Here is a 72,089-nt window from a genome sequence, read left to right as displayed (position 1 = left end):
TAATGGTTAAGGTCTCGGACTCTTACTCTGGCCTCATAGCTACTGTCTTAACTCTTACTCTGGCCTCATAGCTACTGTCTTAACACTTACTCTGGCCTAATGGTTAAGGTCTTGGACTCTTACTCTGGCCTCATAGCTACTGTCTTAACTCTTACTCTGGCCTCATAGCTACTGTCTTAACTCTTACTCTGCCCTCATAGCTACTGTCTTAACTCTTACTCTGGCCTCATAGCTACTGTCTTAACTCTTACTCTGGCCTAATGGTTAAGGTCTTGGACTCTTACTCTGGCCTCATAGCTACTGTCTTAACTCTTACTCTGGCCTAATAGTTAAGGTCTTGGACTCTTTCTCTGGCCTCATAGCTACTGTCTTAACTCTTACTCTGGCCTAATAGCTACTGTCTTAACTCTTACTCTGGCCTCATAGCTACTGTCTTAACTCTTACTCTGGCCTTATAGCTACTGTCTTAACTCTTACTCTGACCTCATAGCTACTGTCTTAACTCTTACTCTGGCCTAATGGTTAAGGTCTTGGACTCTTACTCTGGCCTCATAGCTACTGTCTTAACTCTTACTCTGGTCTAATAGCTACTGTCTTAACTCTTACTCTGGCCTCGTAGCTACTATCTTAACTCTTACTCTGGCCTAATAGCTACTGTCTTAACTCTTACTCTGGCCTCATAGCTACTGTCTTAACTCTTACTCTGGCCTAATGGTTAAGGTCGTGGACTCTTACTCTGGCCTCATAGCTACTGTCTTAACTCTTACTCTGGCCTAATAGTTAAGGTCTTGGACTCTTTCTCTGGCCTCATAGCTACTGTCTTAACTCTTACTCTGGCCTAATAGCTACTGTCTTAACTCTTACTCTGGCCTCATAGCTACTGTCTTAACTCTTACTCTGGCCTTATAGCTACTGTCTTAACTCTTACTCTGACCTCATAGCTACTGTCTTAACTCTTACTCTGGCCTAATGGTTAAGGTCTTGGACTCTTACTCTGGCCTCATAGCTACTGTCTTAACTCTTACTCTGGTCTAATAGCTACTGTCTTAACTCTTACTCTGGCCTCGTAGTTACTATCTTAACTCTTACTCTGGCCTAATAGCTACTGTCTTAACTCCTACTCTGGCCTCATAGCTACTGTCTTAACTCTTACTCTGGCCTAATGGTTAAGGTCTTGGACTCTTACTCTGGCCTCATAGCTACTGTCTTAACTCTTACTCTGGCCTCATAGCTACTGTCTTAACTCTTACTCTGGCCTCATAGCTACTGTCTTAACTCTTACTCTGGCCTCATAGTTACTGTCTTAACTCTTACTCTGGCCTAATGGTTAAGGTCTTGGACTCTTACTCTGGCCTCATAGCTACTGTCTTAACTCTTACTCTGGCCTAATAGCTACTGTCTTAACTCTTACTCTGGCCTCATAGCTACTATCTTAACTCTTACTCTGGCCTAATAGCTACTGTCGTAACTCTTACTCTGGCCACATAGCTACTGTCTTAACTCTTACTCTGGCCTAATGGTTAAGGTTTTGGACTCTTACTCTGGCCTCATAGCTACTGTCTTAACTCTTACTCTGGCCTCATAGCTACTGTCTTAATTCTTACTCTGGCCTCAAAGCTACTTTCTTAACTCTTACTCTGGCCTCATAGCTACTGTCTTAACTCTTACTCTGGCCTAATGGTTAAGGTCTCGGACTCTTACTCTGGCCTCATAGCTACTGTCTTAACTCTTACTCTGGCCTAATAGCTACTGTCTTAACTCTTACTCTGACCTCATAGCTACTGTCTTAACTCTTACTCTGGACTAATGGTTAAGGTCTTGGACTCTTACTCTGGCCTAATAGCTACTGTCTTAACTCTTACTCTGGCCTCATAGCTACTGTCTTAACACTTACTCTGGCCTAATGGTTAAGGTCTTGGACTCTTTCTATGGCCTCATAGCTACTGTCTTAACTCTTACTCTGGCCTCATAGCTACTGTCTTGGACTCTTACTCTGGCCTCATAGCTACTGTCTTAACTCTTACTCTGGCCTAATAGTTAAGGTCTTGGACTCTTTCTATGGCCTCATAGCTACTGTCTTAACTCTTACTCTGGCCTAATAGCTACTGTCTTAACTCTTACTCTGGCCTAATAGCTACTGTCTTAACTCTTACTCTGACCTCATAGCTACTGTCTTAACTCTTACTCTGGGCTAATGGTTAAGGTCTTGGACTCTTACTCTGGCCTCATAGCTACTGTCTTAACTCTTACTCTGGTCTAATAGCTACTGTCTTAACTCTTACTCTGGCCTCATAGCTACTGTCTTAACTCTTACTCTGGCCTCATAGCTACTGTCTTAACTCTTACTCTGGCCTCACAGCTACTGTCTTAACTCTTACTCTGGCCTCATAGCTACTGTCTTAACTCTTACTCTGGCCTCATAGCTACTGTCTTAACTCTTACTCTGGCCTAATGGTTAAGGTCTCGGACTCTTACTCTGGCCTCATAGCTACTGTCTTAACTCTTACTCTGGCCTAATAGCTACTGTCTTAACTCTTACTCTGGCCTCATAGCTACTGTCTTAACTCTTACTCTGGCCTCATAGCTACTGTCTTAACACTTACTCTGGCCTAATGGTTAAGGTCTTGGACTCTTACTCTGGCCTCATAGCTACTGTCTTAACTCTTACTCTGGCCTCATAGCTACTGTCTTAACTCGTACTCTGCCCTCATAGATACTGTCTTAACCCTTACTCTGGCCTCATAGCTACTGTCTTAACTCTTACTCTGGCCTAATGGTTAAGGTCTTGGACTCTTACTCTGTTCTCATAGCTACTGTCTTAACTCTTACTCTGGCCTAATAGTTAAGGTCTTGGACTCTTTCTCTGGCCTCATAGCTACTGTCTTAACTCTTACTCTGGCCTAATAGCTACTGTCTTAACTATTACTCTGGCCTAATAGTTAAGGTCTTGGACTCTTTCTCTGGCCTCATAGCTACTGTCTTAACTCTTACTCTGGCCTAATAGCTGCTGTCTTAACTCTTACTCTGGCCTCATAGCTACTGTCTTAACTCTTACTCTGGCCTAATAGCTACTGTCTTAACTCTTACTCTGACCTCATATCTACTGTCTTAACTCTTACTCTGGCCTAATGGTTAAGGTCTTGGACTCTTACTCTGGCCTCATAGCTACTGTCTTAACTCTTACTCTGGCCTCATAGCTACTGTCTTAACTCTTACTCTGGCCTCATAGCTACTGTCTTAACTCTTACTCTGGCCTAATGGTTAAGGTCTTGGACTCTTACTCTGGCCTCATAGCTACTGTCTTAACTCTTACTCTGGCCTCATAGCTACTGTCTTAACTCTTACTCTGGCCTAATGGTTAAGGTCTTGGACTCTTACTCTGGCCTCATAGCTGCTGTCTTAACTCTTACTCTGGCCTAATGGTTAAGGTCTTGGACTCTTTCTCTGGCCTCATAGCTACTGTCTTAACTCTTACTCTGGCCTAATAGCTACTGTCTTAACTCTTACTCTGGCCTCATAGCTACTGTCTTAACTGTTACTCTGGCCTAATAGCTACTGTCTTAACTCTTACTCTGACCTCACAGCTACTGTCTTAACTCTTACTCTGGCCTAATGGTTAAGGTCTTGGACTCTTACTCTGGCCTTATAGCTACTGTCTTAACTCTTACTCTGGCCTAATAGCTACTGTCTTAACTCTTACTCTGGCCTCATAGCTACTGTCTTAACTCTTACTCTGGCCTAATAGCTACTGTCTTAACTCTTACTCTGGCCTCATAGCTACTGTCTTAACTCTTACTCTGGCCTAATGGTTAAGGTCTTGGACTCTTACCCTGGCCTCATAGCTACTGTCTTAACTCTTACTCTGGCCTAATAGCTACTATCTTAACTCTTACTCTGGCCTCATAGCTATTGTCTTAACTCTTACTCTGGCCTAATGGTTAAGGTCTTGGACTCTTACTCTAGACTCATATCTACTGTCTTAACTCTTACTCTGGCCTCATAGCTACTGTCTTAACTCTTACTCTGGCCTCATAGCTACTGTCTTAACTCTTACTCTGGCCTAATGGTTAAGGTCTTGACTCTTACTCTGGCCTCATAGCTACTGTCTTAACTCTTACTCTGGCCTAATAGTTAAGGTATTGGACTCTTTCTCTGGCCTCATAGCTACTGTCTTAACTCTTACTCTGGCCTAATAGCTACTGTCTTAACTCTTACTCTGGTCTAATAGCTACTGTCTTAACTCTTACTCTGGCCTAATAGCTACTGTCTTAACTCTTCCTCTGGCCTCATAGCTACTGTCTTAACTCTTACTCTGGCCTAATAGCTACTGTCTTAACTCTTACTCTGGCCTCATAGCTACTGTCTTAACTCTTACTCTGGCCTAATGGTTAAGGTCTTGGACTCTTACTCTGGCCTCATAGCTACTGTCTTAACTCTTACTCTGGCCTAATAGCTACTGTCTTAACTCTTACTCTGGCCTCATAGCTACTGTCTTAACTCTTACTCTGGCCTAATAGCTACTGTCTTAACTCTTACTCTGGCCTCATAGCTACTGTCTTAACTCTTACTCTGGCCTAATGGTTAAGGTCTTGGACTCTTACTCTGGCCTCATAGCTACTGTCTTAACTCTTACTCTGGCCTAATAGCTACTATCTTAACTCTTACTCTGGCCTCATAGCTATTGTCTTAACTCTTACTCTGGCCTAATGGTTAAGGTCTTGGACTCTTACTCTAGACTCATATCTACTGTCTTAACTCTTACTCTGGCCTCATAGCTACTGTCTTAACTCTTACTCTGGCCTCATAGCTACTGTCTTAACTCTTACTCTGGCCTAATGGTTAAGGTCTTGACTCTTACTCTGGCCTCATAGCTACTGTCTTAACTCTTACTCTGGCCTAATAGTTAAGGTATTGGACTCTTTCTCTGGCCTCATAGCTACTGTCTTAACTCTTACTCTGGCCTAATAGCTACTGTCTTAACTCTTACTCTGGTCTAATAGCTACTGTCTTAACTCTTACTCTGGCCTAATAGCTACTGTCTTAACTCTTACTCTGACCTAATAGCTACTGTCTTAACTCCTACTCTGGCCTCATAGCTACTGTCTTAACTCTTACTCTGGCCTAATGGTTAAGGTCTTGGACTCTTACTCTGGCCTCATAGCTACTGTCTTAACTCTTACTCTGGTCTCATAGCTACTGTCTTAACTCTTACTCTGGCCTCATAGTTACTGTCTTAACTCTTACTCTGGCCTCATAGCTACTGTCTAAACTCTTACTCTGGCCTCATAGCTACTGTCTTAACTCTTACTCTGGCCTCATAGCTACTGTCTAAACTCTTACTCTGGCCTAATGGTTAAGGTCATGGACTCTTACTCTGGCCTCATAGCTACTGTCTTAACTCTTACTCTGGTCTCATAGCTACTGTCTTAACTCATACTCTGGCCTCATAGTTACTGTCTTAACTCTTACTCTGGCCTAATGGTTAAGGTCTTGGACTCTTACTCTGGCCTCATAACTACTGTAATAACTCTTACTCTGGTCTAATAGCTACTGTCTTAACTCTTACTCTGGCCTACTAGCTACTGTCTTAACTCTTACTCTGGCCTCATAGCTACTATCCTAACTCTTACTCTGGCCTAATAGCTACTGTCTTAACTCTTACTCTGGCCTCATAGCTACTGTCTTAACTCTTACTCTGGCCTCATAGCTACTGTCTAAACTCTTACTCTGGCCTCATAGTTACTGTCTTAACTCTTACTCTGGCCTAATGGTTAAGGTCTTGGACTCTTACTCTGGCCTCATAGCTACTGTCTTAACTCTTACTCTGTCCTTCTAGTTACTGTCTTAACTCTTACTCTGGCCTCATAGCTACTATCTTAACTCTTACTCTGGCCTAATAGCTACTGTCTTAACTCTTACTCTGGCCTCATAGCTACTGTCTTAACTCTTACTCTGGCCTAATGGTTAAGGTCTTGGACTCTTACTCTGGCCTCATAGCTACTGTCTTAACTCTTACTCTGGCCTCATAGCTACTGTCTTAACTCTTACTCTGGCCTCAAAGCTACTTTCTTAACTCTTACTCTGGCCTCATAGCTACTGTCTTAACCCTTACTCTGGCCTAATGGTTAAGGTCTCGGACTCTTACTCTGGCCTCATAGCTACTGTCTTAACTCTTACTCTGGCCTAATAGCTACTGTCTTAACTCTTACTCTGGCCTCATAGCTACTGTCTTAACACTTACTCTGGCCTAATGGTTAAGGTCTTGGACTCTTACTCTGGCCTCATAGCTACTGTCTTAACTCTTACTCTGGCCTCATAGCTACTGTCTTAACTCTTACTCTGCCCTCATAGCTACTGTCTTAACTCTTACTCTGGCCTCATAGCTACTGTCTTAACTCTTACTCTGGCCTAATGGTTAAGGTCTTGGACTCTTACTCTGGCCTCATAGCTACTGTCTTAACTCTTACTCTGGCCTAATAGTTAAGGTCTTGGACTCTTTCTCTGGCCTCATAGCTACTGTCTTAACTCTTACTCTGGCCTAATAGCTACTGTCTTAACTCTTACTCTGGCCTCATAGCTACTGTCTTAACTCTTACTCTGGCCTTATAGCTACTGTCTTAACTCTTACTCTGACCTCATAACTACTGTCTTAACTCTTACTCTGGCCTAATGGTTAAGGTCTTGGACTCTTACTCTGGCCTCATAGCTACTGTCTTAACTCTTACTCTGGTCTAATAGCTACTGTCTTAACTCTTACTCTGGCCTCGTAGCTACTATCTTAACTCTTACTCTGGCCTAATAGCTACTGTCTTAACTCCTACTCTGGCCTCATAGCTACTGTCTTAACTCTTACTCTGGCCTAATGGTTAAGGTCTTGGACTCTTACTCTGGCCTCATAGCTACTGTCTTAACTCTTACTCTGGCCTCATAGCTACTGTCTTAACTCTTACTCTGGTCTCATAGCTACTGTCTTAACTCTTACTCTAGCCTCATAGCTACTGTCTTAACTCTTACTCTGGCCTCATAGTTACTGTCTTAACTCTTACTCTGGCCTAATGGTTAAGGTCTTGGACTCTTACTCTGGCCTCATAGCTACTGTCGTAACTCTTACTCTGGCCTAATAGCTACTGTCTTAACTCTTACTCTGGCCTCATAGCTACTGTCTTAACTCTTACTCTGGCCTCATAGCTACTGTCTTAACTCTTACTCTGGCCTAATGGTTAAGGTCTTGGACTCTTACTCTGGCCTCATAGCTACTGTCTTAACTCTTACTCTGGCCTAATAGCTACTATCTTAACTCTTACTCTGGCCTCATAGCTACTGTCTTAACTCTTATTCTGGCCTAATGGTTAAGGTCTTGGACTCTTACTCTGGCCTCATAGCTACTGTCTTAACTCTTACTCTGGCCTCATAGCTACTGTCTAAACTCTTACTCTGGCCTCAAAGCTACTTTCTTAACTCTTACTCTGGCCTCATAGCTACTGTCTTAACTCTTACTCTGGCCTAATGGTTAAGGTCTCAGACTCTTACTCTGGCCTCATAGCTACTGTCTTAACTCTTACTCTGGCCTAATAGCTACTGTCTTAACTCTTACTCTGGCCTCATAGCTACTGTCTTAACACTTACTCTGGCCTAATGGTTAAGGTCTTGGACTCTTACTCTGGCCTCATAGCTACTGTCTTAACTCTTACTCTGGCCTCATAGCTACTGTCTTAACTCTTACTCTGCTCTCATAGCTACTGTCTTAACTCTTACTCTGGCCTCATAGCTACTGTCTTAACTCTTACTCTGGCCTAATGGTTAAGGTCTTGGACTCTTACTCTGGCCTCATAGCTACTGTCTTAACTCTTACTCTGGCCTAATAGTTAAGGTCTTGGACTCTTTCTCTGGCCTCATAGCTACTGTCTTAACTCTTACTCTGGCCTAATAGCTACTGTCTTAACTCTTACTCTGGCCTCATAGCTACTGTCTTAACTCTTACTCTGGCCTTATAGCTACTGTCTTAACTCTTACTCTGACCTCATAGCTACTGTCTTAACTCTTACTCTGGCCTAATGGTTAAGGTCTTGGACTCTTACTCTGGCCTCATAGCTACTGTCTTAACTCTTACTCTGGTCTAATAGCTACTGTCTTAACTCGTACTCTGGCCTCGTAGCTACTATCTTAACTCTTACTCTGGCCTAATAGCTACTGTCTTAACTCCTACTCTGGCCTCATAGCTACTGTCTTAACTCTTACTCTGGCCTAATGGTTAAGGTCTTGGACTCTTACTCTGGCCTCATAGCTACTGTCTTAACTCTTACTCTGGCCTCATAGCTACTGTCTTAACTCTTACTCTGGTCTCATAGCTACTGTCTTAACTCTTACTCTAGCCTCATAGCTACTGTCTTAACTCTTACTCTGGCCTCATAGTTACTGTCTTAACTCTTACTCTGGCCTAATGGTTAAGGTCTTGGACTCTTACTCTGGCCTCATAGCTACTCTCTTAACTCTTACTCTGGCCTAATAGCTACTGTCTTAACTCTTACTCTGGCCTCATAGCTACTATCTTAACTCTTACTCTGGCCTAATAGCTACTGTCTTAACTCTTACTCTGGCCACATAGCTACTGTCTTAACTCTTACTCTGGCCTAATGGTTAAGGTCTTGGACTCTTACTCTGGCCTCATAGCTACTGTCTTAACTCTTACTCTGGCCTCATAGCTACTGTCTTAACTCTTACTCTGGCCTCAAAGCTACTTTCTTAACTCTTACTCTGGCCTCATAGCTACTGTCTTAACTCTTACTCTGGCCTAATGGTTAAGGTCTCGGACTCTTACTCTGGCCTCATAGCTACTGTCTTAACTCTTACTCTGGCCTAATAGCTACTGTCTTAACTCTTACTCTGGCCTCATAGCTACTGTCTTAACACTTACTCTGGCGTAATGGTTAAGGTCTTGGACTCTTTCTATGGCCTCATAGCTACTGTCTTAACTCTTACTCTGGCCTCATAGCTACTGTCTTGGACTCTTACTCTGGCCTCATAGCTACTGTCTTAACTCTTACTCTGGCCTAATAGTTAAGGTCTTGGACTGTTTCTATGGCCTCATAGCTACTGTCTTAACTCTTACTCTGGCCTAATAGCTACTGTCTTAACTCTTACTCTGGCCTAATAGCTACTGTCTTAACTCTTACTCTGACCTCATAGCTACTGTCTTAACTCTCACTCTGGGCTAATGGTTAAGGTCTTGGACTCTTAATCTGGCCTCATAGCTACTGTAATAACTCTTACTCTGGTCTAATAGCTACTGTCTTAACTCTTACTCTGGCCTCATAGCTACTGTCTTAACTCTTACTCTGGCCTCATAGCTACTGTCTTAACTCTTACTCTGGCCTCATAGCTACTGTCTTAACTCTTACTCTGGCCTCATAGCTACTGTCTTAACTCTTACTCTGGCCTAATGGTTAAGGTCTCGGACTCTTACTCTGGCCTCATAGCTACTGTCTTAACTCTTACTCTGGCCTAATAGCTACTGTCTTAACTCTTACTCTGGCCTCATAGCTACTGTCTTAACTCTTACTCTGGCCTCATAGCTACTGTCTTAACACTTACTCTGGCCTAATGGTTAAGGTCTTGGACTCTTACTCTGGCCTCATAGCTACCGTCTTAACTCTTACTCTGGCCTCATAGCTACTGTCTTAACTCGTACTCTGCCCTCATAGATACTGTCTTAACCCTTACTCTGGCCTCATAGCTACTGTCTTAACTCTCACTCTGGCCTAATGGTTAAGGTCTTGGACTCTTACTCTGGTCTCATAGCTACTGTCTTAACTCTTACTCTGGCCTAATAGTTAAGGTCTTGGACTCTTTCTCTGGCCTCATAGCTACTGTCTTAACTCTTACTTTGGCCTAATAGCTACTGTCTTAACTATTACTCTGGCCTAATAGTTAAGGTCTTGGACTCTTTCTCTGGCCTCATAGCTACTGTCTTAACTCTTACTCTGGCCTAATAGCTGCTGTCTTAACTCTTACTCTGGCCTCATAGCTACTGTCTTAACTCTTACTCTGGCCTAATAGCTACTGTCTTAACTCTTACTCTGACCTCATATCTACTGTCTTAACTCTTACTCTGGCCTAATGGTTAAGGTCTTGGACTCTTACTCTGGCCTCATAGCTACTGTCTTAACTCTTACTCTGGCCTAATAGCTACTGTCTTAACTCTTATTCTGGCCTCATAGCTACTGTTCTAACTCTTACTCTGGCCTAATGGTTAAGGTCTTGGACTCTTACTCTGGCCTCATAGCTACTGTCTTAACTCTTACTCTGGCCTCATAGCTACTGTCTTAACTCTTACTCTGGCCTCATAGCTACTGTCTTAACTCTTACTCTCGCCTAATGGTTAAGGTCTTGGACTCTTACTCTGGCCTCATAGCTACTGTCTTAACTCTTACTCTGGCCTAATAGCTACTGTCTTAACTCTTACTCTGGCCTCATGGCTACTGTCTTAACTCTTACTCTGGCCTAATAGCTACTGTCTTAACTCTTACTCTGGCCTCATAGCTACTGTCTTAACTCTTACTCTGGCCTAATGGTTAAGGTCTTGGACTCTTACTCTGGCCTCATAGCTACTGTCTTAACTCTTACTCTGGCCTAATAGCTACTATCTTAACTCTTACTCTGGCCTCATAGCTATTGTCTTAACTCTTACTCTGGCCTAATGGTTAAGGTCTTGGACTCTTACTCTGGCCTCATAGCTACTGTCTTAACTCTTACTCTGGCCTCATAGCTACTGTCTTAACTCTTACTCTGGCCTCATAGCTACTGTCTTAACTCTTACTCTGGCCTAATGGTTAAGGTCTTGGACTCTTACTCTGGCCTCATAGCTACTGTCTTAACTCTTACTCTGGCCTAATAGTTAAGGTCTTGGACTCTTTCTCTGGCCTCATAGCTACTGTCTTAACTCTTACTCTGGCCTAATAGCTACTGTCTTAACTCTTACTCTGGCCTCATAGCTACTGTCTTAACTCTTACTCTGGCCTAATAGCTACTGTCTTAACTCTTACTCTGACCTCATAGCTACTGTCTTAACTCTTACTCTGGCCTAATGGTTAAGGTGTTGGACTCTTACTCTGGCCTCATAGCTACTCTCTTAACTCTTACTCTGGCCTCATAGCTACTATCTTAACTCTTACTCGGGCCTAATAGCTACTGTCTTAACTCTTACTCTGGCCTCATAGCTAATGTCTTAACTCTTACTCTGGCCTAATGGTTAAGGTCTTGGACTCTTACTCTGGCCTCATAGCTACTGTCTTAACTCTTACTCTGGCCTCATAGCTACTGTCTTAACTCTTACTCTGGCCTCATAGCTACTGTCTTAACTCTTACTCTGGCATAATGGTTAAGGTCTTGGACTCTTACTCTGGCCTCATAGCTACTGTCTTAACTCTTACTCTGGCCTAATAGCTACTGCCTTAACTCTTACTCTGGCCTCAACTCTTACTCTGGCCTCATTGCTACTGTCTTAACACTTACTCTGGCCTAATGGTTAAGGTCTTGGACTCTTACTCTGGCCTCATAGCTACTGTCTTAACTCTTACTCTGGCCTCATAGCTACTGTCTTAACTCTTACTCTGCCCTCATAGCTACTGTCTTAACTCTTACTCTGGCCTCATAGCTTCTGTCTTAACTCTTACTCTGGCCTAATGGTTAAGGTCTTGGACTCTTACTCTGGCCTCATAGCTTCTGTCTTAACTCTTACTCTGGCCTAATAGTTAAGGTCTTGGACTCTTTCTCTGGCCTCATAGCTACTGTCTTAACTCTTACTCTGGCCTAATAGCTACTGTCTTAACTCTTACTCTGGCCTCATAGCTACTGTCTTAACTCTTACTCTGGCCTAATAGCTACTGTCTTAACTCTTACTCTGACCTCATAGCTACTGTCTTAACTCTTACTCTGGCCTAATGGTTAAGGTCTTGGACTCTTACTCTGGCCTCATAGCTACTGTCTTAACTCTTACTCTGGTCTAATAGCTACTGTCTTAACTCTTACTCTGGCCTCGTAGCTTCTATCTTAACTCTTACTCTGGCCTCACAGCTACTGTCTTAACTCTTACTCTGGCCTAATAGTTAAGGTCTTGGACTCTTTCTCTGGCCTCATAGCTACTGTCTTAACTCTTACTCTGGCCTAATAGCTACTGTCTTAACTCTTACTCTGGCCTCATAGCTACTGTCTTAACTCTTAGTCTGGCCTAATAGCTACTGTCTTAACTCTTACTCTGACCTCATAGCTACTGTCTTAACTCTTACTCTGGCCTAATGGTTAAGGTCTTGGACTCTTACTCTGGCCTCATAGCTACTGTCTTAACTCTTACTCTGGTCTAATAGCTACTCTCTTAACTCTTACTCTGGCCTCATAGCTACTATCTTAACTCTTACTCTGGCCTAATAGCTACTGTCTTAACTCTTACTCTGGCCTCATAGCTAATGTCTTAACTCTTACTCTGGCCTAATGGTTAAGGTCTTGGACTCTTACTCTGGCCTCATAGCTACTGTCTTAACTCTTACTCTGGCCTCATAGCTACTGTCTTAACTCTTACTCTGGCCTCATAGCTACTGTCTTAACTCTTACTCTGGCCTAATAGCTACTGTCTTAACTCTTATTCTGGCCTCATAGCTACTGTCCTAACTCTTACTCTGGCCTAATGGTTAAGGTCTTGGACTCTTACTCTGGCCTCATAGCTACTGTCTTAACTCTTACTCTGGCCTCATAGCTACTGTCTTAACTCTTACTCTGGCCTCATAGCTACTGTCTTAACTCTTACTCTTGCCTAATGGTGAAGGTCTTGGACTCTTACTCTGGCCTCATAGCTACTGTCTTAACTCTTACTCTGGCCTAATAGCTACTGTCTTAACTCTTACTCTGGCCTCATAGCTACTGTCTTAACTCTTACTCTGGCCTAATAGCTACTGTCTTAACTCTTACTCTGGCCTCATAGCTACTGTCTTAACTCTTACTCTGGCCTAATGGTTAAGGTCTTGGACTCTTACTCTGGCCTCATAGCTACTGTCTTAACTCTTACTCTGGCCTAATAGCTACTATCTTAACTCTTACTCTGGCCTCATAGCTATTGTCTTAACTCTTACTCTGGCCTAATGGTTAAGGTCTTGGACTCTTAGTCTGGCCTCATAGCTACTGTCTTAACTCTTACTCTGGCCTCATAGCTACTGTCTTAACTCTTACTCTGGCCTCATAGCTACTGTCTTAACTCTTACTCTGGCCTAATGGTTAAGGTCTTGGACTCTTACTCTGGCCTCATAGCTACTGTCTTAACTCTTACTCTGGCCTAATAGTTAAGGTCTTGGACTCTTTCTCTGGCCTCATAGCTACTGTCTTAACTCTTACTCTGGCCTAATAGCTACTGTCTTAACTCTTACTCTGGCCTCATAGCTACTGTCTTAACTCTTACTCTGGCCTAATAGCTACTGTCTTAACTCTTACTCTGACCTCATATCTACTGTCTTAACTCTTACTCTGGCCTAATGGTTAAGGTGTTGGACTCTTACTCTGGCCTCATAGCTACTCTCTTAACTCTTACTCTGGCCTCATAGCTACTAACTTAACTCTTACTCGGGCCTAATAGCTACTGTCTTAACTCTTACTCTGGCCTCATAGCTAATGTCTTAACTCTTACTCTGGCCTAATGGTTAAGGTCTTGGACTCTTACTCTGGCCTCATAGCTACTGTCTTAACTCTTACTCTGGCCTCATAGCTACTGTCTTAACTCTTACTCTGGCATAATGGTTAAGGTCTTGGACTCTTACTCTGGCCTCATAGCTACTGTCTTAACTCTTACTCTGGCCTAATAGCTACTGCCTTAACTCTTACTCTGGCCTCAACTCTTACTCTGGCCTCATTGCTACTGTCTTAACACTTACTCTGGCCTAATGGTTAAGGTCTTGGACTCTTACTCTGGCCTCATAGCTACTGTCTTAACTCTTACTCTGGCCTCATAGCTACTGTCTTAACTCTTACTCTGCCCTCATAGCTACTGTCTTAACTCTTACTCTGGCCTCATAGCTTCTGTCTTAACTCTTACTCTGGCCTAATGGTTAAGGTCTTGGACTCTTACTCTGGCCTCATAGCTACTGTCTTAACTCTTACTCTGGCCTAATAGTTAAGGTCTTGGACTCTTTCTCTGGCCTCATAGCTACTGTCTTAACTCTTACTCTGGCCTAATAGCTACTGTCTTAACTCTTACTCTGGCCTCATAGCTACTGTCTTAACTCTTACTCTGGTCTAATAGCTACTGTCTTAACTCTTACTCTGGCCTCGTAGCTTCTATCTTAACTCTTACTCTGGCCTAATAGCTACTGTCTTAACTCCTACTCTGGCCTCATAGCTACTGTCTTAACTCTTACTCTGGCCTAATGGTTAAGGTCTTGGACTCTTACTCTGGCCTAATAGCTACTGTCTTAACTCTTACTCTGGCCTCATAGCTACTTTCTTAACTCTTACTCTGGTCTCATAGCTACTGTCTTAACTCTTACTCTGGCCTCATAGTTACTGTCTTAACTCTTACTCTGGCCTCATAGCTACTGTCTAAACTCTTACTCTGGCCTCATAGCTACTGTCTTAACTCTTACTCTGGCCTCATAGCTACTGTCTTAACTCTTACTCTGGCCTCATAGTTACTGTCTTAACTCTTACTCTGGCCTAATGGTTAAGGTCTTGGACTCTTACTCTGGCCTCATAGCTACTGTCTTAACTCTTACTCTGGCCTACTAGCTACTGTCTTAACTCTTACTCTGGCCTCATAGCTACTATCCTAACTCTTACTCTGTCCTAATAGCTACTGTCTTAACTCTTACTCTGGCCTCATAGCTACTGTCTTAACTCTTACTCTGGCCTCATAGCTACTGTCTAAACTCTTACTCTGGCCTCATAGTTACTGTCTTAACTCTTACTCTGGCCTAATGGTTAAGGTCTTGGACTCTTACTCTGGCCTCATAGCTACTGTCTTAACTCTTACTCTGGCCTACTAGCTACTGTCTTAACTCTTACTCTGGCCTCATAGCTACTATCTTAACTCTTACTCTGGCCTAATAGCTACTGTCTTAACTCTTACTCTGGCCTCATAGCTACTGTCTTAACTCTTACTCTGGCCTAATGGTTAAGGTCTTGGACTCTTACTCTGGCCTCATAGCTACTGTCTTAACTCTTACTCTGGCCTCATAGCTACTGTCTTAACTCTTACTCTGGCCTCAAAGCTACTTTCTTAACTCTTACTCTGGCCTCATAGCTACTGTCTTAACTCTTACTCTGGCCTAATGGTTAAGGTCTCGGACTCTTACTCTGGCCTCATAGCTACTGTCTTAACTCTTACTCTGGCCTAATAGCTACTGTCTTAACTCTTACTCTGACCTCATAGCTACTGTCTTAACTCTTACTCTGGCCTCATAGCTACTGTCTTAACTCTTACTCTGGCCTCATAGCTACTGTCTTAACTCTTACTCTGCCCTCATAGCTACTGTCTTAACTCTTACTCTGGCCTCATAGCTACTGTCTTAACTCTTACTCTGGCCTAATGGTTAAGGTCGTGGACTCTTACTCTGGCCTCATAGCTACTGTCTTAACTCTTACTCTGGCCTAATAGTTAAGGTCTTGGACTCTTTCTCTGGCCTCATAGCTACTGTCTTAACTCTTACTCTGGCCTAATAGCTACTGTCTTAACTCTTACTCTGGCCTCATAGCTACTGTCTTAACTCTTACTCTGGCCTTATAGCTACTGTCTTAACTCTTACTCTGACCTCATAGCTACTGTCTTAACTCTTACTCTGGCCTAATGGTTAAGGTCTTGGACTCTTACTCTGGCCTCATAGCTACTGTCTTAACTCTTACTCTGGCCTAATAGCTACTGTCTTAACTCCTACTCTGGCCTCATAGCTACTGTCTTAACTCTTACTCTGGCCTAATGGTTAAGGTCTTGGACTCTTACTCTGGCCTCATAGCTACTGTCTTAACTCTTACTCTGGCCTCATAGCTACTGTCTTAACTCTTACTCTGGCCTCATAGCTACTGTCTTAACTCTTACTCTGGCCTCATAGTTACTGTCTTAACTCTTACTCTGGCCTAATGGTTAAGGTCTTGGGCTCTTACTCTGGCCTCATAGCTACTGTCTTAACTCTTACTCTGGCCTAATAGCTACTGTCTTAACTCTTACTCTGGCCTCATAGCTACTATCTTAACTCTTACTCTGGCCTAATAGCTACTGTCGTAACTCTTACTCTGGCCACATAGCTACTGTCTTAACTCTTACTCTGGCCTAATGGTTAAGGTTTTGGACTCTTACTCTGGCCTCATAGCTACTGTCTTAACTCTTACTCTGGCCTCATAGCTACTGTCTTAACTCTTACTCTGGCCTCAAAGCTACTTTCTTAACTCTTACTCTGGCCTCATAGCTACTGTCTTAACTCTTACTCTGGCCTAATGGTTAAGGTCTCGGACTCTTACTCTGGCCTCATAGCTACTGTCTTAACTCTTACTCTGGACTAATGGTTAAGGTCTTGGACTCTTACTCTGGCCTAATAGCTACTGTCTTAACTCTTACTCTGGCCTCATAGCTACTGTCTTAACACTTACTCTGGCCTAATGGTTAAGGTCTTGGACTCTTTCTATGGCCTCATAGCTACTGTCTTAACTCTTACTCTGGCCTCATAGCTACTGTCTTGGACTCTTACTCTGGCCTCATAGCTACTGTCTTAACTCTTACTCTGGCCTAATAGTTAAGGTCTTGGACTCTTTCTATGGCCTCATAGCTACTGTCTTAACTCTTACTCTGGCCTAATAGCTACTGTCTTAACTCTTACTCTGGCCTAATAGCTACTGTCTTAACTCTTACTCTGACCTCATAGCTACTGTCTTAACTCTTACTCTGGGCTAATGGTTAAGGTCTTGGACTCTTACTCTGGCCTCATAGCTACTGTCTTAACTCTTACTCTGGTCTAATAGCTACTGTCTTAACTCTTACTCTGGCCTCGTAGCTACTGTCTTAACTCTTACTCTGGCCTCATAGCTACTGTCTTAACTCTTACTCTGGCCTCACAGCTACTGTCTTAACTCTTACTCTGGCCTCATAGCTACTGTCTTAACTCTTACTCTGGCCTCATAGCTACTGTCTTAACTCTTACTCTGGCCTAATGGTTAAGGTCTCGGACTCTTACTCTGGCCTCATAGCTACTGTCTTAACTCTTACTCTGGCCTAATAGCTACTGTCTTAACTCTTACTCTGGCCTCATAGCTACTGTCTTAACTCTTACTCTGGCCTCATAGCTACTGTCTTAACACTTACTCTGGCCTAATGGTTAAGGTCTTGGACTCTTACTCTGGCCTCATAGCTACTGTCTTAACTCTTACTCTGGCCTCATAGCTACTGTCTTAACTCGTACTCTGCCCTCATAGATACTGTCTTAACCCTTACTCTGGCCTCATAGCTACTGTCTTAACTCTTACTCTGGCCTAATGGTTAAGGTCTTGGACTCTTACTCTGTTCTCATAGCTACTGTCTTAACTCTTACTCTGGCCTAATAGTTAAGGTCTTGGACTCTTTCTCTGGCCTCATAGCTACTGTCTTAACTCTTACTCTGGCCTAATAGCTACTGTCTTAACTATTACTCTGGCCTAATAGTTAAGGTCTTGGACTCTTTCTCTGGCCTCATAGCTACTGTCTTAACTCTTACTCTGGCCTAATAGCTGCTGTCTTAACTCTTACTCTGGCCTCATAGCTACTGTCTTAACTCTTACTCTGGCCTAATAGCTACTGTCTTAACTCTTACTCTGACCTCATATCTACTGTCTTAACTCTTACTCTGGCCTAATGGTTAAGGTCTTGGACTCTTACTCTGGCCTCATAGCTACTGTCTTAACTCTTACTCTGGTCTAATAGCTACTGTCTTAACTCTTACTCTGGCCTCATAGCTACTATCTTAACTCTTACTCTGGCCTAATAGCTACTGTCTTAACTCTTACTCTGGCCTCATAGCTACTGTCTTAACTCTTACTCTGGCCTAATGGTTAAGGTCTTGGACTCTTACTCTGGCCTCATAGCTACTGTCTTAACTCTTACTCTGGCCTCATAGCTACTGTCTTAACTCTTACTCTGGCCTAATGGTTAAGGTCTTGGACTCTTACTCTGGCCTCATAGCTACTGTCTTAACTCTTACTCTGGCCTCATAGCTACTGTCTTAACTCTTACTCTGGCCTAATGGTTAAGGTCTTGGACTCTTACTCTGGCCTCATAGCTGCTGTCTTAACTCTTACTCTGGCCTATTGGTTAAGGTCTTGGACTCTTTCTCTGGCCTCATAGCTACTGTCTTAACTCTTACTCTGGCCTAATAGCTACTGTCTTAACTCTTACTCTGGCCTCATAGCTACTGTCTTAACTCTTACTCTGGCCTAATAGCTACTGTCTTAACTCTTACTCTGACCTCACAGCTACTGTCTTAACTCTTACTCTGGCCTAATGGTTAAGGTCTTGGACTCTTACTCTGGCCTCATAGCTACTGTCTTAACTCTTACTCTGGCCTAATAGCTACTGTCTTAACTCTTACTCTGGCCTCATAGCTACTGTCTTAACTCTTACTCTGGCCTAATGGTTAAGGTCTTGGACTCTTACGCTGGCCTCATAGCTACTGTCTTAACTCTTACTCTGGCCTAATAGCTACTATCTTAACTCTTACTCTGGCCTCATAGCTATTGTCTTAACTCTTACTCTGGCCTAATGGTTAAGGTCTTGGACTCTTACTCTAGACTCATATCTACTGTCTTAACTCTTACTCTGGCCTCATAGCTACTGTCTTAACTCTTACTCTGGCCTCATAGCTACTGTCTTAACTCTTACTCTGGCCTAATGGTTAAGGTCTTGACTCTTACTCTGGCCTCATAGCTACTGTCTTAACTCTTACTCTGGCCTCATAGCTACTGTCTTAACTCTTACTCTGGTCTAATAGCTACTGTCTTAACTCTTACTCTGGCCTAATAGCTACTGTCTTAACTCTTACTCTGACCTAATAGCTACTGTCTTAACTCCTACTCTGGCCTCATAGCTACTGTCTTAACTCTTACTCTGGCCTAATGGTTAAGGTCTTGGACTCTTACTCTGGCCTCATAGCTACTGTCTTAACTCTTACTCTGGTCTCATAGCTACTGTCTTAACTCTTACTCTGGCCTCATAGTTACTGTCTTAACTCTTACTCTGGCCTCATAGCTACTGTCTAAACTCTTACTCTGGCCTCATAGCTACTGTCTTAACTCTTACTCTGGCCTCATAGCTACTGTCTAAACTCTTACTCTGGCCTAATGGTTAAGGTCTTGGACTCTTACTCTGGCCTCATAGCTACTGTCTTAACTCTTACTCTGGTCTCATAGCTACTGTCTTAACTCATACTCTGGCCTCATAGTTACTGTCTTAACTCTTACTCTGGCCTAATGGTTAAGGTCTTGGACTCTTACTCTGGCCTCATAGCTACTGTAATAACTCTTACTCTGGTCTAATAGCTACTATCTTAACTCTTACTCTGGCCTAATAGCTACTGTCTTAACTCTTACTCTGGCCTCATAGCTACTGTCTTAACTCTTACTCTGGCCTCATAGCCACTGTCTAAACTCTTACTCTGGCCTCATAGTTACTGTCTTAACTCTTACTCTGGCCTAATGGTTAAGGTCTTGGACTCTTACTCTGGCCTCATAGCTACTGTCTTAACTCTTACTCTGTCCTACTAGTTACTGTCTTAACTCTTACTCTGGCCTCATAGCTACTATCTTAACTCTTACTCTGGCCTAATAGCTACTGTCTTAACTCTTACTCTGGCCTCATAGCTACTGTCTTAACTCTTACTCTGGCCTAATGGTTAAGGTCTTGGACTCTTACTCTGGCCTCATAGCTACTGTCTTAACTCTTACTCTGGCCTCATAGCTACTGTCTTAACTCTTACTCTGGCCTCAAAGCTACTTTCTTAACTCTTACTCTGGCCTCATAGCTACTGTCTTAACCCTTACTCTGGCCTAATGGTTAAGGTCTCGGACTCTTACTCTGGCCTCATAGCTACTGTCTTAACTCTTACTCTGGCCTAATAGCTACTGTCTTAACTCTTACTCTGGCCTCATAGCTACTGTCTTAACACTTACTCTGGCCTAATGGTTAAGGTCTTGGACTCTTACTCTGGCCTCATAGCTACTGTCTTAACTCTTACTCTGGCCTCATAGCTACTGTCTTAACTCTTACTCTGCCCTCATAGCTACTGTCTTAACTCTTACTCTGGCCTCATAGCTACTGTCTTAACTCTTACTCTGGCCTAATGGTTAAGGTCTTGGACTCTTACTCTGGCCTCATAGCTACTGTCTTAACTCTTACTCTGGCCTAATAGTTAAGGTCTTGGACTCTTTCTCTGGCCTCATAGCTACTGTCTTAACTCTTACTCTGGCCTAATAGCTACTGTCTTAACTCTTACTCTGGCCTCATAGCTACTGTCTTAACTCTTACTCTGGCCTTATAGCTACTGTCTTAACTCTTACTCTGACCTCATAGCTACTGTCTTAACTCTTACTCTGGCCTAATGGTTAAGGTCTTGGACTCTTACTCTGGCCTCATAGCTACTGTCTTAACTCTTACTCTGGTCTAATAGCTACTGTCTTAACTCTTACTCTGGCCTCGTAGCTACTATCTTAACTCTTACTCTGGCCTAATAGCTACTGTCTTAACTCTTACTCTGGCCTCATAGCTACTGTCTTAACTCTTACTCTGGCCTAATGGTTAAGGTCGTGGACTCTTACTCTGGCCTCATAGCTACTGTCTTAACTCTTACTCTGGCCTAATAGTTAAGGTCTTGGACTCTTTCTCTGGCCTCATAGCTACTGTCTTAACTCTTACTCTGGCCTAATAGCTACTGTCTTAACTCTTACTCTGGCCTCATAGCTACTGTCTTAACTCTAACTCTGGCCTTATAGCTACTGTCTTAACTCTTACTCTGACCTCATAGCTACTGTCTTAACTCTTACTCTGGCCTAATGGTTAAGGTCTTGGACTCTTACTCTGGCCTCATAGCTACTGTCTTAACTCTTACTCTGGTCTAATAGCTACTGTCTTAACTCTTACTCTGGCCTCGTAGTTACTATCTTAACTCTTACTCTGGCCTAATAGCTACTGTCTTAACTCCTACTCTGGCCTCATAGCTACTGTCTTAACTCTTACTCTGGCCTAATGGTTAAGGTCTTGGACTCTTACTCTGGCCTCATAGCTACTGTCTTAACTCTTACTCTGGCCTCATAGCTACTGTCTTAACTCTTACTCTGGCCTCATAGCTACTGTCTTAACTCTTACTCTGGCCTCATAGTTACTGTCTTAACTCTTACTCTGGCCTAATGGTTAAGGTCTTGGACTCTTACTCTGGCCTCATAGCTACTGTCTTAACTCTTACTCTGGCCTAATAGCTACTGTCTTAACTCTTACTCTGGCCTCATAGCTACTATCTTAACTCTTACTCTGGCCTAATAGCTACTGTCGTAACTCTTACTCTGGCCACATAGCTACTGTCTTAACTCTTACTCTGGCCTAATGGTTAAGGTTTTGGACTCTTACTCTGGCCTCATAGCTACTGTCTTAACTCTTACTCTGGCCTCATAGCTACTGTCTTAACTCTTACTCTGGCCTCAAAGCTACTTTCTTAACTCTTACTCTGGCCTCATAGCTACTGTCTTAACTCTTACTCTGGCCTAATGGTTAAGGTCTCGGACTCTTACTCTGGCCTCATAGCTACTGTCTTAACTCTTACTCTGGCCTAATAGCTACTGTCTTAACTCTTACTCTGACCTCATAGCTACTGTCTTAACTCTTACTCTGGACTAATGGTTAAGGTCTTGGACTCTTACTCTGGCCTAATAGCTACTGTCTTAACTCTTACTCTGGCCTCATAGCTACTGTCTTAACACTTACTCTGGCCTAATGGTTAAGGTCTTGGACTCTTTCTATGGCCTCATAGCTACTGTAATAACTCTTACTCTGGTCTAATAGCTACTATCTTAACTCTTACTCTGGCCTACTAGCTACTGTCTTAACTCTTACTCTGGCCTCATAGTTACTATCCTAACTCTTACTCTGGCCTAATAGCTACTGTCTTAACTCTTACTCTGGCCTCATAGCTACTGTCTTAACTCTTACTCTGGCCTCATAGCCACTGTCTAAACTCTTACTCTGGCCTCATAGTTACTGTCTTAACTCTTACTCTGGCCTAATGGTTAAGGTCTTGGACTCTTACTCTGGCCTCATAGCTACTGTCTTAACTCTTACTCTGTCCTACTAGTTACTGTCTTAACTCTTACTCTGGCCTCATAGCTACTATCTTAACTCTTACTCTGGCCTAATAGCTACTGTCTTAACTCTTACTCTGGCCTCATAGCTACTGTCTTAACTCTTACTCTGGCCTAATGGTTAAGGTCTTGGACTCTTACTCTGGCCTCATAGCTACTGTCTTAACTCTTACTCTGGCCTCATAGCTGCTGTCTTAACTCTTACTCTGGCCTCAAAGCTACTTTCTTAACTCTTACTCTGGCCTCATAGCTACTGTCTTAACCCTTACTCTGGCCTAATGGTTAAGGTCTCGGACTCTTACTCTGGCCTCATAGCTACTGTCTTAACTCTTACTCTGGCCTAATAGCTACTGTCTTAACTCTTACTCTGGCCTCATAGCTACTGTCTTAACACTTACTCTGGCCTAATGGTTAAGGTCTTGGACTCTTACTCTGGCCTCATAGCTACTGTCTTAACTCTTACTCTGGCCTCATAGCTACTGTCTTAACTCTTACTCTGCCCTCATAGCTACTGTCTTAACTCTTACTCTGGCCTCATAGCTACTGTCTTAACTCTTACTCTGGCCTAATGGTTAAGGTCTTGGACTCTTACTCTGGCCTCATAGCTACTGTCTTAACTCTTACTCTGGCCTAATAGTTAAGGTCTTGGACTCTTTCTCTGGCCTCATAGCTACTGTCTTAACTCTTACTCTGGCCTAATAGCTACTGTCTTAACTCTTACTCTGGCCTCATAGCTACTGTCTTAACTCTTACTCTGGCCTTATAGCTACTGTCTTAACTCTTACTCTGACCTCATAGCTACTGTCTTAACTCTTACTCTGGCCTAATGGTTAAGGTCTTGGACTCTTACTCTGGCCTCATAGCTACTGTCTTAACTCTTACTCTGGTCTAATAGCTACTGTCTTAACTCTTACTCTGGCCTCGTAGCTACTATCTTAACTCTTACTCTAGCCTAATAGCTACTGTCTTACCTCTTACTCTGGCCTCATAGCTACTGTCTTAACTCTTACTCTGGCCTAATGGTTAAGGTCGTGGACTCTTACTCTGGCCTCATAGCTACTGTCTTAACTCTTACTCTGGCCTAATAGTTAAGGTCTTGGACTCTTTCTCTGGCCTCATAGCTACTGTCTTAACTCTTACTCTGGCCTAATAGCTACTGTCTTAACTCTTACTCTGGCCTCATAGCTACTGTCTTAACTCTTACTCTGGCCTTATAGCTACTGTCTTAACTCTTACTCTGACCTCATAGCTACTGTCTTAACTCTTACTCTGGCCTAATGGTTAAGGTCTTGGACTCTTACTCTGGCCTCATAGCTACTGTCTTAACTCTTACTCTGGTCTAATAGCTACTGTCGTAACTCTTACTCTGGCCTCGTAGTTACTATCTTAACTCTTACTCTGGCCTAATAGCTACTGTCTTAACTCCTACTCTGGCCTCATAGCTACTGTCTTAACTCTTACTCTGGCCTAATGGTTAAGGTCTTGGACTCTTACTCTGGCCTCATAGCTACTGTCTTAACTCTTACTCTGGCCTCATAGCTACTGTCTTAACTCTTACTCTGGCCTCATAGTTACTGTCTTAACTCTTACTCTGGCCTAATGGTTAAGGTCTTGGACTCTTACTCTGGCCTCATAGCTACTGTCTTAACTCTTACTCTGGCCTAATAGCTACTGTCTTAACTCTTACTCTGGCCTCATAGCTACTATCTTAACTCTTACTCTGGCCTAATAGCTACTGTCGTAACTCTTACTCTGGCCACATAGCTACTGTCTTAACTCTTACTCTGGCCTAATGGTTAAGGTTTTGGACTCTTACTCTGGCCTCATAGCTACTGTCTTAACTCTTACTCTGGCCTCATAGCTACTGTCTTAACTCTTACTCTGGCCTCAAAGCTACTTTCTTAACTCTTACTCTGGCCTCATAGCTACTGTCTTAACTCTTACTCTGGCCTAATGGTTAAGGTCTCGGACTCTTACTCTGGCCTCATAGCTACTGTCTTAACTCTTACTCTGGCCTAATAGCTACTGTCTTAACTCTTACTCTGACCTCATAGCTACTGTCTTAACTCTTACTCTGGACTAATGGTTAAGGTCTTGGACTCTTACTCTGGCCTAATAGCTACTGTCTTAACTCTTACTCTGGCCTCATAGCTACTGTCTTAACACTTACTCTGGCCTAATGGTTAAGGTCTTGGACTCTTTCTATGGCCTCATAGCTACTGTCTTAACTCTTACTCTGGCCTCATAGCTACTGTCTTGGACGCTTACTCTGGCCTCATAGCTACTGTCTTAACACTTACTCTGGCCTAATGGTTAAGGTCTTGGACTCTTTCTATGGCCTCATAGCTACTGTCTTAACTCTTACTCTGGCCTAATAGCTACTGTCTTAACTCTTACTCTGGCCTAATAGCTACTGTCTTAACTCTTACTCTGACCTCATAGCTACTGTCTTAACTCTTACTCTGACCTCATATCTACTGTCTTAACTCTTACTCTGGCCTAATGGTTAAGGTCTTGGACTCTTACTCTGGCCTCATAGCTACTGTCTTAACTCTTACTCTGGTCTAATAGCTACTGTCTTAACTCTTACTCTGGCCTCATAGCTACTATCTTAACTCTTACTCTGGCCTAATAGCTACTGTCTTAACTCTTACTCTGGCCTCATAGCTACTGTCTTAACTCTTACTCTGGCCTAATGGTTAAGGTCTTGGACTCTTACTCTGGCCTCATAGCTACTGTCTTAACTCTTACTCTGGCCTCATAGCTACTGTCTTAACTCTTACTCTGGCCTAATGGTTAAGGTCTTGGACTCTTACTCTGGCCTCATAGCTACTGTCTTAACTCTTACTCTGGCCTCATAGCTACTGTCTTAACTCTTACTCTGGCCTAATGGTTAAGGTCTTGGACTCTTACTCTGGCCTCATAGCTGCTGTCTTAACTCTTACTCTGGCCTAATGGTTAAGGTCTTGGACTCTTTCTCTGGCCTCATAGCTACTGTCTTAACTCTTACTCTGGCCTAATAGCTACTGTCTTAACTCTTACTCTGGCCTCATAGCTACTGTCTTAACTCTTACTCTGGCCTAATAGCTACTGTCTTAACTCTTACTCTGACCTCACAGCTACTGTCTTAACTCTTACTCTGGCCTAATGGTTAAGGTCTTGGACTCTTACTCTGGCCTCATAGCTACTGTCTTAACTCTTACTCTGGCCTAATAGCTACTGTCTTAACTCTTACTCTGGCCTCATAGCTACTGTCTTAACTCTTACTCTGGCCTAATGGTTAAGGTCTTGGACTCTTACGCTGGCCTCATAGCTACTGTCTTAACTCTTACTCTGGCCTAATAGCTACTATCTTAACTCTTACTCTGGCCTCATAGCTATTGTCTTAACTCTTACTCTGGCCTAATGGTTAAGGTCTTGGACTCTTACTCTAGACTCATATCTACTGTCTTAACTCTTACTCTGGCCTCATAGCTACTGTCTTAACTCTTACTCTGGCCTCATAGCTACTGTCTTAACTCTTACTCTGGCCTAATGGTTAAGGTCTTGACTCTTACTCTGGCCTCATAGCTACTGTCTTAACTCTTACTCTGGCCTCATAGCTACTGTCTTAACTCTTACTCTGGTCTAATAGCTACTGTCTTAACTCTTACTCTGGCCTAATAGCTACTGTCTTAACTCTTACTCTGACCTAATAGCTACTGTCTTAACTCCTACTCTGGCCTCATAGCTACTGTCTTAACTCTTACTCTGGCCTAATGGTTAAGGTCTTGGACTCTTACTCTGGCCTCATAGCTACTGTCTTAACTCTTACTCTGGTCTCATAGCTACTGTCTTAACTCTTACTCTGGCCTCATAGTTACTGTCTTAACTCTTACTCTGGCCTCATAGCTACTGTCTAAACTCTTACTCTGGCCTCATAGCTACTGTCTTAACTCTTACTCTGGCCTCATAGCTACTGTCTAAACTCTTACTCTGGCCTAATGGTTAAGGTCTTGGACTCTTACTCTGGCCTCATAGCTACTGTCTTAACTCTTACTCTGGTCTCATAGCTACTGTCTTAACTCATACTCTGGCCTCATAGTTACTGTCTTAACTCTTACTCTGGCCTAATGGTTAAGGTCTTGGACTCTTACTCTGGCCTCATAGCTACTGTAATAACTCTTACTCTGGTCTAATAGCTACTATCTTAACTCTTACTCTGGCCTAATAGCTACTGTCTTAACTCTTACTCTGGCCTCATAGCTACTGTCTTAACTCTTACTCTGGCCTCATAGCCACTGTCTAAACTCTTACTCTGGCCTCATAGTTACTGTCTTAACTCTTACTCTGGCCTAATGGTTAAGGTCTTGGACTCTTACTCTGGCCTCATAGCTACTGTCTTAACTCTTACTCTGTCCTACTAGTTACTGTCTTAACTCTTACTCTGGCCTCATAGCTACTATCTTAACTCTTACTCTGGCCTAATAGCTACTGTCTTAACTCTTACTCTGGCCTCATAGCTACTGTCTTAACTCTTACTCTGGCCTAATGGTTAAGGTCTTGGACTCTTACTCTGGCCTCATAGCTACTGTCTTAACTCTTACTCTGGCCTCATAGCTACTGTCTTAACTCTTACTCTGGCCTCAAAGCTACTTTCTTAACTCTTACTCTGGCCTCATAGCTACTGTCTTAACCCTTACTCTGGCCTAATGGTTAAGGTCTCGGACTCTTACTCTGGCCTCATAGCTACTGTCTTAACTCTTACTCTGGCCTAATAGCTACTGTCTTAACTCTTACTCTGGCCTCATAGCTACTGTCTTAACACTTACTCTGGCCTAATGGTTAAGGTCTTGGACTCTTACTCTGGCCTCATAGCTACTGTCTTAACTCTTACTCTGGCCTCATAGCTACTGTCTTAACTCTTACTCTGCCCTCATAGCTACTGTCTTAACTCTTACTCTGGCCTCATAGCTACTGTCTTAACTCTTACTCTGGCCTAATGGTTAAGGTCTTGGACTCTTACTCTGGCCTCATAGCTACTGTCTTAACTCTTACTCTGGCCTAATAGTTAAGGTCTTGGACTCTTTCTCTGGCCTCATAGCTACTGTCTTAACTCTTACTCTGGCCTAATAGCTACTGTCTTAACTCTTACTCTGGCCTCATAGCTACTGTCTTAACTCTTACTCTGGCCTTATAGCTACTGTCTTAACTCTTACTCTGACCTCATAGCTACTGTCTTAACTCTTACTCTGGCCTAATGGTTAAGGTCTTGGACTCTTACTCTGGCCTCATAGCTACTGTCTTAACTCTTACTCTGGTCTAATAGCTACTGTCTTAACTCTTACTCTGGCCTCGTAGCTACTATCTTAACTCTTACTCTGGCCTAATAGCTACTGTCTTAACTCTTACTCTGGCCTCATAGCTACTGTCTTAACTCTTACTCTGGCCTAATGGTTAAGGTCGTGGACTCTTACTCTGGCCTCATAGCTACTGTCTTAACTCTTACTCTGGCCTAATAGTTAAGGTCTTGGACTCTTTCTCTGGCCTCATAGCTACTGTCTTAACTCTTACTCTGGCCTAATAGCTACTGTCTTAACTCTTACTCTGGCCTCATAGCTACTGTCTTAACTCTTACTCTGGCCTTATAGCTACTGTCTTAACTCTTACTCTGACCTCATAGCTACTGTCTTAACTCTTACTCTGGCCTAATGGTTAAGGTCTTGGACTCTTACTCTGGCCTCATAGCTACTGTCTTAACTCTTACTCTGGTCTAATAGCTACTGTCTTAACTCTTACTCTGGCCTCGTAGTTACTATCTTAACTCTTACTCTGGCCTAATAGCTACTGTCTTAACTCCTACTCTGGCCTCATAGCTACTGTCTTAACTCTTACTCTGGCCTAATGGTTAAGGTCTTGGACTCTTACTCTGGCCTCATAGCTACTGTCTTAACTCTTACTCTGGCCTCATAGCTACTGTCTTAACTCTTACTCTGGCCTCATAGCTACTGTCTTAACTCTTACTCTGGCCTCATAGTTACTGTCTTAACTCTTACTCTGGCCTAATGGTTAAGGTCTTGGACTCTTACTCTGGCCTCATAGCTACTGTCTTAACTCTTACTCTGGCCTAATAGCTACTGTCTTAACTCTTACTCTGGCCTCATAGCTACTATCTTAACTCTTACTCTGGCCTAATAGCTACTGTCGTAACTCTTACTCTGGCCACATAGCTACTGTCTTAACTCTTACTCTGGCCTAATGGTTAAGGTTTTGGACTCTTACTCTGGCCTCATAGCTACTGTCTTAACTCTTACTCTGGCCTCATAGCTACTGTCTTAACTCTTACTCTGGCCTCAAAGCTACTTTCTTAACTCTTACTCTGGCCTCATAGCTACTGTCTTAACTCTTACTCTGGCCTAATGGTTAAGGTCTCGGACTCTTACTCTGGCCTCATAGCTACTGTCTTAACTCTTACTCTGGCCTAATAGCTACTGTCTTAACTCTTACTCTGACCTCATAGCTACTGTCTTAACTCTTACTCTGGACTAATGGTTAAGGTCTTGGACTCTTACTCTGGCCTAATAGCTACTGTCTTAACTCTTACTCTGGCCTCATAGCTACTGTCTTAACACTTACTCTGGCCTAATGGTTAAGGTCTTGGACTCTTTCTATGGCCTCATAGCTACTGTAATAACTCTTACTCTGGTCTAATAGCTACTATCTTAACTCTTACTCTGGCCTACTAGCTACTGTCTTAACTCTTACTCTGGCCTCATAGTTACTATCCTAACTCTTACTCTGGCCTAATAGCTACTGTCTTAACTCTTACTCTGGCCTCATAGCTACTGTCTTAACTCTTACTCTGGCCTCATAGCCACTGTCTAAACTCTTACTCTGGCCTCATAGTTACTGTCTTAACTCTTACTCTGGCCTAATGGTTAAGGTCTTGGACTCTTACTCTGGCCTCATAGCTACTGTCTTAACTCTTACTCTGTCCTACTAGTTACTGTCTTAACTCTTACTCTGGCCTCATAGCTACTATCTTAACTCTTACTCTGGCCTAATAGCTACTGTCTTAACTCTTACTCTGGCCTCATAGCTACTGTCTTAACTCTTACTCTGGCCTAATGGTTAAGGTCTTGGACTCTTACTCTGGCCTCATAGCTACTGTCTTAACTCTTACTCTGGCCTCATAGCTGCTGTCTTAACTCTTACTCTGGCCTCAAAGCTACTTTCTTAACTCTTACTCTGGCCTCATAGCTACTGTCTTAACCCTTACTCTGGCCTAATGGTTAAGGTCTCGGACTCTTACTCTGGCCTCATAGCTACTGTCTTAACTCTTACTCTGGCCTAATAGCTACTGTCTTAACTCTTACTCTGGCCTCATAGCTACTGTCTTAACACTTACTCTGGCCTAATGGTTAAGGTCTTGGACTCTTACTCTGGCCTCATAGCTACTGTCTTAACTCTTACTCTGGCCTCATAGCTACTGTCTTAACTCTTACTCTGCCCTCATAGCTACTGTCTTAACTCTTACTCTGGCCTCATAGCTACTGTCTTAACTCTTACTCTGGCCTAATGGTTAAGGTCTTGGACTCTTACTCTGGCCTCATAGCTACTGTCTTAACTCTTACTCTGGCCTAATAGTTAAGGTCTTGGACTCTTTCTCTGGCCTCATAGCTACTGTCTTAACTCTTACTCTGGCCTAATAGCTACTGTCTTAACTCTTACTCTGGCCTCATAGCTACTGTCTTAACTCTTACTCTGGCCTTATAGCTACTGTCTTAACTCTTACTCTGACCTCATAGCTACTGTCTTAACTCTTACTCTGGCCTAATGGTTAAGGTCTTGGACTCTTACTCTGGCCTCATAGCTACTGTCTTAACTCTTACTCTGGTCTAATAGCTACTGTCTTAACTCTTACTCTGGCCTCGTAGCTACTATCTTAACTCTTACTCTAGCCTAATAGCTACTGTCTTACCTCTTACTCTGGCCTCATAGCTACTGTCTTAACTCTTACTCTGGCCTAATGGTTAAGGTCGTGGACTCTTACTCTGGCCTCATAGCTACTGTCTTAACTCTTACTCTGGCCTAATAGTTAAGGTCTTGGACTCTTTCTCTGGCCTCATAGCTACTGTCTTAACTCTTACTCTGGCCTAATAGCTACTGTCTTAACTCTTACTCTGGCCTCATAGCTACTGTCTTAACTCTTACTCTGGCCTTATAGCTACTGTCTTAACTCTTACTCTGACCTCATAGCTACTGTCTTAACTCTTACTCTGGCCTAATGGTTAAGGTCTTGGACTCTTACTCTGGCCTCATAGCTACTGTCTTAACTCTTACTCTGGTCTAATAGCTACTGTCGTAACTCTTACTCTGGCCTCGTAGTTACTATCTTAACTCTTACTCTGGCCTAATAGCTACTGTCTTAACTCCTACTCTGGCCTCATAGCTACTGTCTTAACTCTTACTCTGGCCTAATGGTTAAGGTCTTGGACTCTTACTCTGGCCTCATAGCTACTGTCTTAACTCTTACTCTGGCCTCATAGCTACTGTCTTAACTCTTACTCTGGCCTCATAGTTACTGTCTTAACTCTTACTCTGGCCTAATGGTTAAGGTCTTGGACTCTTACTCTGGCCTCATAGCTACTGTCTTAACTCTTACTCTGGCCTAATAGCTACTGTCTTAACTCTTACTCTGGCCTCATAGCTACTATCTTAACTCTTACTCTGGCCTAATAGCTACTGTCGTAACTCTTACTCTGGCCACATAGCTACTGTCTTAACTCTTACTCTGGCCTAATGGTTAAGGTTTTGGACTCTTACTCTGGCCTCATAGCTACTGTCTTAACTCTTACTCTGGCCTCATAGCTACTGTCTTAACTCTTACTCTGGCCTCAAAGCTACTTTCTTAACTCTTACTCTGGCCTCATAGCTACTGTCTTAACTCTTACTCTGGCCTAATGGTTAAGGTCTCGGACTCTTACTCTGGCCTCATAGCTACTGTCTTAACTCTTACTCTGGCCTAATAGCTACTGTCTTAACTCTTACTCTGACCTCATAGCTACTGTCTTAACTCTTACTCTGGACTAATGGTTAAGGTCTTGGACTCTTACTCTGGCCTAATAGCTACTGTCTTAACTCTTACTCTGGCCTCATAGCTACTGTCTTAACACTTACTCTGGCCTAATGGTTAAGGTCTTGGACTCTTTCTATGGCCTCATAGCTACTGTCTTAACTCTTACTCTGGCCTCATAGCTACTGTCTTGGACGCTTACTCTGGCCTCATAGCTACTGTCTTAACACTTACTCTGGCCTAATGGTTAAGGTCTTGGACTCTTTCTATGGCCTCATAGCTACTGTCTTAACTCTTACTCTGGCCTAATAGCTACTGTCTTAACTCTTACTCTGGCCTAATAGCTACTGTCTTAACTCTTACTCTGACCTCATAGCTACTGTCTTAACTCTTACTCTGGGCTAATGGTTAAGGTCTTGGACTCTTACTCTGGCCTCATAGCTACTGTCTTAACTCTTACTCTGGTCTAATAGCTACTGTCTTAACTCTTACTCTGGCCTCATAGCTACTGTCTTAACTCTTACTCTGGCCTCATAGCTACTGTCTTAACTCTTACTCTGGCCTCACAGCTACTGTCTTAACTCTTACTCTGGCCTCATAGCTACTGTCTTAACTCTTACTCTGGCCTCATAGCTACTGTCTTAACTCTTACTCTGGCCTAATGGTTAAGGTCTCGGACTCTTACTCTGGCCTCATAGCTACTGTCTTAACTCTTACTCTGGCCTAATAGCTACTGTCTTAACTCTTACTCTGGCCTCATAGCTACTGTCTTAACTCTTACTCTGGCCTCATAGCTACTGTCTTAACACTTACTCTGGCCTAATGGTTAAGGTCTTGGACTCTTACTCTGGCCTCATAGCTACTGTCTTAACTCTTACTCTGGCCTCATAGCTACTGTCTTAACTCGTACTCTGCCCTCATAGATACTGTCTTAACCCTTACTCTGGCCTCATAGCTACTGTCTTAACTCTTACTCTGGCCTAATGGTTAAGGTCTTGGACTCTTACTCTGTTCTCATAGCTACTGTCTTAACTCTTACTCTGGCCTAATAGTTAAGGTCTTGGACTCTTTCTCTGGCCTCATAGCTACTGTCTTAACTCTTACTCTGGCCTAATAGCTACTGTCTTAACTATTACTCTGGCCTAATAGTTAAGGTCTTGGACTCTTTCTCTGGCCTCATAGCTACTGTCTTAACTCTTACTCTGGCCTAATAGCTGCTGTCTTAACTCTTACTCTGGCCTCATAGCTACTGTCTTAACTCTTACTCTGGCCTAATAGCTACTGTCTTAACTCTTACTCTGACCTCATATCTACTGTCTTAACTCTTACTCTGGCCTAATGGTTAAGGTCTTGGACTCTTACTCTGGCCTAATAGCTACTGTCTTAACTCTTACTCTGACCTCATATCTACTGTCTTAACTCTTACTCTGGCCTAATGGTTAAGGTCTTGGACTCTTACTCTGGCCTCATAGCTACTGTCTTAACTCTTACTCTGGCCTCATAGCTACTGTCTTAACTCTTACTCTGGCCTCATAGCTACTGTCTTAACTCTTACTCTGGCCTAATGGTTAAGGTCTTGGACTCTTACTCTGGCCTCATAGCTACTGTCTTAACTCTTACTCTGGCCTCATAGCTACTGTCTTAACTCTTACTATGGCCTAATGGTTAAGGTCTTGGACTCTTACTCTGGCCTCATAGCTGCTGTCTTAACTCTTACTCTGGCCTAATGGTTAAGGTCTTGGACTCTTTCTCTGGCCTCATAGCTACTGTCTTAACTCTTACTCTGGCCTAATAGCTACTGTCTTAACTCTTACTCTGGCCTCATAGCTACTGTCTTAACTGTTACTCTGGCCTAATAGCTACTGTCTTAACTCTTACTCTGACCTCACAGCTACTGTCTTAACTCTTACTCTGGCCTAATGGTTAAGGTCTTGGACTCTTACTCTGGCCTCATAGCTACTGTCTTAACTCTTACTCTGGCCTAATAGCTACTGTCTTAACTCTTACTCTGGCCTCATAGCTACTGTCTTAACTCTTACTCTGGCCTAATAGCTACTGTCTTAACTCTTACTCTGGCCTCATAGCTACTGTCTTAACTCTTACTCTGGCCTAATGGTTAAGGTCTTGGACTCTTACTCTGGCCTCATAGCTACTGTCTTAACTCTTACTCTGGCCTAATAGCTACTATCTTAACTCTTACTCTGGCCTCATAGCTATTGTCTTAACTCTTACTCTGGCCTAATGGTTAAGGTCTTGGACTCTTACTCTAGACTCATATCTACTGTCTTAACTCTTACTCTGGCCTCATAGCTACTGTCTTAACTCTTACTCTGGCCTCATAGCTACTGTCTTAACTCTTACTCTGGCCTAATGGTTAAGGTCTTGACTCTTACTCTGGCCTCATAGCTACTGTCTTAACTCTTACTCTGGCCTAATAGTTAAGGTATTGGACTCTTTCTCTGGCCTCATAGCTACTGTCTTAACTCTTACTCTGGCCTAATAGCTACTGTCTTAACTCTTACTCTGGTCTAATAGCTACTGTCTTAACTCTTACTCTGGCCTAATAGCTACTGTCTTAACTCTTCCTCTGGCCTCATAGCTACTGTCTTAACTCTTACTCTGGCCTAATAGCTACTGTCTTAACTCTTACTCTGGCCTCATAGCTACTGTCTTAACTCTTACTCTGGCCTAATGGTTAAGGTCTTGGACTCTTACTCTGGCCTCATAGCTACTGTCTTAATTCTTACTCTGGCCTAATAGCTACTGTCTTAACTCTTACTCTGGCCTCATAGCTACTGTCTTAACTCTTACTCTGGCCTAATAGCTTTTGTCTTAACTCTTACTCTGGCCTCATAGCTACTGTCTTAACCCCTTCCATGCTCATGACGGAACGGTTCCGTCATGAGCCACGGTTGAGCTGTGCTCATGACGGAACCGTTCCGTCATGAGCCCGCCCGCGCTCGAACCCTTCAGCACCGCGGCGGAATTCGCCCAGCGCTGAAGGGGTTAACTCTTACTCTGGCCTAATGGTTAAGGTCTTGGACTCTTACTCTGGACTCATAGCTACTGTCTTAACTCTTACTCTGGCCTAATAGCTACTATCTTAACTCTTACTCTGGCCTCATAGCTATTGTCTTAACTCTTACTCTGGCCTAATGGTTAAGGTCTTGGACTCTTACTCTAGACTCATATCTACTGTCTTAACTCTTACTCTGGCCTCATAGCTACTGTCTTAACTCTTACTCTGGCCTCATAGCTACTGTCTTAACTCTTACTCTGGCCTAATGGTTAAGGTCTTGACTCTTACTCTGGCCTCATAGCTACTGTCTTAACTCTTACTCTGGCCTAATAGTTAAGGTATTGGACTCTTTCTCTGGCCTCATAGCTACTGTCTTAACTCTTACTCTGGCCTAATAGCTACTGTCTTAACTCTTACTCTGGTCTAATAGCTACTGTCTTAACTCTTACTCTGGCCTAATAGCTACTGTCTTAACTCTTACTCTGACCTAATAGCTACTGTCTTAACTCCTACTCTGGCCTCATAGCTACTGTCTTAACTCTTACTCTGGCCTAATGGTTAAGGTCTTGGACTCTTACTCTGGCCTCATAGCTACTGTCTTAACTCTTACTCTGGTCTCATAGCTACTGTCTTAACTCTTACTCTGGCCTCATAGTTACTGTCTTAACTCTTACTCTGGCCTCATAGCTACTGTCTAAACTCTTACTCTGGCCTCATAGCTACTGTCTTAACTCTTACTCTGGCCTCATAGCTACTGTCTAAACTCTTACTCTGGCCTAATGGTTAAGGTCTTGGACTCTTACTCTGGCCTCATAGCTACTGTCTTAACTCTTACTCTGGTCTCATAGCTACTGTCTTAACTCATACTCTGGCCTCATAGTTACTGTCTTAACTCTTACTCTGGCCTAATGGTTAAGGTCTTGGACTCTTACTCTGGCCTCATAGCTACTGTAATAACTCTTACTCTGGTCTAATAGCTACTGTCTTAACTCTTACTCTGGCCTACTAGCTACTGTCTTAACTCTTACTCTGGCCTCATAGCTACTATCCTAACTCTTACTCTGGCCTAATAGCTACTGTCTTAACTCTTACTCTGGCCTCATAGCTACTGTCTTAACTCTTACTCTGGCCTCATAGCTACTGTCTAAACTCTTACTCTGGCCTCATAGTTACTGTCTTAACTCTTACTCTGGCCTAATGGTTAAGGTCTTGGACTCTTACTCTGGCCTCATAGCTACTGTCTTAACTCTTACTCTGTCCTACTAGTTACTGTCTTAACTCTTACTCTGGCCTCATAGCTACTATCTTAACTCTTACTCTGGCCTAATAGCTACTGTCTTAACTCTTACTCTGGCCTCATAGCTACTGTCTTAACTCTTACTCTGGCCTAATGGTTAAGGTCTTGGACTCTTACTCTGGCCTCATAGCTACTGTCTTAACTCTTACTCTGGCCTCATAGCTACTGTCTTAACTCTTACTCTGGCCTCAAAGCTACTTTCTTAACTCTTACTCTGGCCTCATAGCTATTGTCTTAACCCTTACTCTGGCCTAATGGTTAAGGTCTCGGACTCTTACTCTGGCCTCATAGCTACTGTCTTAACTCTTACTCTGGCCTAATAGCTACTGTCTTAACTCTTACTCTGGCCTCATAGCTACTGTCTTAACACTTACTCTGGCCTAATGGTTAAGGTCTTGGACTCTTACTCTGGCCTCATAGCTACTGTCTTAACTCTTACTCTGGCCTCATAGCTACTGTCTTAACTCTTACTCTGCCCTCATAGCTACTGTCTTAACTCTTACTCTGGCCTCATAGCTACTGTCTTAACTCTTACTCTGGCCTAATGGTTAAGGTCTTGGACTCTTACTCTGGCCTCATAGCTACTGTCTTAACTCTTACTCTGGCCTAATAGTTAAGGTCTTGGACTCTTTCTCTGGCCTCATAGCTACTGTCTTAACTCTTACTCTGGCCTAATAGCTACTGTCTTAACTCTTACTCTGGCCTTATAGCTACTGTCTTAACTCTTACTCTGGCCTAATGGTTAAGGTCTTGGACTCTTACTCTGGCCTCATAGCTACTGTCTTAACTCTTACTCTGGTCTAATAGCTACTGTCTTAACTCTTACTCTGGCCTCGTAGCTACTATCTTAACTCTTACTCTGGCCTAATAGCTACTGTCTTAACTCCTACTCTGGCCTCATAGCTACTGTCTTAACTCTTACTCTGGCCTAATGGTTAAGGTCTTGGACTCTTACTCTGGCCTCATAGCTACTGTCTTAACTCTTACTCTGGCCTCATAGCTACTGTCTTAACTCTTACTCTGGTCTCATAGCTACTGTCTTAACTCTTACTCTAGCCTCATAGCTACTGTCTTAACTCTTACTCTGGCCTCATAGTTACTGTCTTAACTCTTACTCTGGCCTAATGGTTAAGGTCTTGGACTCTTACTCTGGCCTCATAGCTACTGTCGTAACTCTTACTCTGGCCTAATAGCTACTGTCTTAACTCTTACTCTGGCCTCATAGCTACTGTCTTAACTCTTACTCTGGCCTCATAGCTACTGTCTTAACTCTTACTCTGGCCTAATGGTTAAGGTCTTGGACTCTTACTCTGGCCTCATAGCTACTGTCTTAACTCTTACTCTGGCCTAATAGCTACTATCTTAACTCTTACTCTGGCCTCATAGCTACTGTCTTAACTCTTATTCTGGCCTAATGGTTAAGGTCTTGGACTCTTACTCTGGCCTCATAGCTACTGTCTTAACTCTTACTCTGGCCTCATAGCTACTGTCTAAACTCTTACTCTGGCCTCAAAGCTACTTTCTTAACTCTTACTCTGGCCTCATAGCTACTGTCTTAACTCTTACTCTGGCCTAATGGTTAAGGTCTCGGACTCTTACTCTGGCATCATAGCTACTGTCTTAACTCTTACTCTGGCCTAATAGCTACTGTCTTAACTCTTACTCTGGCCTCATAGCTACTGTCTTAACACTTACTCTGGCCTAATGGTTAAGGTCTTGGACTCTTACTCTGGCCTCATAGCTACTGTCTTAACTCTTACTCTGGCCTCATAGCTACTGTCTTAACTCTTACTCTGCCCTCATAGCTACTGTCTTAACTCTTACTCTGGCCTCATAGCTACTGTCTTAACTCTTACTCTGGCCTAATGGTTAAGGTCTTGGACTCTTACTCTGGCCTCATAGCTACTGTCTTAACTCTTACTCTGGCCTAATAGTTAAGGTCTTGGACTCTTTCTCTGGCCTCATAGCTACTGTCTTAACTCTTACTCTGGCCTAATAGCTACTGTCTTAACTCTTACTCTGGCCTCATAGCTACTGTCTTAACTCTTACTCTGGCCTTATAGCTACTGTCTTAACTCTTACTCTGACCGCATAGCTACTGTCTTAACTCTTACTCTGGCCTAATGGTTAAGGTCTTGGACTCTTACTCTGGCCTCATAGCTACTGTCTTAACTCTTACTCTGGTCTAATAGCTACTGTCTTAACTCGTACTCTGGCCTCGTAGCTACTATCTTAACTCTTACTCTGGCCTAATAGCTACTGTCTTAACTCCTACTCTGGCCTCATAGCTACTGTCTTAACTCTTACTCTGGCCTAATGGTTAAGGTCTTGGACTCTTACTCTGGCCTCATAGCTACTGTCTTAACTCTTACTCTGGCCTCATAGCTACTGTCTTAACTCTTACTCTGGTCTCATAGCTACTGTCTTAACTCTTACTCTAGCCTCATAGCTACTGTCTTAACTCTTATTCTGGCCTCATAGTTACTGTCTTAACTCTTACTCTGGCCTAATGGTTAAGGTCTTGGACTCTTACTCTGGCCTCATAGCTACTGTCTTAACTCTTACTCTGGCCTAATAGCTACTGTCTTAACTCTTACTCTGGCCTCATAGCTACTATCTTAACTCTTACTCTGGCCTAATAGCTACTGTCTTAACTCTTACTCTGGCCACATAGCTACTGTCTTAACTCTTACTCTGGCCTAATGGTTAAGGTCTTGGACTCTTACTCTGGCCTCATAGCTACTGTCTTAACTCTTACTCTGGCCTCATAGCTACTGTCTTAACTCTTACTCTGGCCTCAAAGCTACTTTCTTAACTCTTACTCTGGCCTCATAGCTACTGTCTTAACTCTTACTCTGGCCTAATGGTTAAGGTCTCGGACTCTTACTCTGGCCTCATAGCTACTGTCTTAACTCTTACTCTGGCCTAATAGCTACTGTCTTAACTCTTACTCTGGCCTCATAGCTACTGTCTTAACACTTACTCTGGCGTAATGGTTAAGGTCTTGGACTCTTTCTATGGCCTCATAGCTACTGTCTTAACTCTTACTCTGGCCTCATAGCTACTGTCTTGGACTCTTACTCTGGCCTCATAGCTACTGTCTTAACTCTTACTCTGGCCTAATAGTTAAGGTCTTGGACTCTTTCTATGGCCTCATAGCTACTGTCTTAACTCTTACTCTGGCCTAATAGCTACTGTCTTAACTCTTACTCTGGCCTAATAGCTACTGTCTTAACTCTTACTCTGACCTCATAGCTACTGTCTTAACTCTCACTCTGGGCTAATGGTTAAGGTCTTGGACTCTTACTCTGGCCTCATAGCTACTGTAATAACTCTTACTCTGGTCTAATAGCTACTGTCTTAACTCTTACTCTGGCCTCGTAGCTACTGTCTTAACTCTTACTCTGGCCTCATAGCTACTGTCTTAACTCTTACTCTGGCCTCAAAGCTACTGTCTTAACTCTTACTCTGGCCTCATAGCTACTGTCTTAACTCTTACTCTGGCCTCATAGCTACTGTCTTAACTCTTACTCTGGCCTCATAGCTACTGTCTTAACTCTTACTCTGGCCTAATGGTTAAGGTCTCGGACTATTACTCTGGCCTAATAGCTACTGTCTTAACTCTTACTCTGGCCTCATAGCTACTGTCTTAACTCTTACTCTGGCCTCATAGCTACTGTCTTAACACTTACTCTGGCCTAATGGTTAAGGTCTTGGACTCTTACTCTGGCCTCATAGCTACCGTCTTAACTCTTACTCTGGCCTCATAGCTACTGTCTTAACTCGTACTCTGCCCTCATAGATACTGTCTTAACCCTTACTCTGGCCTCATAGCTACTGTCTTAACTCTTACTCTGGCCTAATGGTTAAGGTCTTGGACTCTTACTCTGGTCTCATAGCTACTGTCTTAACTCTTACTCTGGCCTAATAGTTAAGGTCTTGGACTCTTTCTCTGGCCTCATAGCTACTGTCTTAACTCTTACTCTGGCCTAATAGCTACTGTCTTAACTATTACTCTGGCCTAATAGTTAAGGTCTTGGACTCTTTCTCTGGCCTCATAGCTACTGTCTTAACTCTTACTCTGGCCTAATAGCTGCTGTCTTAACTCTTACTCTGGCCTCATAGCTACTGTCTTAACTCTTACTCTGGCCTAATAGCTACTGTCTTAACTCTTACTCTGACCTCATATCTACTGTCTTAACTCTTACTCTGGCCTAATGGTTAAGGTCTTGGACTCTTACTCTGGCCTCATAGCTACTGTCTTAACTCTTACTCTGGCCTAATAGCTACTGTCTTAACTCTTATTCTGGCCTCATAGCTACTGTCCTAACTCTTACTCTGGCCTAATGGTTAAGGTCTTGGACTCTTACTCTGGCCTCATAGCTACTGTCTTAACTCTTACTCTGGCCTCATAGCTACTGTCTTAACTCTTACTCTGGCCTCATAGCTACTGTCTTAACTCTTACTCTGGCCTAATGGTTAAGGTCTTGGACTCTTACTCTGGCCTCATAGCTACTGTCTTAACTCTTACTCTGGCCTAATAGCTACTGTCTTAACTCTTACTCTGGCCTCATAGCTACTGTCTTAACTCTTACTCTGGCCTAATAGCTACTGTCTTAACTCTTACTCTGGCCTCATAGCTACTGTCTTAACTCTTACTCTGGCCTAATGGTTAAGGTCTTGGACTCTTACTCTGGCCTCATAGCTACTGTCTTAACTCTTACTCTGGCCTAATAGCTACTATCTTAACTCTTACTCTCGCCTCATAGCTATTTTCTTAACTCTTACTCTGGCCTAATGGTTAAGGTCTTGGACTCTTACTCTGGCCTCATAGCTACTGTCTTAACTCTTACTCTGGCCTCATAGCTACTGTCTTAACTCTTACTCTGGCCTCATAGCTACTGTCTTAACTCTTACTCTGGCCTAATGGTTAAGGTCTTGGACTCTTACTCTGGCCTCATAGCTACTGTCTTAACTCTTACTCTGGCCTAATAGTTAAGGTCTTGGACTCTTTCTCTGGCCTCATAGCTACTGTCTTAACTCTTACTCTGGCCTAATAGCTACTGTCTTAACTCTTACTCTGGCCTCATAGCTACTGTCTTAACTCTTACTCTGGCCTAATAGCTACTGTCTTAACTCTTACTCTGACCTCATAGCTACTGTCTTAACTCTTACTCTGGCCTAATGGTTAAGGTGTTGGACTCTTACTCTGGCCTCATAGCTACTCTCTTAACTCTTACTCTGGCCTCATAGCTACTATCTTAACTCTTACTCGGGCCTAATAGCTACTGTCTTAACTCTTACTCTGGCCTCATAGCTAATGTCTTAACTCTTACTCTGGCCTAATGGTTAAGGTCTTGGACTCTTACTCTGGCCTCATAGCTACTGTCTTAACTCTTACTCTGGCCTCATAGCTACTGTCTTAACTCTTACTCTGACCTCATAGCTACTGTCTTAACTCTCACTCTGGGCTAATGGTTAAGGTCTTGGACTCTTACTCTGGCCTCATAGCTACTGTAATAACTCTTACTCTGGTCTAATAGCTACTGTCTTAACTCTTACTCTGGCCTCGTAGCTACTGTCTTAACTCTTACTCTGGCCTCAAAGCTACTGTCTTAACTCTACTCTGGCCTCATAGCTACTGTCTTAACTCTTACTCTGGCCTCATAGCTACTGTCTTAACTCTTACTCTGGCCTAATGGTTAAGGTCTCGGACTCTTACTCTGGCCTCATAGCTACTGTCTTAACTATTACTCTGGCCTAATAGCTACTGTCTTAACTCTTACTCTGGCCTCATAGCTACTGTCTTAACTCTTACTCTGGCCTCATAGCTACTGTCTTAACACTTACTCTGGCCTAATGGTTAAGGTCTTGGACTCTTACTCTGGCCTCATAGCTACTGTCTTAACTCTTACTCTGGCCTCATAGCTACTGTCTTAACTCGTACTCTGCCCTCATAGATACTGTCTTAACCCTTACTCTGGCCTCATAGCTACTGTCTTAACTCTTACTCTGGCCTAATGGTTAAGGTCTTGGACTCTTACTCTGGTCTCATAGCTACTGTCTTAACTCTTACTCTGGCCTAATAGTTAAGGTCTTGGACTCTTTCTCTGGCCTCATAGCTACTGTCTTAACTCTTACTCTGGCCTAATAGCTACTGTCTTAACTATTACTCTGGCCTAATAGTTAAGGTCTTGGACTCTTTCTCTGGCCTCATAGCTACTGTCTTAACTCTTACTCTGGCCTAATAGCTGCTGTCTTAACTCTTACTCTGGCCTCATAGCTACTGTCTTAACTCTTACTCTGGCCTAATAGCTACTGTCTTAACTCTTACTCTGACCTCATATCTACTGTCTTAACTCTTACTCTGGCCTAATGGTTAAGGTCTTGGACTCTTACTCTGGCCTCATAGCTACTGTCTTAACTCTTACTCTGGCCTAATAGCTACTGTCTTAACTCTTATTCTGGCCTCATAGCTACTGTCCTAACTCTTACTCTGGCCTAATGGTTAAGGTCTTGGACTCTTACTCTGGCCTCATAGCTACTGTCTTAACTCTTACTCTGGCCTCATAGCTACTGTCTTAACTCTTACTCTGGCCTAATGGTTAAGGTCTTGGACTCTTACTCTGGCCTCATAGCTACTGTCTTAACTCTTACTCTGGCCTAATAGCTACTATCTTAACTCTTACTCTGGCCTCATAGCTATTGTCTTAACTCTTACTCTGGCCTAATGGTTAAGGTCTTGGACTCTTACTCTGGCCTCATAGCTACTGTCTTAACTCTTACTCTGGCCTCATAGCTACTGTCTTAACTCTTACTCTGGCCTCATAGCTACTGTCTTAACTCTTACTCTGGCCTAATGGTTAAGGTCTTGGACTCTTACTCTGGCCTCATAGCTACTGTCTTAACTCTTACTCTGGCCTAATAGTTAAGGTCTTGGACTCTTTCTCTGGCCTCATAGCTACTGTCTTAACTCTTACTCTGGCCTAATAGCTACTGTCTTAACTCTTACTCTGGCCTCATAGCTACTGTCTTAACTCTTACTCTGGCCTAATAGCTACTGTCTTAACTCTTACTCTGACCTCATAGCTACTGTCTTAACTCTTACTCTGGCCTAATAGCTACTGTCTTAACTCTTACTCTGGCCTCATAGCTAATGTCTTAACTCTTACTCTGGCCTCATAGCTAATGTCTTAACTCTTACTCTGGCCTAATGGTTAAGGTCTTGGACTCTTACTCTGGCCTCATAGCTACTGTCTTAACTCTTACTCTGGCCTCATAGCTACTATCTTAACTCTTACTCGGGCCTAATAGCTACTGTCTTAACTCTTACTCTGGCCTCATAGCTAATGTCTTAACTCTTACTCTGGCCTAATGGTTAAGGTCTTGGACTCTTACTCTGGCCTCATAGCTACTGTCTTAACTCTTACTCTGGCCTCATAGCTACTGTCTTAACTCTTACTCTGGCCTCATAGCTACTGTCTTAACTCTTACTCTGGCATAATGGTTAAGGTCTTGGACTCTTACTCTGGCCTCATAGCTACTGTCTTAACTCTTACTCTGGCCTAATAGCTACTGCCTTAACTCTTACTCTGGCCTCAACTCTTACTCTGGCCTCATTGCTACTGTCTTAACACTTACTCTGGCCTAATGGTTAAGGTCTTGGACTCTTACTCTGGCCTCATAGCTACTGTCTTAACTCTTACTCTGGCCTCATAGCTACTGTCTTAACTCTTACTCTGCCCTCATAGCTACTGTCTTAACTCTTACTCTGGCCTCATAGCTTCTGTCTTAACTCTTACTCTGGCCTAATGGTTAAGGTCTTGGACTCTTACTCTGGCCTCATATCTACTGTCTTAACTCTTACTCTGGCCTAATAGTTAAGGTCTTGGACTCTTTCTCTGGCCTCATAGCTACTGTCTTAACTCTTACTCTGGCCTAATAGCTACTGTCTTAACTCTTACTCTGGCCTCATAGCTACTGTCTTAACTCTTACTCTGGCCTAATAGCTACTGTCTTAACTCTTACTCTGACCTCATAGCTACTGTCTTAACTCTTACTCTGGCCTAATGGTTAAGGTCTTGGACTCTTACTCTGGCCTCATAGCTACTGTCTTAACTCTTACTCTGGTCTAATAGCTACTGTCTTAACTCTTACTCTGGCCTCGTAGCTTCTATCTTAACTCTTACTCTGGCCTCACAGCTACTGTCTTAACTCTTACTCTGGCCTAATAGTTAAGGTCTTGGACTCTTTCTCTGGCCTCATAGCTACTGTCTTAACTCTTACTCTGGCCTAATAGCTACTGTCTTAACTCTTACTCTGGCCTCATAGCTACTGTCTTAACTCTTACTCTGGCCTCGTAGCTTCTATCTTAACTCTTACTCTGGCCTCACAGCTACTGTCTTAACTCTTACTCTGGCCTAATAGTTAAGGTCTTGGACTCTTTCTCTGGCCTCATAGCTACTGTCTTAACTCTTACTCTGGCCTAATAGCTACTGTCTTAACTCTTACTCTGGCCTCATAGCTACTGTCTTAACTCTTACTCTGGCCTAATAGCTACTGTCTTAACTCTTACTCTGGCCTCACAGCTACTGTCTTAACTCTTACTCTGGCCTAATAGTTAAGGTCTTGGACTCTTTCTCTGGCCTCATAGCTACTGTCTTAACTCTTACTCTGGCCTAATAGCTACTGTCTTAACTCTTACTCTGGCCTCATAGCTACTGTCTTAACTCTTACTCTGGCCTAATAGCTACTGTCTTAACTCTTACTCTGACCTCATAGCTACTGTCTTAACTCTTACTCTGGCCTAATGGTTAAGGTCTTGGACTCTTACTCTGGCCTCATAGCTACTGTCTTAACTCTTACTCTGGTCTAATAGCTACTCTCTTAACTCTTACTCTGGCCTCATAGCTACTATCTTAACTCTTACTCTGGCCTAATAGCTACTGTCTTAACTCTTACTCTGGCCTCATAGCTAATGTCTTAACTCTTACTCTGGCCTAATGGTTAAGGTCTTGGACTCTTACTCTGGCCTCATAGCTACTGTCTTAACTCTTACTCTGGCCTCATAGCTACTGTCTTAACTCTTACTCTGGCCTCATAGCTACTGTCTTAACTCTTACTCTGGCCTCATAGCTACTGTCATAACTCTTACTCTGGCCTAATGGTTAAGGTCTTGGACTCTTACTCTGGCCTCATAGCTACTGTCTTAACTCTTACTCTGGCCTAATAGCTACTGCCTTAACTCTTACTCTGGCCTCAACTCTTACTCTGGCCTCATTGCTACTGTCTTAACACTTACTCTGGCCTAATGGTTAAGGTCTTGGACTCTTACTCTGGCCTCATAGCTACTGTCTTAACTCTTACTCTGGCCTCATAGCTACTGTCTTAACTCTTACTCTGCCCTCATAGCTACTGTCTTAACTCTTACTCTGGCCTCATAGCTTCTGTCTTAACTCTTACTCTGGCCTAATGGTTAAGGTCTTGGACTCTTACTCTGGCCTCATAGCTACTGTCTTAACTCTTACTCTGGCCTAATAGTTAAGGTCTTGGACTCTTTCTCTGGCCTCATAGCTACTGTCTTAACTCTTACTCTGGCCTAATAGCTACTGTCTTAACTCTTACTCTGGCCTCATAGCTACTGTCTTAACTCTTACTCTGGCCTAATAGCTACTGTCTTAACTCTGACCTCATAGCTACTGTCTTAACTCTTACTCTGGACTAATGGTTAAGGTCTTGGACTCTTACTCTGGCCTCATAGCTACTGTCTTAACTCTTACTCTGGTCTAATAGCTACTGTCTTAACTCTTACTCTGGCCTCGTAGCTTCTATCTTAACTCTTACTCTGGCCTAATAGCTACTGTCTTAACTCCTACTCTGGCCTCATAGCTACTGTCTTAACTCTTACTCTGGCCTAATGGTTAAGGTCTTGGACTCTTACTCTGGCCTCATAGCTACTGTCTTAACTCTTACCCTGGCCTCATAGCTACTGTCTTAACTCTTACTCTGGCCTCATAGCTACTGTCTTAACTCTTACTCTGGTCTCATAGCTACTGTCTTAACTCTTACTCTGGCCTCATAGTTACTGTCTTAACTCTTACTCTGGCCTCATAGCTACTGTCTAAACTCTTACTCTGACCTCATAGCTACTGTCTTAACTCTTACTCTGGCCTCATAGCTACTGTCTTAACTCTTACTCTGGCCTCATAGCTACTGTCTAAACTCTTACTCTGGCCTCATAGTTACTGTCTTAACTCTTACTCTGGCCTAATGGTTAAGGTCTTGGACTCTTACTCTGGCCTCATAGCTACTGTCTTAACTCTTACTCTGGCCTAATAGCTACTGTCTTAACTCTTACTCTGGCCTCATAGCTACTGTCTTAACTCTTACTCTGGCCTAATGGTTAAGGTCTTGGACTCTTACTCTGGCCTCATAGCTACTGTCTTAACTCTTACTCTGGCCTCATAGCTACTGTCTTAACTCTTACTCTGGCCTCAAAGCTACTTTCTTAACTCTTATTCTGGCCTCATAGCTACTGTCTTAACTCTTACTCTGGCCTAATGGTTAAGGTCTCGGACTCTTACTCTGGCCTCATAGCTACTGTCTTAACTCTTACTCTGGCCTAATATCTACTGTCTTAACTCTTACTCTGGCCTCATTGCTACTGTCTTAACTCTTACTCTGGCCTCATAGCTACTGTCTTAACTCTTACTCTGGCCTCATAGTTACTGTCTTAACTCTTACTCTGGCCTAATGGTTAAGGTCTTGGACTCTTACTCTGGCCTCATAGCTACTGTCTTAACTCTTACTCTGGCCTAATAGCTACTGTCTTAACTCTTACTCTGGCCTCATAGCTACTATCTTAACTCTTACTCTGGCCTAATAGCTACTGTCGTAACTCTTACTATGGCCACATAGCTACTGTCTTAACTCTTACTCTGGCCTAATGGTTAAGGTTTTGGACTCTTACTCTGGCCTCATAGCTACTGTCTTAACTCTTACTCTGGCCTCATAGCTACTGTCTTAACTCTTACTCTGGCCTCAAAGCTACTTTCTTAACTCTTACTCTGGCCTCATAGCTACTGTCTTAACTCTTACTCTGGCCTAATGGTTAAGGTCTCGGACTCTTACTCTGGCCTCATAGCTACTGTCTTAACTCTTACTCTGGCCTAATAGCTACTGTCTTAACTCTTACTCTGACCTCATAGCTACTGTCTTAACTCTTACTCTGGACTAATGGTTAAGGTCTTGGACTCTTACTCTGGCCTAATAGCTACTGTCTTAACTCTTACTCTGGCCTCATAGCTACTGTCTTAACACTTACTCTGGCCTAATGGTTAAGGTCTTGGACTCTTTCTATGGCCTCATAGCTACTGTCTTAACTCTTACTCTGGCCTAATAGCTACTGTCTTAACTCTTACTCTGGCCTAATAGCTACTGTCTTAACTCTTACTCTGACCTCATAGCTACTGTCTTAACTCTTACTCTGGGCTAATGGTTAAGGTCTTGGACTCTTACTCTGGCCTCATAGCTACTGTCTTAACTCTTACTCTGGTCTAATAGCTACTGTCTTAACTCTTACTCTGGCCTCATAGCTACTGTCTTAACTCTTACTCTGGCCTCATAGCTACTGTCTTAACTCTTACTCTGGCCTCACAGCTACTGTCTTAACTCTTACTCTGGCCTCATAGCTACTGTCTTAACTCTTACTCTGGCCTCATAGCTACTGTCTTAACTCTTACTCTGGCCTAATGGTTAAGGTCTCGGACTCTTACTCTGGCCTCATAGCTACTGTCTTAACTCTTACTCTGGCCTAATAGCTACTGTCTTAACTCTTACTCTGGCCTCATAGCTACTGTCTTAACTCTTACTCTGGCCTCATAGCTACTGTCTTAACACTTACTCTGGCCTAATGGTTAAGGTCTTGGACTCTTACTCTGGCCTCATAGCTACTGTCTTAACTCTTACTCTGGCCTCATAGCTACTGTCTTAACTCGTACTCTGCCCTCATAGATGCTGTCTTAACCCTTACTCTGGCCTCATAGCTACTGTCTTAACTCTTACTCTGGCCTAATGGTTAAGGTCTTGGACTCTTACTCTGTTCTCATAGCTACTGTCTTAACTCTTACTCTGGCCTAATAGTTAAGGTCTTGGACTCTTTCTCTGGCCTCATAGCTACTGTCTTAACTCTTACTCTGGCCTAATAGCTACTGTCTTAACTATTACTCTGGCCTAATAGTTAAGGTCTTGGACTCTTTCTCTGGCCTCATAGCTACTGTCTTAACTCTTACTCCGGCCTAATAGCTGCTGTCTTAACTCTTACTCTGGCCTCATAGCTACTGTCTTAACTCTTACTCTGGCCTAATAGCTACTGTCTTAACTCTTACTCTGACCTCATATCTACTGTCTTAACTCTTACTCTGGCCTAATGGTTAAGGTCTTGGACTCTTACTCTGGCCTCATAGCTACTGTCTTAACTCTTACTCTGGCCTCATAGCTACTGTCTTAACTCTTACTCTGGCCTAATGGTTAAGGTCTTGGACTCTTACTCTGGCCTCATAGCTACTGTCTTAACTCTTACTCTGGCCTCATAGCTACTGTCTTAACTCTTACTCTGGCCTAATGGTTAAGGTCTTGGACTCTTACTCTGGCCTCATAGCTGCTGTCTTAACTCTTACTCTGGCCTAATGGTTAAGGTCTTGGACTCTTTCTCTGGCCTCATAGCTACTGTCTTAACTCTTACTCTGGCCTAATAGCTACTGTCTTAACTCTTACCCTGGCCTCATAGCTACTGTCTTAACTGTTACTCTGGCCTAATAGCTACTGTCTTAACTCTTACTCTGACCTCACAGCTACTGTCTTAACTCTTACTCTGGCCTAATGGTTAAGGTCTTGGACTCTTACTCTGGCCTCATAGCTACTGTCTTAACTCTTACTCTGGCCTAATAGCTACTGTCTTAACTCTTACTCTGGCCTCATAGCTACTGTCTTAACTCTTACTCTGGCCTAATAGCTACTGTCTTAACTCTTACTCTGGCCTCATAGCTACTGTCTTAACTCTTACTCTGGCCTAATGGTTAAGGTCTTGGACTCTTACTCTGGCCTCATAGCTACTGTCTTAACTCTTACTCTGGCCTAATAGCTACTATCTTAACTCTTACTCTGGCCTCATAGCTATTGTCTTAACTCTTACTCTGGCCTAATGGTTAAGGTCTTGGACTCTTACTCTAGACTCATATCTACTGTCTTAACTCTTACTCTGGCCTCATAGCTACTGTCTTAACTCTTACTCTGGCCTCATAGCTACTGTCTTAACTCTTACTCTGGCCTAATGGTTAAGGTCTTGACTCTTACTCTGGCCTCATAGCTACTGTCTTAACTCTTACTCTGGCCTAATAGTTAAGGTATTGGACTCTTTCTCTGGCCTCATAGCTACTGTCTTAACTCTTACTCTGGCCTAATAGCTACTGTCTTAACTCTTACTCTGGTCTAATAGCTACTGTCTTAACTTTTACTCTGGCCTAATAGCTACTGTCTTAACTCTTCCTCTGGCCTCATAGCTACTGTCTTAACTCTTACTCTGGCCTAATAGCTACTGTCTTAACTCTTACTCTGGCCTCATAGCTACTGTCTTAACTCTTACTCTGGCCTAATGGTTAAGGTCTTGGACTCTTACTCTGGCCTCATAGCTACTGTCTTAACTCTTACTCTGGCCTAATAGCTACTGTCTTAACTCTTACTCTGGCCTCATAGCTACTGTCTTAACTCTTACTCTGGCCTAATAGCTACTGTCTTAACTCTTACTCTGGCCTCATAGCTACTGTCTTAACTCTTACTCTGGCCTAATGGTTAAGGTCTTGGACTCTTACTCTGGCCTCATAGCTACTGTCTTAACTCTTACTCTGGCCTAATAGCTACTATCTTAACTCTTACTCTGGCCTCATAGCTATTGTCTTAACTCTTACTCTGGCCTAATGGTTAAGGTCTTGGACTCTTACTCTAGACTCATATCTACTGTCTTAACTCTTACTCTGGCCTCATAGCTACTGTCTTAACTCTTACTCTGGCCTCATAGCTACTGTCTTAACTCTTACTCTGGCCTAATGGTTAAGGTCTTGACTCTTACTCTGGCCTCATAGCTACTGTCTTAACTCTTACTCTGGCCTAATAGTTAAGGTATTGGACTCTTTCTCTGGCCTCATAGCTACTGTCTTAACTCTTACTCTGGCCTAATAGCTACTGTCTTAACTCTTACTCTGGTCTAATAGCTACTGTCTTAACTCTTACTCTGGCCTAATAGCTACTGTCTTAACTCTTACTCTGACCTAATAGCTACTGTCTTAACTCCTACTCTGGCCTCATAGCTACTGTCTTAACTCTTACTCTGGCCTAATGGTTAAGGTCTTGGACTCTTACTCTGGCCTCATAGCTACTGTCTTAACTCTTACTCTGGTCTCATAGCTACTGTCTTAACTCTTACTCTGGCCTCATAGTTACTGTCTTAACTCTTACTCTGGCCTCATAGCTACTGTCTAAACTCTTACTCTGGCCTCATAGCTACTGTCTTAACTCTTACTCTGGCCTCATAGCTACTGTCTAAACTCTTACTCTGGCCTAATGGTTAAGGTCTTGGACTCTTACTCTGGCCTCATAGCTACTGTCTTAACTCTTACTCTGGTCTCATAGCTACTGTCTTAACTCATACTCTGGCCTCATAGTTACTGTCTTAACTCTTACTCTGGCCTAATGGTTAAGGTCTTGGACTCTTACTCTGGCCTCATAGCTACTGTAATAACTCTTACTCTGGTCTAATAGCTACTGTCTTAACTCTTACTCTGGCCTACTAGCTACTGTCTTAACTCTTACTCTGGCCTCATAGCTACTATCCTAACTCTTACTCTGGCCTAATAGCTACTGTCTTAACTCTTACTCTGGCCTCATAGCTACTGTCTTAACTCTTACTCTGGCCTCATAGCTACTGTCTAAACTCTTACTCTGGCCTCATAGTTACTGTCTTAACTCTTACTCTGGCCTAATGGTTAAGGTCTTGGACTCTTACTCTGGCCTCATAGCTACTGTCTTAACTCTTACTCTGTCCTACTAGTTACTGTCTTAACTCTTACTCTGGCCTCATAGCTACTATCTTAACTCTTACTCTGGCCTAATAGCTACTGTCTTAACTCTTACTCTGGCCTCATAGCTACTGTCTTAACTCTTACTCTGGCCTAATGGTTAAGGTCTTGGACTCTTACTCTGGCCTCATAGCTACTGTCTTAACTCTTACTCTGGCCTCATAGCTACTGTCTTAACTCTTACTCTGGCCTGAAAGCTACTTTCTTAACTCTTACTCTGGCCTCATAGCTACTGTCTTAACCCTTACTCTGGCCTAATGGTTAAGGTCTCGGACTCTTACTCTGGCCTCATAGCTACTGTCTTAACTCTTACTCTGGCCTAATAGCTACTGTCTTAACTCTTACTCTGGCCTCATAGCTACTGTCTTAACACTTACTCTGGCCTAATGGTTAAGGTCTTGGACTCTTACTCTGGCCTCATAGCTACTGTCTTAACTCTTACTCTGCCCTCATAGCTACTGTCTTAACTCTTACTCTGGCCTCATAGCTACTGTCTTAACTCTTACTCTGGCCTAATGGTTAAGGTCTTGGACTCTTACTCTGGCCTCATAGCTACTGTCTTAACTCTTACTCTGGCCTAATAGTTAAGGTCTTGGACTCTTTCTCTGGCCTCATAGCTACTGTCTTAACTCTTACTCTGGCCTAATAGCTACTGTCTTAACTCTTACTCTGGCCTCATAGCTACTGTCTTAACTCTTACTCTGGCCTTATAGCTACTGTCTTAACTCTTACTCTGACCTCATAGCTACTGTCTTAACTCTTACTCTGGCCTAATGGTTAAGGTCTTGGACTCTTACTCTGGCCTCATAGCTACTGTCTTAACTCTTACTCTGGTCTAATAGCTACTGTCTTAACTCTTACTCTGGCCTCGTAGCTACTATCTTAACTCTTACTCTGGCCTAATAGCTACTGTCTTAACTCCTACTCTGGCCTCATAGCTACTGTCTTAACTCTTACTCTGGCCTAATGGTTAAGGTCTTGGACTCTTACTCTGGCCTCATAGCTACTGTCTTAACTCTTACTCTGGCCTCATAGCTACTGTCTTAACTCTTACTCTGGTCTCATAGCTACTGTCTTAACTCTTACTCTAGCCTCATAGCTACTGTCTTAACTCTTACTCTGGCCTCATAGTTACTGTCTTAACTCTTACTCTGGCCTAATGGTTAAGGTCTTGGACTCTTACTCTGGCCTCATAGCTACTGTCGTAACTCTTACTCTGGCCTAATAGCTACTGTCTTAACTCTTACTCTGGCCTCATAGCTACTGTCTTAACTCTTACTCTGGCCTCATAGCTACTGTCTTAACTCTTACTCTGGCCTAATGGTTAAGGTCTTGGACTCTTACTCTGGCCTCATAGCTACTGTCTTAACTCTTACTCTGGCCTAATAGCTACTATCTTAACTCTTACTCTGGCCTCATAGCTACTGTCTTAACTCTTATTCTGGCCTAATGGTTAAGGTCTTGGACTCTTACTCTGGCCTCATAGCTACTGTCTTAACTCTTACTCTGGCCTCATAGCTACTGTCTTAACTCTTACTCTGGCCTCAAAGCTACTTTCTTAACTCTTACTCTGGCCTCATAGCTACTGTCTTAACTCTTACTCTGGCCTAATGGTTAAGGTCTCGGACTCTTACTCTGGCCTCATAGCTACTGTCTTAACTCTTACTCTGGCCTAATAGCTACTGTCTTAACTCTTACTCTGGCCTCATAGCTACTGTCTTAACACTTACTCTGGCCTAATGGTTAAAGTCTTGGACTCTTACTCTGGCCTCATAGCTACTGTCTTAACTCTTACTCTGGCCTCATAGCTACTGTCTTAACTCTTACTCTGCCCTCATAGCTACTGTCTTAACTCTTACTCTGGCCTCATAGCTACTGTCTTAACTCTTACTCTGGCCTAATGGTTAAGGTCTTGGACTCTTACCCTGGCCTCATAGCTACTGTCTTAACTCTTACTCTGGCCTAATAGTTAAGGTCTTGGACTCTTTCTCTGGCCTCATAGCTACTGTCTTAACTCTTACTCTGGCCTAATAGCTACTGTCTTAACTCTTACTCTGGCCTCATAGCTACTGTCTTAACTCTTACTCTGGCCTTATAGCTACTGTCTTAACTCTTACTCTGACCTCATAGCTACTGTCTTAACTCTTACTCTGGCCTAATGGTTAAGGTCTTGGACTCTTACTCTGGCCTCATAGCTACTGTCTTAACTCTTACTCTGGTCTAATAGCTACTGTCTTAACTCGTACTCTGGCCTCGTAGCTACTATCTTAACTCTTACTCTGGCCTAATAGCTACTGTCTTAACTCCTACTCTGGCCTCATAGCTACTGTCTTAACTCTTACTCTGGCCTAATGGTTAAGGTCTTGGACTCTTACTCTGGCCTCATAGCTACTGTCTTAACTCTTACTCTGGCCTCATAGCTACTGTCTTAACTCTTACTCTGGTCTCATAGCTACTGTCTTAACTCTTACTCTAGCCTCATAGCTACTGTCTTAACTCTTACTCTGGCCTCATAGTTACTGTCTTAACTCTTACTCTGGCCTAATGGTTAAGGTCTTGGACTCTTACTCTGGCCTCATAGCTACTGTCTTAACTCTTACTCTGGCCTAATAGCTACTGTCTTAACTCTTACTCTGGCCTCATAGCTACTATCTTAACTCTTACTCTGGCCTAATAGCTACTGTCTTAACTCTTACTCTGGCCACATAGCTACTGTCTTAACTCTTACTCTGGCCTAATGGTTAAGGTCTTGGACTCTTACTCTGGCCTCATAGCTACTGTCTTAACTCTTACTCTGGCCTCATAGCTACTGTCTTAACTCTTACTCTGGCCTCAAAGCTACTTTCTTAACTCTTACTCTGGCCTCATAGCTACTGTCTTAACTCTTACTCTGGCCTAATGGTTAAGGTCTCGGACTCTTACTCTGGCCTCATAGCTACTGTTTTAACTCTTACTCTGGCCTCATAGCTACTGTCTTAACACTTACTCTGGCGTAATGGTTAAGGTCTTGGACTCTTTCTATGGCCTCATAGCTACTGTCTTAACTCTTACTCTGGCCTCATAGCTACTATCTTAACTCTTACTCTGGCCTAATAGCTACTGTCTTAACTCTTACTCTGGCCACATAGCTACTGTCTTAACTCTTACTCTGGCCTAATGGTTAAGGTCTTGGACTCTTACTCTGGCCTCATAGCTACTGTCTTAACTCTTACTCTGGCCTCATAGCTACTGTCTTAACTCTTACTCTGGTCTCATAGCTACTGTCTTAACTCTTACTCTAGCCTCATAGCTACTGTCTTAACTCTTACTCTGGCCTCATAGTTACTGTCTTAACTCTTACTCTGGCCTAATGGTTAAGGTCTTGGACTCTTACTCTGGCCTCATAGCTACTGTCGTAACTCTTACTCTGGCCTAATAGCTACTGTCTTAACTCTTACTCTGGCCTCATAGCTACTGTCTTAACTCTTACTCTGGCCTCATAGCTACTGTCTTAACTCTTACTCTGGCCTAATGGTTAAGGTCTTGGACTCTTACTCTGGCCTCATAGCTACTGTCTTAACTCTTACTCTGGCCTAATAGCTACTATCTTAACTCTTACTCTGGCCTCATAGCTACTGTCTTAACTCTTATTCTGGCCTAATGGTTAAGGTCTTGGACTCTTACTCTGGCCTCATAGCTACTGTCTTAACTCTTACTCTGGCCTCATAGCTACTGTCTTAACTCTTACTCTGGCCTCAAAGCTACTTTCTTAACTCTTACTCTGGCCTCATAGCTACTGTCTTAACTCTTACTCTGGCCTAATGGTTAAGGTCTCGGACTCTTACTCTGGCCTCATAGCTACTGTCTTAACTCTTACTCTGGCCTAATAGCTACTGTCTTAACTCTTACTCTGGCCTCATAGCTACTGTCTTAACACTTACTCTGGCCTAATGGTTAAAGTCTTGGACTCTTACTCTGGCCTCATAGCTACTGTCTTAACTCTTACTCTGGCCTCATAGCTACTGTCTTAACTCTTACTCTGCCCTCATAGCTACTGTCTTAACTCTTACTCTGGCCTCATAGCTACTGTCTTAACTCTTACTCTGGCCTAATGGTTAAGGTCTTGGACTCTTACCCTGGCCTCATAGCTACTGTCTTAACTCTTACTCTGGCCTAATAGTTAAGGTCTTGGACTCTTTCTCTGGCCTCATAGCTACTGTCTTAACTCTTACTCTGGCCTAATAGCTACTGTCTTAACTCTTACTCTGGCCTCATAGCTACTGTCTTAACTCTTACTCTGGCCTTATAGCTACTGTCTTAACTCTTACTCTGACCTCATAGCTACTGTCTTAACTCTTACTCTGGCCTAATGGTTAAGGTCTTGGACTCTTACTCTGGCCTCATAGCTACTGTCTTAACTCTTACTCTGGTCTAATAGCTACTGTCTTAACTCGTACTCTGGCCTCGTAGCTACTATCTTAACTCTTACTCTGGCCTAATAGCTACTGTCTTAACTCCTACTCTGGCCTCATAGCTACTGTCTTAACTCTTACTCTGGCCTAATGGTTAAGGTCTTGGACTCTTACTCTGGCCTCATAGCTACTGTCTTAACTCTTACTCTGGCCTCATAGCTACTGTCTTAACTCTTACTCTGGTCTCATAGCTACTGTCTTAACTCTTACTCTAGCCTCATAGCTACTGTCTTAACTCTTACTCTGGCCTCATAGTTACTGTCTTAACTCTTACTCTGGCCTAATGGTTAAGGTCTTGGACTCTTACTCTGGCCTCATAGCTACTGTCTTAACTCTTACTCTGGCCTAATAGCTACTGTCTTAACTCTTACTCTGGCCTCATAGCTACTATCTTAACTCTTACTCTGGCCTAATAGCTACTGTCTTAACTCTTACTCTGGCCACATAGCTACTGTCTTAACTCTTACTCTGGCCTAATGGTTAAGGTCTTGGACTCTTACTCTGGCCTCATAGCTACTGTCTTAACTCTTACTCTGGCCTCATAGCTACTGTCTTAACTCTTACTCTGGCCTCAAAGCTACTTTCTTAACTCTTACTCTGGCCTCATAGCTACTGTCTTAACTCTTACTCTGGCCTAATGGTTAAGGTCTCGGACTCTTACTCTGGCCTCATAGCTACTGTTTTAACTCTTACTCTGGCCTCATAGCTACTGTCTTAACACTTACTCTGGCGTAATGGTTAAGGTCTTGGACTCTTTCTATGGCCTCATAGCTACTGTCTTAACTCTTACTCTGGCCTCATAGCTACTGTCTTGGACTCTTACTCTGGCCTCATAGCTACTGTCTTAACTCTTACTCTGGCCTAATAGTTAAGGTCTTGGACTCTTTCTATGGCCTCATAGCTACTGTCTTAACTCTTACTCTGGCCTAATAGCTACTGTCTTAACTCTTACTCTGGCCTAATAGCTACTGTCTTAACTCTTACTCTGACCTCATAGCTACTGTCTTAACTCTCACTCTGGGCTAATGGTTAAGGTCTTGGACTCTTACTCTGGCCTCATAGCTACTGTAATAACTCTTACTCTGGTCTAATAGCTACTGTCTTAACTCTTACTCTGGCCTCGTAGCTACTGTCTTAACTCTTACTCTGGCCTCATAGCTACTGTCTTAACTCTTACTCTGGCCTCAAAGCTACTGTCTTAACTCTTACTCTGGCCTCATAGCTACTGTCTTAACTCTTACTCTGGCCTCATAGCTACTGTCTTAACTCTTACTCTGGCCTCATAGCTACTGTCTTAACTCTTACTCTGGCCTAATGGTTAAGGTCTCGGACTCTTACTCTGGCCTAATAGCTACTGTCTTAACTCTTACTCTGGCCTCATAGCTACTGTCTTAACTCTTACTCTGGCCTCATAGCTACTGTCTTAACACTTACTCTGGCCTAATGGTTAAGGTCTTGGACTCTTACTCTGGCCTCATAGCTACTGTCTTAACTCTTACTCTGGCCTAATAGTTAAGGTCTTGGACTCTTTCTCTGGCCTCATAGCTACTGTCTTAACTCTTACTCTGGCCTAATAGCTACTGTCTTAACTCTTACTCTGGCCTCATAGCTACTGTCTTAACTCTTACTCTGGCCTTATAGCTACTGTCTTAACTCTTACTCTGACCTCATAGCTACTGTCTTAACTCTTACTCTGGCCTAATGGTTAAGGTCTTGGACTCTTACTCTGGCCTCATAGCTACTGTCTTAACTCTTACTCTGGTCTAATAGCTACTGTCTTAACTCGTACTCTGGCCTCGTAGCTACTATCTTAACTCTTACTCTGGCCTAATAGCTACTGTCTTAACTCCTACTCTGGCCTCATAGCTACTGTCTTAACTCTTACTCTGGCCTAATAGTTAAGGTCTTGGACTCTTACTCTGGCCTCATAGCTACTGTCTTAACTCTTACTCTGGCCTCATAGCTACTGTCTTAACTCTTACTCTGGTCTCATAGCTACTGTCTTAACTCTTACTCTAGCCTCATAGCTACTGTCTTAACTCTTACTCTGGCCTCATAGTTACTGTCTTAACTCTTACTCTGGCCTAATGGTTAAGGTCTTGGACTCTTACTCTGGCCTCATAGCTACTGTCTTAACTCTTACTCTGGCCTAATAGCTACTGTCTTAACTCTTACTCTGGCCTCATAGCTACTATCTTAACTCTTACTCTGGCCTAATAGCTACTGTCTTAACTCTTACTCTGGCCACATAGCTACTGTCTTAACTCTTACTCTGGCCTAATGGTTAAGGTCTTGGACTCTTACTCTGGCCTCATAGCTACTGTCTTAACTCTTACTCTGGCCTCATAGCTACTGTCTTAACTCTTACTCTGGCCTCAAAGCTACTTTCTTAACTCTTACTCTGGCCTCATAGCTACTGTCTTAACTCTTACTCTGGCCTAATGGTTAAGGTCTCGGACTCTTACTCTGGCCTCATAGCTACTGTCTTAACTCTTACTCTGGCCTCATAGCTACTGTCTTAACACTTACTCTGGCGTAATGGTTAAGGTCTTGGACTCTTTCTATGGCCTCATAGCTACTGTCTTAACTCTTACTCTGGCCTCATAGCTACTGTCTTGGACTCTTACTCTGGCCTCATAGCTACTGTCTTAACTCTTACTCTGGCCTAATAGTTAAGGTCTTGGACTCTTTCTATGGCCTCATAGCTACTGTCTTAACTCTTACTCTGGCCTAATAGCTACTGTCTTAACTCTTACTCTGGCCTAATAGCTACTGTCTTAACTCTTACTCTGACCTCATAGCTACTGTCTTAACTCTCACTCTGGGCTAATGGTTAAGGTCTTGGACTCTTACTCTGGCCTCATAGCTACTGTAATAACTCTTACTCTGGTCTAATAGCTACTGTCTTAACTCTTACTCTGGCCTCGTAGCTACTGTCTTAACTCTTACTCTGGCCTCATAGCTACTGTCTTAACTCTTACTCTGGCCTCAAAGCTACTGTCTTAACTCTTACTCTGGCCTCATAGCTACTGTCTTAACTCTTACTCTGGCCTCATAGCTACTGTCTTAACTCTTACTCTGGCCTCATAGCTACTGTCTTAACTCTTACTCTGGCCTAATGGTTAAGGTCTCGGACTCTTACTCTGGCCTAATAGCTACTGTCTTAACTCTTACTCTGGCCTCATAGCTACTGTCTTAACTCTTACTCTGGCCTCATAGCTACTGTCTTAACACTTACTCTGGCCTAATGGTTAAGGTCTTGGACTCTTACTCTGGCCTCATAGCTACCGTCTTAACTCTTACTCTGGCCTCATAGCTACTGTCTTAACTCGTGCTCTGCCCTCATAGATACTGTCTTAACCCTTACTCTGGCCTCATAGCTACTGTCTTAACTCTTACTCTGGCCTAATGGTTAAGGTCTTGGACTCTTACTCTGGTCTCATAGCTACTGTCTTAACTCTTACTCTGGCCTAATAGTTAAGGTCTTGGACTCTTTCTCTGGCCTCATAGCTACTGTCTTAACTCTTACTCTGGCCTAATAGCTACTGTCTTAACTATTACTCTGGCCTAATAGTTAAGGTCTTGGACTCTTTCTCTGGCCTCATAGCTACTGTCTTAACTCTTACTCTGGCCTAATAGCTGCTGTCTTAACTCTTACTCTGGCCTCATAGCTACTGTCTTAACTCTTACTCTGGCCTAATAGCTACTGTCTTAACTCTTACTCTGACCTCATATCTACTGTCTTAACTCCTACTCTGGCCTCATAGCTACTGTCTTAACTCTTACTCTGGCCTAATGGTTAAGGTCTTGGACTCTTACTCTGGCCTCATAGCTACTGTCTTAACTCTTACTCTGGCCTCATAGCTACTGTCTTAACTCTTACTCTGGTCTCATAGCTACTGTCTTAACTCTTACTCTAGCCTCATAGCTACTGTCTTAACTCTTACTCTGGCCTCATAGTTACTGTCTTAACTCTTACTCTGGCCTAATGGTTAAGGTCTTGGACTCTTACTCTGGCCTCATAGCTACTGTCGTAACTCTTACTCTGGCCTAATAGCTACTGTCTTAACTCTTACTCTGGCCTCATAGCTACTGTCTTAACTCTTACTCTGGCCTCATAGCTACTGTCTTAACTCTTACTCTGGCCTAATGGTTAAGGTCTTGGACTCTTACTCTGGCCTCATAGCTACTGTCTTAACTCTTACTCTGGCCTAATAGCTACTATCTTAACTCTTACTCTGGCCTCATAGCTACTGTCTTAACTCTTATTCTGGCCTAATGGTTAAGGTCTTGGACTCTTACTCTGGCCTCATAGCTACTGTCTTAACTCTTACTCTGGCCTCATAGCTACTGTCTTAACTCTTACTCTGGCCTCAAAGCTACTTTCTTAACTCTTACTCTGGCCTCATAGCTACTGTCTTAACTCTTACTCTGGCCTAATGGTTAAGGTCTCGGACTCTTACTCTGGCCTCATAGCTACTGTCTTAACTCTTACTCTGGCCTAATAGCTACTGTCTTAACTCTTACTCTGGCCTCATAGCTACTGTCTTAACACTTACTCTGGCCTAATGGTTAAAGTCTTGGACTCTTACTCTGGCCTCATAGCTACTGTCTTAACTCTTACTCTGGCCTCATAGCTACTGTCTTAACTCTTACTCTGCCCTCATAGCTACTGTCTTAACTCTTACTCTGGCCTCATAGCTACTGTCTTAACTCTTACTCTGGCCTAATGGTTAAGGTCTTGGACTCTTACTCTGGCCTCATAGCTACTGTCTTAACTCTTACTCTGGCCTAATAGTTAAGGTCTTGGACTCTTTCTCTGGCCTCATAGCTACTGTCTTAACTCTTACTCTGGCCTAATAGCTACTGTCTTAACTCTTACTCTGGCCTCATAGCTACTGTCTTAACTCTTACTCTGGCCTTATAGCTACTGTCTTAACTCTTACTCTGACCTCATAGCTACTGTCTTAACTCTTACTCTGGCCTAATGGTTAAGGTCTTGGACTCTTACTCTGGCCTCATAGCTACTGTCTTAACTCTTACTCTGGTCTAATAGCTACTGTCTTAACTCGTACTCTGGCCTCGTAGCTACTATCTTAACTCTTACTCTGGCCTAATAGCTACTGTCTTAACTCCTACTCTGGCCTCATAGCTACTGTCTTAACTCTTACTCTGGCCTAATGGTTAAGGTCTTGGACTCTTACTCTGGCCTCATAGCTACTGTCTTAACTCTTACTCTGGCCTCATAGCTACTGTCTTAACTCTTACTCTGGTCTCATAGCTACTGTCTTAACTCTTACTCTAGCCTCATAGCTACTGTCTTAACTCTTACTCTGGCCTCATAGTTACTGTCTTAACTCTTACTCTGGCCTAATGGTTAAGGTCTTGGACTCTTACTCTGGCCTCATAGCTACTGTCTTAACTCTTACTCTGGCCTAATAGCTACTGTCTTAACTCTTACTCTGGCCTCATAGCTACTATCTTAACTCTTACTCTGGCCTAATAGCTACTGTCTTAACTCTTACTCTGGCCACATAGCTACTGTCTTAACTCTTACTCTGGCCTAATGGTTAAGGTCTTGGACTCTTACTCTGGCCTCATAGCTACTGTCTTAACTCTTACTCTGGCCTCATAGCTACTGTCTTAACTCTTACTCTGGCCTCAAAGCTACTTTCTTAACTCTTACTCTGGCCTCATAGCTACTGTCTTAACTCTTACTCTGGCCTAATGGTTAAGGTCTCGGACTCTTACTCTGGCCTCATAGCTACTGTCTTAACTCTTACTCTGGCCTCATAGCTACTGTCTTAACACTTACTCTGGCGTAATGGTTAAGGTCTTGGACTCTTTCTATGGCCTCATAGCTACTGTCTTAACTCTTACTCTGGCCTCATAGCTACTGTCTTGGACTCTTACTCTGGCCTCATAGCTACTGTCTTAACTCTTACTCTGGCCTAATAGTTAAGGTCTTGGACTCTTTCTATGGCCTCATAGCTACTGTCTTAACTCTTACTCTGGCCTAATAGCTACTGTCTTAACTCTTACTCTGGCCTAATAGCTACTGTCTTAACTCTTACTCTGACCTCATAGCTACTGTCTTAACTCTCACTCTGGGCTAATGGTTAAGGTCTTGGACTCTTACTCTGGCCTCATAGCTACTGTAATAACTCTTACTCTGGTCTAATAGCTACTGTCTTAACTCTTACTCTGGCCTCGTAGCTACTGTCTTAACTCTTACTCTGGCCTCATAGCTACTGTCTTAACTCTTACTCTGGCCTCAAAGCTACTGTCTTAACTCTTACTCTGGCCTCATAGCTACTGTCTTAACTCTTACTCTGGCCTCATAGCTACTGTCTTAACTCTTACTCTGGCCTCATAGCTACTGTCTTAACTCTTACTCTGGCCTAATGGTTAAGGTCTCGGACTCTTACTCTGGCCTAATAGCTACTGTCTTAACTCTTACTCTGGCCTCATAGCTACTGTCTTAACTCTTACTCTGGCCTCATAGCTACTGTCTTAACACTTACTCTGGCCTAATGGTTAAGGTCTTGGACTCTTACTCTGGCCTCATAGCTACTGTCTTAACTCTTACTCTGGCCTAATAGTTAAGGTCTTGGACTCTTTCTCTGGCCTCATAGCTACTGTCTTAACTCTTACTCTGGCCTAATAGCTACTGTCTTAACTCTTACTCTGGCCTCATAGCTACTGTCTTAACTCTTACTCTGGCCTTATAGCTACTGTCTTAACTCTTACTCTGACCTCATAGCTACTGTCTTAACTCTTACTCTGGCCTAATGGTTAAGGTCTTGGACTCTTACTCTGGCCTCATAGCTACTGTCTTAACTCTTACTCTGGTCTAATAGCTACTGTCTTAACTCGTACTCTGGCCTCGTAGCTACTATCTTAACTCTTACTCTGGCCTAATAGCTACTGTCTTAACTCCTACTCTGGCCTCATAGCTACTGTCTTAACTCTTACTCTGGCCTAATAGTTAAGGTCTTGGACTCTTACTCTGGCCTCATAGCTACTGTCTTAACTCTTACTCTGGCCTCATAGCTACTGTCTTAACTCTTACTCTGGTCTCATAGCTACTGTCTTAACTCTTACTCTAGCCTCATAGCTACTGTCTTAACTCTTACTCTGGCCTCATAGTTACTGTCTTAACTCTTACTCTGGCCTAATGGTTAAGGTCTTGGACTCTTACTCTGGCCTCATAGCTACTGTCTTAACTCTTACTCTGGCCTAATAGCTACTGTCTTAACTCTTACTCTGGCCTCATAGCTACTATCTTAACTCTTACTCTGGCCTAATAGCTACTGTCTTAACTCTTACTCTGGCCACATAGCTACTGTCTTAACTCTTACTCTGGCCTAATGGTTAAGGTCTTGGACTCTTACTCTGGCCTCATAGCTACTGTCTTAACTCTTACTCTGGCCTCATAGCTACTGTCTTAACTCTTACTCTGGCCTCAAAGCTACTTTCTTAACTCTTACTCTGGCCTCATAGCTACTGTCTTAACTCTTACTCTGGCCTAATGGTTAAGGTCTCGGACTCTTACTCTGGCCTCATAGCTACTGTCTTAACTCTTACTCTGGCCTCATAGCTACTGTCTTAACACTTACTCTGGCGTAATGGTTAAGGTCTTGGACTCTTTCTATGGCCTCATAGCTACTGTCTTAACTCTTACTCTGGCCTCATAGCTACTGTCTTGGACTCTTACTCTGGCCTCATAGCTACTGTCTTAACTCTTACTCTGGCCTAATAGTTAAGGTCTTGGACTCTTTCTATGGCCTCATAGCTACTGTCTTAACTCTTACTCTGGCCTAATAGCTACTGTCTTAACTCTTACTCTGGCCTAATAGCTACTGTCTTAACTCTTACTCTGACCTCATAGCTACTGTCTTAACTCTCACTCTGGGCTAATGGTTAAGGTCTTGGACTCTTACTCTGGCCTCATAGCTACTGTAATAACTCTTACTCTGGTCTAATAGCTACTGTCTTAACTCTTACTCTGGCCTCGTAGCTACTGTCTTAACTCTTACTCTGGCCTCATAGCTACTGTCTTAACTCTTACTCTGGCCTCAAAGCTACTGTCTTAACTCTTACTCTGGCCTCATAGCTACTGTCTTAACTCTTACTCTGGCCTCATAGCTACTGTCTTAACTCTTACTCTGGCCTCATAGCTACTGTCTTAACTCTTACTCTGGCCTAATGGTTAAGGTCTCGGACTCTTACTCTGGCCTAATGGTTAAGGTCTTGGACTCTTACTCTGGCCTCATAGCTACCGTCTTAACTCTTACTCTGGCCTCATAGCTACTGTCTTAACTCGTGCTCTGCCCTCATAGATACTGTCTTAACCCTTACTCTGGCCTCATAGCTACTGTCTTAACTCTTACTCTGGCCTAATGGTTAAGGTCTTGGACTCTTACTCTGGTCTCATAGCTACTGTCTTAACTCTTACTCTGGCCTAATAGTTAAGGTCTTGGACTCTTTCTCTGGCCTCATAGCTACTGTCTTAACTCGTACTCTGGCCTAATAGCTACTGTCTTAACTATTACTCTGGCCTAATAGTTAAGGTCTTGGACTCTTTCTCTGGCCTCATAGCTACTGTCTTAACTCTTACTCTGGCCTAATAGCTGCTGTCTTAACTCTTACTCTGGCCTCATAGCTACTGTCTTAACTCTTACTCTGGCCTAATAGCTACTGTCTTAACTCTTACTCTGACCTCATATCTACTGTCTTAACTCTTACTCTGGCCTAATGGTTAAGGTCTTGGACTCTTACTCTGGCCTCATAGCTACTGTCTTAACTCTTACTCTGGCCTAATAGCTACTGTCTTAACTCTTACTCTGGCCTCATAGCTACTGTCTTAACTCTTACTCTGGCCTAATGGTTAAGGTCTTGGACTCTTACTCTGGCCTCATAGCTACTGTCTTAACTCTTACTCTGGCCTAATAGCTACTGTCTTAACTCTTACTCTGGCCTCATAGCTACTGTCTTAACTCTTACTCTGGCCTAATAGCTACTGTCTTAACTCTTACTCTGGCCTCATAGCTACTGTCTTAACTCTTACTCTGGCCTAATGGTTAAGGTCTTGGACTCTTACTCTGGCCTCATAGCTACTGTCTTAACTCTTACTCTGGCCTAATAGCTACTATCTTAACTCTTACTCTCGCCTCATAGCTATTTTCTTAACTCTTACTCTGGCCTAATGGTTAAGGTCTTGGACTCTTACTCTGGCCTCATAGCTACTGTCTTAACTCTTACTCTGGCCTCATAGCTACTGTCTTAACTCTTACTCTGGCCTCATAGCTACTGTCTTAACTCTTACTCTGGCCTAATGGTTAAGGTCTTGGACTCTTACTCTGGCCTCATAGCTACTGTCTTAACTCTTACTCTGGCCTAATAGTTAAGGTCTTGGACTCTTTCTCTGGCCTCATAGCTACTGTCTTAACTCTTACTCTGGCCTAATAGCTACTGTCTTAACTCTTACTCTGGCCTCATAGCTACTGTCTTAACTCTTACTCTGGCCTAATAGCTACTGTCTTAACTCTTACTCTGACCTCATAGCTACTGTCTTAACTCTTACTCTGGCCTAATGGTTAAGGTGTTGGACTCTTACTCTGGCCTCATAGCTACTCTCTTAACTCTTACTCTGGCCTCATAGCTACTATCTTAACTCTTACTCGGGCCTAATAGCTACTGTCTTAACTCTTACTCTGGCCTCATAGCTAATGTCTTAACTCTTACTCTGGCCTAATGGTTAAGGTCTTGGACTCTTACTCTGGCCTCATAGCTACTGTCTTAACTCTTACTCTGGCCTCATAGCTACTGTCTTAACTCTTACTCTGACCTCATAGCTACTGTCTTAACTCTCACTCTGGGCTAATGGTTAAGGTCTTGGACTCTTACTCTGGCCTCATAGCTACTGTAATTACTCTTACTCTGGTCTAATAGCTACTGTCTTAACTCTTACTCTGGCCTCGTAGCTACTGTCTTAACTCTTACTCTGGCCTCATAGCTACTGTCTTAACTCTTACTCTGGCCTCAAAGCTACTGTCTTAACTCTTACTCTGGCCTCATAGCTACTGTCTTAACTCTTACTCTGGCCTCATAGCTACTGTCTTAACTCTTACTCTGGCCTAATGGTTAAGGTCTCGGACTCTTACTCTGGCCTCATAGCTACTGTCTTAACTCTTACTCTGGCCTAATAGCTACTGTCTTAACTCTTACTCTGGCCTCATAGCTACTGTCTTAACTCTTACTCTGGCCTCATAGCTACTGTCTTAACACTTACTCTGGCCTAATGGTTAAGGTCTTGGACTCTTACTCTGGCCTCATAGCTACCGTCTTAACTCTTACTCTGGCCTCATAGCTACTGTCTTAACTCGTACTCTGCCCTCATAGATACTGTCTTAACCCTTACTCTGGCCTCATAGCTACTGTCTTAACTCTTACTCTGGCCTAATGGTTAAGGTCTTGGACTCTTACTCTGGTCTCATAGCTACTGTCTTAACTCTTACTCTGGCCTAATAGTTAAGGTCTTGGACTCTTTCTCTGGCCTCATAGCTACTGTCTTAACTCTTACTCTGGCCTAATAGCTACTGTCTTAACTATTACTCTGGCCTAATAGTTAAGGTCTTGGACTCTTTCTCTGGCCTCATAGCTACTGTCTTAACTCTTACTCTGGCCTAATAGCTGCTGTCTTAACTCTTACTCTGGCCTCATAGCTACTGTCTTAACTCTTACTCTGGCCTAATAGCTACTGTCTTAACTCTTACTCTGTCCTAATAGTTAAGGTCTTGGACTCTTTCTCTGGCCTCATAGCTACTGTCTTAACTCTTACTCTGACCTCATATCTACTGTCTTAACTCTTACTCTGGCCTAATGGTTAAGGTCTTGGACTCTTACGCTGGCCTCATAGCTACTGTCTTAACTCTTACTCTGGCCTAATAGCTACTGTCTTAACTCTTATTCTGGCCTCATAGCTACTGTCCTAACTCTTACTCTGGCCTAATGGTTAAGGTCTTGGACTCTTACTCTGGCCTCATAGCTACTGTCTTAACTCTTACTCTGGCCTCATAGCTACTGTCTTAACTCTTACTCTGGCCTCATAGCTACTGTCTTAACTCTTACTCTGGCCTAATGGTTAAGGTCTTGGACTCTTACTCTGGCCTCATAGCTACTGTCTTAACTCTTACTCTGGCCTAATAGCTACTATCTTAACTCTTACTCTGGCCTCATAGCTATTGTCTTAACTCTTACTCTGGCCTAATGGTTAAGGTCTTGGACTCTTACTCTGGCCTCATAGCTACTGTCTTAACTCTTACTCTGGCCTCATAGCTACTGTCTTAACTCTTACTCTGGCCTCATAGCTACTGTCTTAACTCTTACTCTGGCCTAATGGTTAAGGTCTTGGACTCTTACTCTGGCCTCATAGCTACTGTCTTAACTCTTACTCTGGCCTAATAGTTAAGGTCTTGGACTCTTTCTCTGGCCTCATAGCTACTGTCTTAACTCTTACTCTGGCCTAATAGCTACTGTCTTAACTCTTACTCTGGCCTCATAGCTACTGTCTTAACTCTTACTCTGGCCTAATAGCTACTGTCTTAACTCTTACTCTGACCTCATAGCTACTGTCTTAACTCTTACTCTGGCCTAATGGTTAAGGTGTTGGACTCTTACTCTGGCCTCATAGCTACTCTCTTAACTCTTACTCTGGCCTCATAGCTACTATCTTAACTCTTACTCGGGCCTAATAGCTACTGTCTTAACTCTTACTCTGGCCTCATAGCTAATGTCTTAACTCTTACTCTGGCCTAATGGTTAAGGTCTTGGACTCTTACTCTGGCCTCATAGCTACTGTCTTAACTCTTACTCTGGCCTCATAGCTACTGTCTTAACTCTTACTCTGGCCTCATAGCTACTGTCTTAACTCTTACTCTGGCATAATGGTTAAGGTCTTGGACTCTTACTCTGGCCTCATAGCTACTGTCTTAACTCTTACTCTGGCCTAATAGCTACTGCCTTAACTCTTACTCTGGCCTCAACTCTTACTCTGGCCTCATTGCTACTGTCTTAACACTTACTCTGGCCTAATGGTTAAGGTCTTGGACTCTTACTCTGGCCTCATAGCTACTGTCTTAACTCTTACTCTGGCCTCATAGCTACTGTCTTAACTCTTACTCTGCCCTCATAGCTACTGTCTTAACTCTTACTCTGGCCTCATAGCTTCTGTCTTAACTCTTACTCTGGCCTAATGGTTAAGGTCTTGGACTCTTACTCTGGCCTCATAGCTACTGTCCGAACTCTTACTCTGGCCTAATAGTTAAGGTCTTGGACTCTTTCTCTGGCCTCATAGCTACTGTCTTAACTCTTACTCTGGCCTAATAGCTACTGTCTTAACTCTTACTCTGGCCTCATAGCTACTGTCTTAACTCTTACTCTGGCCTAATAGCTACTGTCTTAACTCTTACTCTGACCTCATAGCTACTGTCTTAACTCTTACTCTGGCCTAATGGTTAAGGTCTTGGACTCTTACTCTGGCCTCATAGCTACTGTCTTAACTCTTACTCTGGTCTAATAGCTACTGTCTTAACTCTTACTCTGGCCTCGTAGCTTCTATCTTAACTCTTACTCTGGCCTCACAGCTACTGTCTTAACTCTTACTCTGGCCTAATAGTTAAGGTCTTGGACTCTTTCTCTGGCCTCATAGCTACTGTCTTAACTCTTACTCTGGCCTAATAGCTACTGTCTTAACTCTTACTCTGGCCTCATAGCTACTGTCTTAACTCTTACTCTGGCCTAATAGCTACTGTCTTAACTCTTACTCTGACCTCATAGCTACTGTCTTAACTCTTACTCTGGCCTAATGGTTAAGGTCTTGGACTCTTACTCTGGCCTCATAGCTACTGTCTTAACTCTTACTCTGGTCTAATAGCTACTCTCTTAACTCTTACTCTGGCCTCATAGCTACTATCTTAACTCTTACTCTGGCCTAATAGCTACTGTCTTAACTCTTACTCTGGCCTCATAGCTAATGTCTTAACTCTTACTCTGGCCTAATGGTTAAGGTCTTGGACTCTTACTCTGGCCTCATAGCTACTGTCTTAACTCTTACTCTGGCCTCATAGCTACTGTCTTAACTCTTACTCTGGCCTCATAGCTACTGTCTTAACTCTTACTCTGGCCTCATAGCTACTGTCATAACTCTTACTCTGGCCTAATGGTTAAGGTCTTGGACTCTTACTCTGGCCTCATAGCTACTGTCTTAACTCTTACTCTGGCCTAATAGCTACTGCCTTAACTCTTACTCTGGCCTCAACTCTTACTCTGGCCTCATTGCTACTGTCTTAACACTTACTCTGGCCTAATGGTTAAGGTCTTGGACTCTTACTCTGGCCTCATAGCTACTGTCTTAACTCTTACTCTGGCCTCATAGCTACTGTCTTAACTCTTACTCTGCCCTCATAGCTACTGTCTTAACTCTTACTCTGGCCTCATAGCTTCTGTCTTAACTCTTACTCTGGCCTAATGGTTAAGGTCTTGGACTCTTACTCTGGCCTCATAGCTACTGTCTTAACTCTTACTCTGGCCTAATAGTTAAGGTCTTGGACTCTTTCTCTGGCCTCATAGCTACTGTCTTAACTCTTACTCTGGCCTAATAGCTACTGTCTTAACTCTTACTCTGGCCTCATAGCTACTGTCTTAACTCTTACTCTGGCCTAATAGCTACTGTCTTAACTCTGACCTCATAGCTACTGTCTTAACTCTTACTCTGGACTAATGGTTAAGGTCTTGGACTCTTACTCTGGCCTCATAGCTACTGTCTTAACTCTTACTCTGGTCTAATAGCTACTGTCTTAACTCTTACTCTGGCCTCGTAGCTTCTATCTTAACTCTTACTCTGGCCACATAGCTACTGTCTTAACTCTTACTCTGGCCTAATGGTTAAGGTCTTGGACTCTTACTCTGGCCTCATAGCTACTGTCTTAACTCTTACTCTGGCCTCATAGCTACTGTCTTAACTCTTACTCTGGCCTCAAAGCTACTTTCTTAACTCTTACTCTGGCCTCATAGCTACTGTCTTAACTCTTACTCTGGCCTAATGGTTAAGGTCTCGGACTCTTACTCTGGCCTCATAGCTACTGTCTTAACTCTTACTCTGGCCTCATAGCTACTGTCTTAACACTTACTCTGGCATAATGGTTAAGGTCTTGGACTCTTTCTATGGCCTCATAGCTACTGTCTTAACTCTTACTCTGGCCTCATAGCTACTGTCTTGGACTCTTACTCTGGCCTCATAGCTACTGTCTTAACTCTTACTCTGGCCTAATAGTTAAGGTCTTGGACTCTTTCTATGGCCTCATAGCTACTGTCTTAACTCTTACTCTGGCCTAATAGCAACTGTCTTAACTCTTACTCTGGCCTAATAGCTACTGTCTTAACTCTTACTCTGACCTCATAGCTACTGTCTTAACTCTCACTCTGGGCTAATGGTTAAGGTCTTGGACTCTTACTCTGGCCTCATAGCTACTGTAATAACTCTTACTCTGGTCTAATAGCTACTGTCTTAACTCTTACTCTGGCCTCGTAGCTACTGTCTTAACTCTTACTCTGGCCTCATAGCTACTGTCTTAACTCTTACTCTGGCCTCAAAGCTACTGTCTTAACTCTTACTCTGGCCTCATAGCTACTGTCTTAACTCTTACTCTGGCCTCATAGCTACTGTCTTAACTCTTACTCTGGCCTCATAGCTACTGTCTTAACTCTTACTCTGGCCTAATGGTTAAGGTCTCGGACTCTTACTCTGGCCTAATAGCTACTGTCTTAACTCTTACTCTGGCCTCATAGCTACTGTCTTAACTCTTACTCTGGCCTCATAGCTACTGTCTTAACACTTACTCTGGCCTAATGGTTAAGGTCTTGGACTCTTACTCTGGCCTCATAGCTACCGTCTTAACTCTTACTCTGGCCTCATAGCTACTGTCTTAACTCGTGCTCTGCCCTCATAGATACTGTCTTAACCCTTACTCTGGCCTCATAGCTACTGTCTTAACTCTTACTCTGGCCTAATGGTTAAGGTCTTGGACTCTTACTCTGGTCTCATAGCTACTGTCTTAACTCTTACTCTGGCCTAATAGTTAAGGTCTTGGACTCTTTCTCTGGCCTCATAGCTACTGTCTTAACTCTTACTCTGGCCTAATAGCTACTGTCTTAACTATTACTCTGGCCTAATAGTTAAGGTCTTGGACTCTTTCTCTGGCCTCATAGCTACTGTCTTAACTCTTACTCTGGCCTAATAGCTGCTGTCTTAACTCTTACTCTGGCCTCATAGCTACTGTCTTAACTCTTACTCTGGCCTAATAGCTACTGTCTTAACTCTTACTCTGGCCTAATGGTTAAGGTCTTGGACTCTTACTCTGGCCTCATAGCTACTGTCTTAACTCTTACTCTGGCCTAATAGCTACTGTCTTAACTCTTATTCTGGCCTCATAGCTACTGTCCTAACTCTTACTCTGGCCTAATGGTTAAGGTCTTGGACTCTTACTCTGGCCTCATAGCTACTGTCTTAACTCTTACTCTGGCCTCATAGCTACTGTCTTAACTCTTACTCTGGCCTCATAGCTACTGTCTTAACTCTTACTCTGGCCTAATGGTTAAGGTCTTGGACTCTTACTCTGGCCTCATAGCTACTGTCTTAACTCTTACTCTGGCCTAATAGCTACTGTCTTAACTCTTACTCTGGCCTCATAGCTACTGTCTTAACTCTTACTCTGGCCTAATAGCTACTGTCTTAACTCTTACTCTGGCCTCATAGCTACTGTCTTAACTCTTACTCTGGCCTAATGGTTAAGGTCTTGGACTCTTACTCTGGCCTCATAGCTACTGTCTTAACTCTTACTCTGGCCTAATAGCTACTATCTTAACTCTTACTCTCGCCTCATAGCTATTTTCTTAACTCTTACTCTGGCCTAATGGTTAAGGTCTTGGACTCTTACTCTGGCCTCATAGCTACTGTCTTAACTCTTACTCTGGCCTCATAGCTACTGTCTTAACTCTTACTCTGGCCTCATAGCTACTGTCTTAACTCTTACTCTGGCCTAATGGTTAAGGTCTTGGACTCTTACTCTGGCCTCATAGCTACTGTCTTAACTCTTACTCTGGCCTAATAGTTAAGGTCTTGGACTCTTTCTCTGGCCTCATAGCTACTGTCTTAACTCTTACTCTGGCCTAATAGCTACTGTCTTAACTCTTACTCTGGCCTCATAGCTACTGTCTTAACTCTTACTCTGGCCTAATAGCTACTGTCTTAACTCTTACTCTGACCTCATAGCTACTGTCTTAACTCTTACTCTGGCCTAATGGTTAAGGTGTTGGACTCTTACTCTGGCCTCATAGCTACTCTCTTAACTCTTACTCTGGCCTCATAGCTACTATCTTAACTCTTACTCGGGCCTAATAGCTACTGTCTTAACTCTTACTCTGGCCTCATAGCTAATGTCTTAACTCTTACTCTGGCCTAATGGTTAAGGTCTTGGACTCTTACTCTGGCCTCATAGCTACTGTCTTAACTCTTACTCTGGCCTCATAGCTACTGTCTTAACTCTTACTCTGACCTCATAGCTACTGTCTTAACTCTCACTCTGGGCTAATGGTTAAGGTCTTGGACTCTTACTCTGGCCTCATAGCTACTGTAATAACTCTTACTCTGGTCTAATAGCTACTGTCTTAACTCTTACTCTGGCCTCGAAGCTACTGTCTTAACTCTTACTCTGGCCTCATAGCTACTGTCTTAACT

Source organism: Triturus cristatus, chromosome 10 (genome assembly GCF_964204655.1).
Source record: "Triturus cristatus chromosome 10, aTriCri1.1, whole genome shotgun sequence".
Taxonomy (NCBI): Eukaryota; Metazoa; Chordata; class Amphibia; order Caudata; family Salamandridae; genus Triturus; species Triturus cristatus.
The sequence above is the reverse complement of the archived record's forward strand: the minus strand, read 5'-3'. Positions refer to the sequence as shown.